The 72,089-nt window shown below is 37.4% G+C and overlaps 1 non-coding gene across 1 annotated transcript; it reads left to right on the forward strand.

Moving 5' to 3' along the window:
* Positions 1-40,756: 40,756 nt before the first annotated feature.
* Positions 40,757-40,863, forward strand: LOC141624767 (small nucleolar RNA R71). Its single transcript, XR_012534572.1, has one exon. It is a non-coding gene; the product is annotated as a small nucleolar RNA R71 (small nucleolar RNA).
* Positions 40,864-72,089: the final 31,226 nt, after the last annotated feature.

The following is a 72,089-nucleotide window of genomic DNA, read 5'->3' on the forward strand; positions in this document are numbered from 1 at the left end:
GTCTTTTTCTTTGAAATGTTCGCCTTGTTCCTCTTACTCATAGCCTTCATCAGATAAATTGTATCAAGAAACGTAAGTATGACAAACACTAAACTAAGTATACTTCTTTACTTATTATTATTATTATTAAGTTACCTTAAACTTGTCAGACTGTCTATAAGCGATATAGCTATCCCAATGGTCCTGACTGACATACGGATAGTTCTTTTTTGGTGGGTTCTTGTTCATCTCTCCGGTTTCCTTGTTGAACAAGTGGTTCTCAGCCATCTTTAACTTCCAAGATCTGAGGGCTTCCCCTGTCTTTGTTTTAGGTACTTATCATACATTTCGGGGACAACGTAAGCTAACTGCATATATGATGAGCATAGTTGGTACAAGTGTTTCGGCTAATAGACATATCAAGTAGTAACTTAATTTCAGCTAAAACATTTATTATTGTATATACATACCTTTATTCTGTTTATTAGCATGGTGTTCCGTATTTGACTCAGTTCACAGATACGCGGCATATCGAGAGGCACATATTGTCTTACACAACAACCAATCCAACTCGCAAAATAGCCGGCATACTCACCATATGGCAGCCCCGTATCTTTATCCCATTATAAAGGATTAGGTATCTTTGAATTTATTTCTTCTAGGGAAACCCTGTGGCGCATTCGACCCGTAGTGTGTTGCAAATTATTCTCATCACCTGAGTCATCGCCTGACGCATTTCCATCGTTTCTTTTGCACTTTTGGACCATATCTAAAGCAGAAATTAATAAACAAATAATAACAATGCATACTTATAATAACAAACAAATCTCTAGAGAGGAGGGTTTATTACTTCTTTAAAGAGGAGAATCCGGATTGATCTGGCGGCGGCAATGACGACGATGACGATAATTGCGACGGCGATGGGGTAGGCTGGTGGTAGAGGGGAAGCTCAATGTTTGAGAATATTATGTGGGGGAGGGGAAGCTCAGAGTATATATGTGTGAATAATATAACACTTGCAAGACCTTGTTTATTGGAAAGTAATAAACACGGTATAAGAAAAACCGTTTTATTTTGTTTTCAAACAGACTACGGTTTTGTTTGAAACCGTAATTGATTAGTACTATCTACAACGGGTTGGAAATAACCGTTGTCTGAAATATTTTCATTTTGTTTGATTTTCCCGCCATGAAATAAAGCAACATTTTTACATACATAACAACGGCCTCAACCGTTATAACTGTACGCGTCCAGAACAACGGTTTGAGTTTATCCGTTTTATTTTATATTTCATTTTGTTTGATTTTACCGCCAAGAAATAAAGCATCATTTTCATATAGATAAAGCATCATTTTGTTTGATACGATTTTTCCCTAACCCGCCCGCTGCAACAACAGAAAAGGTTTACAACAACAGTTTGATATATATAACAGCAAGACAATAATTACACATGACGTAAGATAACTCGATTGGATTGCTGATATTTTCACGGCTGCCGGGAACATTTTTTGGATTTTCTAGTCGCTTCATTAACCCAAATACCTTCATCATGATCATCCTATGTATATATGTTTGGAATGTTAACATTTTCAACATCATTACCAAATTGCGTTATAGCACTGTGATCAAGTCCTACAAATCCGACGTCTTCATCATCTGGAATTCAGCGATGGCAAGATAGAACAACTGACCACTTCTTATCCATAGGATCGGTAACATAAAAAACTTGTTTTGCTTGTGACGCTAATATAAAAGGATCGTCCTTGTTTCCAACCTTGTCAAAATTTACTAATGTGAATCCTAAATCATCCTTTCTAACACCATTGTTGTTGTCAACCCACTTGCACCGAAATAGAGGTATCTCAAAATCCATGTAGTCTAAAACCAATATCTCTTCAATAACTCCATAATATTGCATTGTACCCAAAATAGGATTTTTATCCTTTGAACTAACAAAGTATATAGCCTGAGAATCTACGCAAACTCCACTGTTTTGCATTGTGCTCGCCTCATCTTGAATGCGGGTGTAGAAAGTGTACCCATTGATCGCATACTCCCTATAAAAAGTTGCACGAGCATCAGGACCGAAAGCGAGATGTCGTAGGTTGGTTGAGCTATCATCAATTGGGTTGTCATCATCATAAATAGTATCCTTAAACCAGTCACTAAATTGCTTGTAATGCTCATTTGCATACCACCTTTTGTTCTTATGAGGGTGTTTTCCCATAAGGTAACTCTGGTGTTCTGCTCTGTAAGGCTGGATATGATCATCGTTAAATAGAACGTATGTATGAGCTCTATGTCGCATGTCAGATGACATATCCTTGGAAACACGACCCCTTACACCTTTTCCATTCATCCAGTCACTATGACGATTCGTAGGAGCTCCAATTAACTCATCCAAGGAGAGGTACGCATAACAATACGAAAGAGCTTCATCGATAATTGCTCGCTCAGCAATACACCCCTCTGGACGATACCTATTAGATGTGTAATCCTTGTAAACTTTCATCAATCGTTCGAATTGGTACTGATATCTCAAATACACTGGCCCGAGATACAAAACCTCCCGGACTAGGTGGACAGTCAAATGAACCATGATAGTGAAAAATGAGGGAGGAAAATACATTTCAAACTGACAAAGACTGGTGACGAGGATCTCCTGCAAAGTTTCCGATTCATCGGGATCAATGACTTTACTGTTGATTGATTTGAAGGAATAGCAAAATCTAATTATAGCATGTCGAACCTTTGGAGGTAGAATGGAACGAACGGCCACAACTAGTAGTTGTTGCATCAATGTATGACAGTCATGTGACTTTAAACCAGTAAGTTTTAGGTCCTGCAACGAAACAAGGCTTCTAATATTAGATGAATAGCCCTTTGGCACCTTAATACCATGCAAGCATTCGCAAAACTCTTTTTTCTCCTTTTTTGAAAGAGTATGAGCTGCAGGCGGCAAAAAAGTCCGATTTCCTTTTGTTTTAGCTGCCAGCTTGGGCCTAATACCCATATCAACCATATCATCCCTAGCTGCCTTGTTGTCTTTTGTCCTACTCGGGACATTCAGCAGAGTATTGATTATATTATCACAAACGTTCTTTTCAATGTGCATAAAATCTAGGCAATGTCTAACCGGGAGGTCACGCCAGTACGGAAGTTTGGTAAAAAATATGGTTTTTTTTATAACCACGAGTAGACAACTTAAGTCCCTTCTTCCCATACGTTATCTCAATATCTTTCACTTTATCATACACTTCATGACCATTTAAAATCTGAGGACTCCCACGTTGCTCAGGACACCCATTAAACGCCTTGTGAAGCTTACGATAATGATGATCAGGGCATAACCATCGACGATTTCCCCTATACACATGCTTGCGAGAATGCTTCAAATATTCGGATTCAACATCCCCCCCACACAATGGGCAAGCCTCTTTCCCATGTACAGTATGTCCAGAAAGATCGCCGTACCAGAAAGTCAGTTATTGTACACATTAACATAGCTCTCAGATTGAAACTAACCTTCTTATCATCAAACATCGGTATCCCTCTTTTCCACAGAATCTTCAGATCATCTATAAGTGGTTCCAAATACACATCTATGTCATTTTCAGGTTGTCGAGGGCCAGATATCAACAAAGACAACATCAGATACTTCCGTTTCATGCAAACCCATGGGGGCAAATTATAGATGGCCAACACAACTGGCCAAGTACTATGTTGGGTACTCATGTTTCCATGATGGTTCATTCCATCTGTGGAGAGCGCTAGACGCAAGTTCCTTGCTTCTTTGGCGAAGTCAGGATATTTTGCGTCAAACTCTTTCCACTGTTGACCATCCGTTGGGTGTCTTAACTTTCCATCTTCAATCCTTCCACTATTATGCCAAGTCAACATTCTTGCATCTTCTTCATTCAAATAAATCCTTATGAATCTTGGTATTATTGAAAAATACCATAACACCTTAGCTGGGATCCCTTCCTTAGTCTTATAACGCCATACAGAAAACATGGACAATATGATAATTTCTCATAATCTTTACGGTACAATATGCAGTCATTGGGACAAGCATGTATTTTCTCATATTCCATGCCCAATTCTCTAATCATTTTTTAGCCTCATATGTCCGACTCGGAAGAACATTACCGCCAGGAAGCATGTCACATAGCAAAGCTAGAAGATCCGTAAAACTCTTATCACTCCACCCATTTGCCTCCTTCAAGTTATATAACTTTACCACCGCGGACAATTTGGTATACTTCTTACAATCAGTAAATAAAGGCATTTCAGATTGACTCAACTTCTCAATTAAATCATCAGCATTTATTTCCCTATCCCCGATAGCTTCAAAATCATCGAATCCATCATCTTCAGGAAACTTCTCACCTAAAACAATTTCAGGTGTAGGTGAACGATTGTTTACACACACATCATATGCCCCATCCCCTATATCTAAACCAGCAGCTTCAGGTGTATGATTATTTACCTCTACATCAGATTCCCCATCCTCATCCTCTAATTCTCCATGAAAAATCCACCGCCTATAATCTCTACTGAAACTATTCTTTTCTAAGTGTATTTTGACATCTGGGATAGGCAAAACCCTAATATTACCACATCTATTACAAGGGCAGGGGATTGATGAGCGGAGATGAAAATTTTCACTAACGAAATTGTAAAATTCAGCAATTCCATCATTATACATGGGATCACCAATTTCACCATCAATCATCCAAGTACGACCCATATGTAAGCCAGTAGCTATGAAAATGAGATTACCTTTTTTAAGCTATAAAGATTAATGACGACGACGACGGCAAAGATGACTTCTTTAATTAGTTTTTCATTATAAATAACACCTTAAAAAAATAAACTCTTTATTGCTATCATAGCGCGGGATCTGTTTTTACAACGGTTTTAAGAAATACTGTTGTTAATTGTTGTAATATGACAACAGGCTTTAAAATAACCGTTGTTGATATATGTAATATGATAACGGCTTAACAAAGAACTGTTATCATTTTGTCTTATTATTGACATAACGGTTCCAATTCTTATTATCTTATTATGCCGTTTCCATTCTTTTTTATTATTATAAGTAGAAAGTTAGTCATTATAATATTTTATTTGGTGGATTGAATTTGAGTGTAAGGACTTGATTAAAACGTAGTAATAAATAATATAAATAATTAAACTTTTATTCAAATAACCACCATAATCAAAATACAACTCATAATGTCAGATAATAATTAAAGACTTAATTAGAATCTGATGAAGAATTAGGATAGTCTTCATGCCCAATTTCGGCATAGATTAAGTCGTAGATCGACTCTTCATCATCAGGTGCTGCGGTTTTTGACCCAGACTCCAAATAAACTCTAATTACTGTCAAAATGACCGTATCGGCGCGTAGATGACGACCTAGGGGTAGACACAAGTATTTGAGCTATCACTTGACGATAAACTTACGAACTGTCATAAATCGTTCCGTATACCAAACATGCATCCCAATCATCACCGGGTTTTTGGTGGGAGGTACAGAAATGAGGTATCTATAGAGCCCCCACTTTGACTGAGCCTTGGAAAAGGCGAAAGTCAAAGTATAGCCACCAGGTCAATCGAAGATTACAACCTGACGACTATGGCGATGCGAGGCGGCTGAAGGGGTCTGAGCCAAGGACCTGTCGTCGGGAACATTTTAGAGTCTGTCGACTATCGGGGAGGGTCGTTTAAAGTCCATTAGACTACGTAAGGAGGCTCGCCAGCCATAAGAAGAAACCATACCTGTGACTTCTTTCTCAAGATGCTTCCGGAGGTGCGTAGGAGCTAAGGTTAAGCGTAGGAGCTAAGGCTAAGACCTAAAAGATATATAAGGATCATGCTAAAGTATGGGACCCTAAAACGGAAACATCGGCGAGAAGGCGGCCTAAGGGTAACCGTGGTTTAGGCGTATGAACCCGGAGAAAGGCGATACTAAGGGAGTATGATCCTATAGGTAGAGACTGGGGTAGTTTGGGAACATGGGTAGGTTGGGATGTTGGAGCTAGTGTCCTCCACAGTTAGTGTGATAACGTGTATAAATATCTTATAGGTTCACAGGGTATACTTAGTATTTTATCAGTTGATTAACGTTTATTAATAACGGTTGGCTTGCTAGAAGTTTGACGTAATTGTCATACTGATGGCGGTGATCAACTGGTCCCTAAAAGTCACACCTAAAGGATGTGTTTGAGAGATGTGATTATATGAAAATATAATCACATTGATGCCTTATATGACTAAAAGGTTAGTCCATGTATTTGACTAAAAGGTTAGTCAATGTGATGATGAGTCGATTATTTAATACAATTAAATAATATCAGCTGAGACGAATTAATTGTTAATTCGTAAATTGAATATAAACTGTTATATTTAATTAATGTATATAATGTTAGCTTAAACGAATTAAGATGTTAATTCGTAATTAAACATAGACGGTTATATTTAATTAGCAAATTATAAATATGCGATATTTATAGTTAATATATTATACGAAATTGTCATAATAAATGATGATAGACCGGTATTAATAAATCGACTACAAACTGTTGTGTGTGGACTTATTAATACGTGACGACATAAATGACAATTGATAATGATACACATTTTATACAATATGATAACAACCTAAAATAAGAAGATTTTCTCCTTATTTGTTTGGTTGTTACACGTTTAAAGGGGAGAAAAATAAGAAAAAGATCTTCCCCACTTTTCTCCTTTTGGACGGTTAAATAGGAGAGAGGGTAGGATCTTTTTATCTCTTGATATTTACTCGATACTCTCATCACAAAACCCTAAAAATTATTAGGAATTAGGGTTCTCTTTCTAGCAAGAAAAAGGCTTTTCTCGGAGCATTTTGGGTGCAACGATTAGGAGAATATCGATCTCGATATTTGTTCTTAGGCCAAATTGCTAGGACCAGAGGTTAATTCTAATCTCTATTCTTTTGTTTATGCATTTCGTTTATGACTCGTAATTTCATATTTCATAATTTCGTTATAATCCAAATTTTCTTGATGAAATATACCGATATTTCTAAGAAGTGGTATCAGAGTTTAGGCCACGAAATTATTTTATATGATTTTCATAAATGGATTAAAAAAAAAAAATTTAAAATTTTTTTTCGGCCGTATCAAATTTTTTTTTTTTTTTTGCCGAGATGTTTTTTTGTTTTTTTGTTTTTGTTTTTGATGCCTTGTTTCCATTTTGATTTATTAATATTGTTGTTTTAATATGTTAAGATGATAATATGATAAATTTGTAGATGTTTTGATTTAATAAGAATTAAATAGAAATGTAAATGGAAATTGTTTTGATTGATGATGTTCATTTGTTTTTGCTATATAGTTTTGGCATACATGGTGTTAAATTGTTGTTTAAGAATCATGATTCATTAATTTAATAATGTTCAAATCAATTGTGATGAATCAAATATTCAGATAATCGATTTAATCATAATTTAGATATTCATTTTAAGAGGTTAAATTGAATCATCTAGTTTGGATCTATGTTTAAATTAAACGTTGATGATTATGCCAATCTTGTTATAGTAGCAACATTAAACAAATTTGTTCAAATAAAAGGGGTTGTTTTCGAGGAAAAAAAACCTGTTTTTCGAAATTTTAGGGCAGAATGCCGAGAGCAATAAAAAATATTTTCCTTTTTTTTTTTTTTTTGTATTTTGGCCAATAATTATTATACATTATATCTATAATGTATGATTGTTTGTTGTGAAAAAGTTCACAAATTTTAGATACCCAATTATTTTAAAGTGGTTTAAAATGATGTTAGATTAATTCATATTACAAGTTAATGTGTATTAAGATTGGAATTATTGTGAGTAATTAAGGAATTGTCACATAATTTTGATCATTTTAAAATAGGTGGTTTGGATAAATTACTCTACATAATTAAGGAATTATGTCTTGAATGATTAATTTATTGTTGATGCATTTTATTTAGTTGTATGAATTGTTGAATGGTTTATTTACGTATTTTTGCAATCGGTTGTAATTTGGTATTACCTAGTGTGGCCTTAGTTGATTACGTTTTCGTAATGATGGAAACATAATCTTGATGTAATTTTGAGATCTCGAATCTCCTTTGGTTTTCTTTAGTATTATGTTTTTGAAATTAGAATGTAAATAGGTTTATTTTGTAATTTATTAATTGTGATTTTGAGAAGACTAAAGATGGAGATTGGATTGCTCACTCCCGCTACATGGACCAAGATGGAACATCAAGACAAGCTTCTCGGGTCCTAGAAAGGATTCCAAAGTTGTATTTATGTTCATTTTGGTAGATAGGCTACACTAGGACTTTGTTTTTGTTTTACGTTTTTCCATTCTTGTTGCTTTTCTTCGCATGCGATGATAGTTAGTGCATCATATTCCGCCTAAACCAAACCACCTACTTATATGCATGAAAATTGACTCATATAGTTTGGATGTTAGTTATCATGGACATAAAGATGTCACACTATTTTAAGCCATCATCTTAGTTTATTCATTCTCGCATGCTAGATATTAGTTCACTTAAAATGTATTAAAATAAAGTTGATGGGATCTTCCTCTAAAACTAAAATTGAGACTAGTCTTTATAGGCCAAACAACTGTGAATCCCTTCTTCGTCGGTAGGTATATAGGACCTTACTCTCCATATGACCCCTTCTACGTTGGGTAAGTAGTTTGTGTTGACTTATTTTACCTCAACATTATAATCCGAAGAGTTTCTCGAGATTATGATGGACTATAGATAGAATTTACAGAAATTTATCAACCAAGAATTCTAAAAGTAGAATTAGCCAAGAGGTTGGCTTATCAATTTACAGATAATTGAGTCTTGGGATCATTTATATAATTCTTGAGGGAGGTCAATTGTATAAATGCTTGAGTCTTCGCATTATAACTGTAACACCCACGAATTTTCTGTGTTGGCATTTATAATTTAATTAGCCATTTTATTATTTTATTTATATTTTAAATCCGTTTTTATAAAAATGCGGCTTTACATGTATAATAATGTTAATATTAATAAAAATATCCGTCTTAAGTTTGTAGTAGGTTTAAACACGTATGATCCCATGTTTAGTTATAAGTCGATTCACTCATAACTTATCTAATATGATTATTTGTTCATGTTCTTTGTTATGTTCGTTTTGACATAATATGGCTGGGAGAACCCTGAGTTACTCCCCACTGACTGTGGCTTTCATGTTTACATGAATGACAGGTTTGTGAAGATGCATTTGTGGGGTTTAGACGTGTGAGCTAGCGAGCACCTTGGACTAGTAGTCGGTTTAGTAGAATTGCTTAGACTCACCTTTTATCATTTGTCATTCGAGGGATATATTTTCCCTCACCTTGACTACCATGTTTGTATAATTTAAATATTTATTTCCGCATTCTCTAGTTATGTTTTAGGTTTTAATGAACCCGCGCTTTAAACTTTAAAAGTTTCAAAAAAATTCCTAATTTCCGCTTGAATTTATTAGTTATATTTTCCGCGTTATAGCGGGGTGTCACAGTTGGTATCAGAGCCTATGTTGCTCCCGACGCACACACATGTACCCCAAATTTAAATTTGAACTTGACCTTGAATAATTAATGAGAGATGGGTAAACTTAAGGACCAAAAGTGGTAGTCTGTAGTGTGTTTGCTCTTTGTTAATTTCTAACATGTTTGTTCATTGTCATTTAATAATTGTTATGCCCTTTGATCAATGACCGTGAACTTACTTACGTGGAGATCAAGACTTGGTGCCTAGTGCCGGAAACTGAAGGTTTGTTCGACCTTTGAAGAATGCTTCTTCTTCCTCGAAGATATTCCTCCCTCTTTGTGTTCCTTGCCTTATTCTTTACCTCTTGGTGCCTATCTTTCTTCTAAACTCTCTTTTTTTTCCCTTGGAAGCTACTCTTGTACCTTCCTAACTTGTTCCTTGTTCCTTAATTGTCCTCCTTGACGCCTTTTAGATAGTTCTCTTTATTTTGTGGGATGTTAATCTTGGTTGGATACTTTGGCTTTGTGGAGTTTGTTTGTATTTGACCCATAACCTTGGTTTAGTGGTTGTGATGTTAGAGAGACTTAGGTAGTGTGGTGAGACATACTTGGTAATTCTTATACCTAGTTTCTTGACATAAAGTGAGCGTAATTGATTAGTGGAATTCTGTGTGTAGGTGTGAATTGCCTATGTTACTAAGGTTATAGAACTTGGCTTTGTTGTTTATGTTTGGGATTGGAAAGGCTTGGGAAGTGTAGTGAGACGTGTCTTGGGATGCTAGTGCCTAGTACTTGACTTAAAATGGATGAGATTGAATGGTGGATTTGAGGATGTAGGATTGACTAAGTAAGTCGAGTTTGTGATTGGCTTTCGTAGTTGCTTTGGATATAAGGGTTTAATGTGTATGTTACCATATGACAAATGCTAATTGTGGGATTATTAGTTTGTCTAAGTAAATGATCTTGATTACTATTTGAGGTATGGTATGAGAGTGAGACTAAGCTACATTGTTCAGAAGTCTTAGCGCTTTAGTAACTAGAAAGGATAATGGTATGGTTGACGCCAATTGTTAAGTTGAAGGACATAGTTTCAATTTATGGTTTTAGAAATTTTGAAGTGGTATTGAGTACTTGAGATGATGGGATAATGATGTAGTTGAGTGTAGTTCCGCTTTTGGGAATCCGTAATAAGTAAAATGATAGAAGGACTCGAGATCCTATGGATTTTTCAAACTTCAGTGATTAGGCATCTTTCTCAAAGAGTGTGTAGTAGAGTGAACTTTTATGAAAGAAGTTTTAGGTTGACTTGTTACTACCTTACCCTATATGAGAACCTTGTGGAATAATTGAGAAATCCTTTCTGGGAATTTAGAGTTTGGAATTAGGATCCTTGATTGAGGATTGTACCATTTTGGGAAACTTATAGATGACACTGGTTGGATATGAGTATAGCTTTGTTGGAAACCTTGACCTTGATCTTGTGGAAGTTGTTTGTGGATATTTGAGGATTTGGAGTGATGAGATCACACTTGTAGTGAAGTACCTCATTTCATGGAATAACTTAGGATGAAATAACATAAGTGTTTTGATGAAGTCTTTGGGTGTTATGCGGTTATAAGTTTTGTGGTTAGGAAGTTTTCGGAACGGTTCGGGATGATGTTGTTGTTTGAGATTTGTGTACCCGGCGTTTCCTTCTTGTCTAATCCCCTTTCTTTTTTGACCATAAGCGTTACCGTTCACACCTCCTTTCCTCGCTTCATCATGCTTCTCCTTAAAATTTGATGTTGGTAACCTATGAAACTCTATCTTTGACATCCTTGTGGATTTGACTTCGAATCTTACCCCTATGAAATTCATCATAGCTCTTGTGATTAGTTAAGTTTGAATCCTTTTAGCATACTTGTATCTATGATGTCCAAGTTACTTTTCCTTTCGTACAATTTCTAAACATTTCAAACTACCATTTTTGGTTCGTTGTTAAAAAACTATATTACTCTTACAAAATCTTACCTATTTTTAAAAGGTTCGAAAATAGAAATTTGATTTAACTCCCTATTTGTTCCTTGAGTATAAATTTCTTTATCATGTTTTTAATTGCTAAACCCGAGATTTCTTTAAATTTTATCCAATTTCAATTAACATTGACCTACTTATAATTTCTCTGTCAAAGTTTGATGTTATCTTTTCACAAACTTGACTCCTTTTTAGTTTAAAAGTGAAACCTTTATCTCTATTTTGGCTTTTGTAAAAGAAAATTTGAGTGGATTACCTTTTTCTTTTGATTTTAACGCTGATTGGATGTTAGAACTCGTTATTGGAGACGTTTGATAATTGGTTCTACGCTTGTCGGCGAATTGATTTTGTTCTAAATCTGTCTTTGACTTGGAAAGTTAGCGTTCTTGTGTGCACGACAAGAGCAATTTCGTTCCATGAATGAGACTTATACTTGGAAAACCCTTCATAAATATTTTCGAAAACATTTTGATTTTTAATTTATACAAATGATTTACCTTTCGATCTGGTTCTGTCGGAAAATTTTAATTGAAACTTTTGAAAGAATTTTAATTCTTACGATAAGCAACCTTTTAATGTTTTGGTTACCGATTCCAAACTTCCAGTTTTATTGTATACTAGTATTGGTGCCCGGCTTCGCCCGGGCTACCTCTACCTACCATTAAATTGTTTTTTCATTAAATAAAATTACTTAAAGTTGCTTAACCCATAAATTTATCATGAATATATTTTTCTATGACATATTCTAAAATTACGATGAAATAAATTTTGAGACAAATTCAATACTCCCGCTATTAATATTTTACTCTTATTAATGAAACAATAGTAATAACATTTCACTACTTGCCCGTAATCATTGTTACTTTCACTACTCCTTCCATAACTATTGTTACTATCACTAATGCCGCATTAATATGATAATTTCACTACTCCCGCCGTAATTATTGTTACTTTCACTATTGTTGCATTAATATTGGTTATTTTACCACTCCAGTTGTTGTTTCTACCACTTTCACTAATCTTACTGATAATGTTGTTACTTTTACTATTCAAATGAGTGATTACTATCATATTAGTGACGAAGTTACTTTTACTACTTAGCCATGCAATTTTAAGAGGATTATTTATTTATATAAATATATTACATATATGCGTTAAATTTAATTCGAAAGAATTATGCAATATTATATATTATGGAATCTAACTTGAATTATTTATAACCTACTTATATTATATATTTTTATGTTAAATAATCAATACATCCAATTTAATTTAATTTATAATTTTATGATGATAATAGTTAATACCATAAGTGTGCATGTTTATACTAATTAATTATTTTATTTTAAGGAAATTGACCATCTTAATTAATTATTTTAGTTTAAGGAAATTGACCATATTTTAGTCTCTTACTAATGTTTAGGAAAATTACCAAACTTTTATATAATTTAATTTTAACCCAAACTATATAATATTTGCATTGAGATCCCTTAATCGGGTCCATCACACGGTGCTAGTGATTTAAAACTATATAGTATAATTAATTTGTATAACTTTCTTTAATTACATTGAAATCCCTTGGTTTCTGGATTTAATATATAGTATTGATGATAACCTTTCATTTCTACTTTCAAGTTTCGAGGACGAAACTTTTTAAAAGGTGGGGTGATTGTAACACCCACGAATTTTCTGTGTTGGCATTTATAATTTAATTAGCCATTTTATTATTTTATTTATATTTTAAATCCGTTTTTATAAAAATGCGGCTTTACATGTATAATAATGTTAATATTAATAAAAATATCCGTCTTAAGTTTGTAGTAGGTTTAAACCGTATTTTAGTGGAAAATCGACTCAATTTAAGGTTTTGGGCTTAGGATGACCATTGGGCCTTTCTTTTATTTCTTCCCCTCCACCAATCCTACACTCAAAAACCCTATCTTCTTCCTTCTACTCTAAAATTTCAGCAACTTTTCTCAACAAACAAACATAAAACACCATTGTTACACAACTTCCACCTCCTTCACTAAAATGGCCATAAAACCTTCGTTTCTTATCGGTTTTCAACGATTTTCGCGCCTATATCTTCCTCTCCTCGCCCTCCATCTTCCTAGGTAAGAAAGATCTTGACTTTCCCTCACCCTTGCTGCTGGCCGTGACTTTTATGGCACGATTTTCAAGGTCTTACTTGGGAACTCTGTTCTTGAGCTTCCTTTTGGGCAACCGGCATGTTTTTGAGTCGGAATCTTGCATTTTGAAGAAATAATGAGGTAACGGTTACTTGGTATTATGTCATTTGTATGTTTATATGTTATGTTTTGTTGTTATAAGCTAGTAATTGTGATTCTTATGAGATTATATGTGTAATTGCTTAAGATGGATTTATACAAGGTTTTACTTGCTTAAATTGAGTAAAGATGGTATCTTTGGCCTTCTTATGAGACGGGTAATTAGATGTGGTTGTTGTTATATGTCACTAGTATCATTACTTGCTTAAAGTTTCAGTTTTGAGACGGTTCCATTTAGCTTGCTAAAGTTGCATTTTTGAGACTATTTTGGGTGACCCGTGTTGGCCTGGAACCCGTCGTATCTGACTGGTGCGACTTCCAATGCTACTGAAAATATGACAGATGGATCGGCGTCGAAAAATTAGGTGTTTTAGCCACTTGAATCACTCGATTCGGAGTCCGTATGAGTAAATGGTGCCCGTTTTACCGTTTCAAGTTCTATAAATATATATACCCTTTGTGTATGATGGTTGTTTATGCTTTTATTTTGTATCATGACCAAAGTTTTCCCTTGTTGACTCGTATATGCTTATAGGTAGTTCGGATTTTGGTTTGTTTACGTTTTGCCTCGTGTTCCGTATTAGTTAATTCATTTGTTATCGGTTATTTATACTTTGTTCAAGTAACATGTGAATGAGAAATGAAACGTTTATTCACCTACCGCTCATTATATTTTATAAATTGGGTTCACTATAATTTATATGGAGAATTTACATACTTCCTTCTTTTGGGCTTGTTATGTTTTAAATGTTGGACTTCACATGATTACATGGTTGGACTTTGCATGATTAACTTGATGGATTTCCTATGACTTCAAGTATTGGGTTTTTATGACTTGTTTGATGGGCTCATAAATGAGTCGCTTGAGTTGGTCACATTTATTATGTAGATTTCACATAACGTAAATTATTCATTATCGCTTGTTATATTTTATTTAACCGGCATGTTTAAATATGAAATGAAATATTTATTTTTGTGTTACAAGTATGAAAAGATTATTATAAATAATTACTTGTAAGAGCCGTACTCTTGTAGAAATGCCATAGTACTATCGTATATGCTTGACATACATTTTTTGCCCTGCTTGTGCTGTTCTGGCAAGCACGGGTTTGACCTACTTGTGCTGTTCTGGCAAGTACGGTTTGGGCCTACTTGTCTTTGTTCAGCAAATACGGCTATGGCCACTTGTCTTTGTTACGGCAAGTGAGTCTTATCTTAGTCTTTCCGCCACTTTTGTGCTGTTCTGGCGATTGGGGTACTCGGTCTCCTTAGTAGTCGAGTCTTGGGTGCGTGCTATGCTGGCGCACGTCGAATCGGGATGTACACCCGAGAATCTGCAGATTTAGACTAGGACCCTATTATTATCTTAGTCCTACCCGGGGAAATTATAGTCTAAGAGTTATAAATGTCTTGCATTAGTTGGATGGTTGCTTTGGTCATATCTCCTTGAAATATGTGCTCGTGGCTAAGTGGGCGTGTCTGTTTCCTTGTCTTTCTTCTCCATTTATTTTATTGTTGCCTATGCCTTACTTGTTTATTCCATCATTTCTTTTATTCTTGTTGGTTTAAACACGTATGATCCCATGTTTAGTTATAAGTCGATTCACTCCTAACTTATCTAATATGATTATTTGTTCATGTTCTTTGTTATGTTCGTTTTGACATAATGTGGCTGGGAGAACCCTGAGTTACTCCCCACTGACTGTGGCTTTCATGTTTACATGAATGACAGGTTTGTGAAGATGCATTTGTGGGGTTTAGACGTGTGAGCTAGCGAGCACCTTGGACTAGTAGTCGGTTTAGTAGAATTGCTTAGACTCACCTTTTATCATTTGTCATTCGAGGGATATATTTTCCCTCACCTTGACTACCATGTTTGTATAATTTAAATATTTATTTCCGCATTCTCTAGTTATGTTTTAGGTTTTAATGAACCCGCGCTTTAAACTTTAAAAGTTTCAAAAAAATTCCTAATTTCCGCTTGAATTTATTAGTTATATTTTCCACGTTATAGCGGGGTGTCACAATAACAGTTTTGCATTAGACTTAAATCATAACGATGAGTATGCTTATTATGTTTTTCTTCTTCTTTTCGCAGTGTAGAATTCGTTTTATATTGATAATACTGCTTACAACAAATGGCTGGAAATACTGATATCCCTATGCCAAGTGCCACACTTGCACGCAAGTCCTGGCTCAAAACTTTCATGGACCACATGAATCAGTCCACACGACTGAAGAATGACGGGTCCAACTTTTCGGACTGGGAGGCATCATTACGGAATGCTGCCATTGATGACGGTAAGCTCAAGTACTTGACTGAGCCAATACCGCCAAACCCAAGCCCCAATGCAAGAGCTAACGAGTCACTTGCTTATAGTGACTTCGTCATTGAATCGGGTGCGATAAAGAACGTACTCATTTTTGCAATGGAAACCAATTTGCAAAGACGTTTCATTGCCCAAGGTGCAAACAAGATTTTCACCACGCTCACTAATGAGTTCTCAAAAGCACCGAGAATCGTTACTTATGAGCATACTTGTCGCTTCTTTGAGGCGAAACACCAGAAGGGCCAACCGGTTAGCCCACACATTCTTGACATGATTGAGAATGTCGAGAAACTGAAGGCACTTGATTGCAAAATCAGTGAGAGCATAGTCATTTACCGTATGCTTCATTCACTTCATGATGGTTTTGCCCTTTTCAGGGCAAATTACTACATGAATGACATGAAGAAAAGTCCTCATAAGCTACACTCACTTCTCGTACAGACCGAGAAGGATATGAAATTGAGTGGGAGCATGAAGCAAGATGTTCTCATGATTTCCAACAAGAATAAGGGTAAGGGCAAAGCTCACGACGACCTAACTGTAGGAAAGCCAAAGTTTAAGAAGTCAGGAAACGGTAAGAGTGGGCTTGGTGAGACTAGTGGCTCACAAGGCAAGGCAAAGAGCAAGGGCGGTAACGTTGAGTGCCACCATTGTCACAAGACTGGGCAATGGAGGAGGAACTGTCCCGTGTACCGTGAGGACATAAAAGCAGGCCGCGTCACTCCTATTGGTATGTCATCTTATATTCATATGATTGAGATTAACCATGCAAGTTTCGGAACGTGGGTACTTGATACTGGTTGTGGTTCTCATTTGTGTAATTATTTGCAGGGCCTAAAAAACATCACACCCCTCGCAAAAGGTGATGTGGACCTACGAGTCGGGAATGGAGCAAGAGTTGCTGCAGTCTCAATGGGAACATACGTAATCCAGCTCCCGAGTGGTTTTGAGTTATATTTATATAACTGTTACTATGTACCCAGTTTATTTAAGAATATTATTTCTGTTTCCGTACTTGATAAAGACGGTTTTTCATTTTTAATAAAGGACAATAACTGTATTTTCTCTTTTAGTGAAATGGTTTATGGCAAAGCGGTTTCCATGAATGGAATTTATATCTTAGATCAAACCACAGATATATTACATGTGAATAATAAGAAATTAAAGGTTGGTGACAAAGATCAAACTTATCTATGGCATTGTCAAATGGGACACATAAATGAAAAACGTGTAAAGAAACTCATTGAGAATGGGACTATCTCCACATTTGATTTCTCATCATTTGGCACGTGTGAATCATGTCTTATCGGCAAAATGACTCGAATTTCCTTCAAAGGTGTTGGAATGCGCGCTAATGACCTATTAGGACTCATACATACTGATGTATGTGGACCTATGTCAATCACCGCAAGAGACGGCTATAGATATTTTATCACTTTCACGGATGATTTGAGTAGATACAGATATGTCTACTTAATGAAGCATAAAAGTGAGTCTTTTGAAAAATTCAAGGAATACCAGAATAAGGTTGAGAACAAACTGGGAAGAAAGGTTAAAGCACTCCGTTCAGATCGTGGTGGCGAATATCTTTCAAATGAGTTTGATCAACACCTTAAAGACTGTGGAATAGTTTTACAGTTAACTACACCAGGAACACCTCAATTAAATGGTGTGTCCGAACGGAGAAATCGAACACTACTTGATATGGTTCGATCCATGATGAGTCACACGGTAGTACCTCATTCATTATGGGTTTTGCTCTTTTGTCAGCTGCTCTTATACTTAACCGAAGTCCGTCTAAAGCTGTCGACAAGACTCCGTATGAGATATGGAAGGGAACGGTCCCTAACTTATCCTTTATTCGGGTTTGGGGCTGCGAGGCTTATGTCAAGTAGAGACACGAGGATAAGCTCGGCCCGCGATCGGTCAAGACATACTTTATTGGTTATCCAAAAGGAATGTTTGGTCATTACTTCTATTCGCCTACCGAACATCGAGTTTTTGTTGCGGCTAGTGCAAAGTTCTTAGACAAAGAGTTTCTCGAGAACAAGTCAAGTAATAGAACCTTCGAGCTGTCGGAGATTCAAGAACCAACAACCGAGGAACAGATGGAAGAAGAGGTTCCTTCAACTTATGATACAGTTAATATTCCTTAGGAACCTAGGAGGTCGGGTAGAGTCTCTAATCCTCCAGACAGATACATTGGTATGGTCGAGGAAAATGACGTTTTGCTCATAGAGAGTAATGAACCCGCTACCTATAAAGGTGCTATGACCTGTTCCGACTCTAAGCTATGGCTTGAAGCCATGCAATCCGAGATGGACTCCATGTATGAGAATGACGTATGGGATCTTGTTGATTTACCTAACAAGGTACGACCTCTTCAGTGCAAATGGCTTTACAAAATAAAGCATTCTGTAGAAGGGCAACCAGATACCTATAAGGCACGACTAGTGGCAAAAGGTTTCACTCAAGTGCACGGATTGCATTATGATGAAAGCTTTACACCCGTAGTTATGCTGCGTTCCATTCGGATAATCTTAGCGATTTCCGCTTTTCATGACTATGAAATTTGGCAGATGAATGTGAAAACCGCCTTCTTAAACGGTTATTTGGAGGAGGAATTGTACATGGTACAACCCGAAGGTTTCATAGATCCTGAAAATCCTAAGAAAGTGTGCAAGCTTAAACGTTCCATTTATGGACTTAAGCAAGCTTCTCGGAGTTGGAATCATCGTTTCGACCAGGTGATAAAAGAGTATGGTTTCACTCGATCGGTCGAGGAACCATGCTTATATGTCAAGTCGAGTGGGAGCAAGATTGTTTTCTTGATATTGTATGTCGATGACATACTCTTGATTGGGAATGACATTCTTCTCTTATCTTCGGTTAAAGGATGGTTGAAGAACCATTTCCAGATGAAAGATCTGGGTGAGGCACAACGCATATTAGGAATCCGTATCTATTGAGATAGATCACGACGGATGTTATCACTGAGTCAGGAGTCTTATTTAGATAAGATTCTTGAAAGGTTTAGCATGACCAACTCCAAGAAGGGGAACCTTCCAATGACTTCTGGGATGCATTTGAGCCAGTCTCAGTCACCCAAGACACCGGAAGGGGTCGATCGCATGAGTCGCGTTCCTTATGCATCAGCCATATGATCAATCATGTATGCCATGATATGCACACGTCCAGACGTGGCATATGCATTGAGTATGACGAGTCGGTACCAAAGCAATCCAGGTGAAACACACTGGATGGCTGTTAAAAACATGCTTAAGTACCTACGGAGAACTAAGGATTGGGCATTGACTTATGGAGGAGATACTAAGCTATGTGCAATCGGTTACGCAGATGCTAGCTTCCAAACGGATCGAGATGATTCGAAATCTCGATCTGGATTCGTCTTTACTCTTAATGGTGCTGCGGTCAGCTGGAAAAGTTCCAAACAGGAAGTTGTAGCAAATTCTACTACTGAATCCGAGTACTATGCCGCTTCAGAAGCAGCAAAGGAAGCTATATGGATGCGTCAATTCTTACAAGGACTAACCATAGTTCCCAGTTTGAATGACCCAATCACCATCTATTGTGACAATAGAGGTGCCATCTTCCAGGCCAAAGAGCCTAAGTCTAGCAACAAGTCTAGACATGTACATTGGAAGGCTCACCTGATCCGTGATTACGTGGAGCAAGAGGAGATAGTGATTGACAAGATTGCTTCGGATGACAACATCGCGGATCCTCTAACTAAACTATTGAAATATGATAAGCATGAAGGGCACGTTATTTCCATGGGAATTAAACGTGTTTCTGAGTTGTAGTAGTTGCTTATGGATTCGATACATTTTCTTTTTCATATGCTATTTATAACTTCATCGTATTATTTCATATTTTGTTTTTCATGTGGATTGTACGACAACATTGAACGCATACAAAGTGAATGAATTACATTATATTTGTTTTGGTCCGTAATCGCCTACATGAGCTGATAACTCTGGCTATTATATTGTGAAGTTGATTGATGGTGGGTTCAACGAGCCATAAGTCAAACGGTTGGCTGATCGATCACAGATGCGAGTTATAATGATACCTCGTAAGACATTGTGACAATGTAATGGAGTCCTAAATGTTTAAAAAAATTCGGTGCCAGGTCGTGGATTGGATGTCCATTGTGTTCCTAGAGTCGATTCTTTTGACTATCGACTGTCTCTTGAGATTAAGGCAGTTTTTGGGTGACTTTGGTTTCTTTCTCATGGTCGTCGAACGTAACAGGAGGCTAAGCAGATTTTCTTGGGTTATTTCATACTTTGTGCTTGTATCTGCAGGATTCGAGTTGAAGAAAATATCCATCCTTTATCAGGTTTAGTCATTTCTCAGGGCCACTCGAGGAGTTATAACTGAAATGCATGGCCATGCTCGAATGATGATTCGTTTATCAGTTAAGTTACTCTCTAGTCAGGAAAACCACTCTTGATATTGATCACTTGTAAAATACGACCTTTGTGAATACGGATTTTGCAAATTGTTTTACATTGAGTGGGAGAAATTAAGGATATGAGAATCGGTTATCGCACATACACTTGTGAGGACAAGTGGGAGATTGTTGGAGCTAGTATCCTCCACAGTTAGTGTGATAACGTGTATAAATCTGTTATAGGTTCACAGGGTATACTTAGCATTTTATCAGTTGATTAACGTTTACTAATAACGGTTGGCTTGCTAGAAGTTTGACGTTATTGTCATACTGATGGCGGTGATCAACTGGTCCCTAAAAGTTACACCTAAAGGATGTGTTTGAGAGATGTGATTATATGAAAATATAATCACATTGATGCCTTATATGACTAAAAGGTTAGTCCATGTATTTGACTAAAAGATTAGTCAATGTGATGTTGAGTCGATTATTTAATACAATTAAATAATATCAGCTGAGACGAATTAATTGTTAATTCGTAAATTGAATATAAATTGCTATATTTAATTAATGTATATAATGTTAGCTTAAACGAATTAAGATGTTAATTCGTAATTAAACATAAACGGTTATATTTAATTAGCAAATTATAAATATGCGATATTTATAATTAATGTATATATTATACGAAATTGTCATAATAAATAATGACAGACCGGTATTAATAAATCGACTACAAACTATTGTGTGTGGACTTATTAATACGTGATGACATAACTGACAATTGATAATGATACACATTTTATACAATATGATAACAACCTAAAATAAGAAGATTTTCTCCTTATTTGTTTGGTTGTTACACGTTTAAAGGGGAGAAAAATAAGAAAAAGATCTTCCCCTCTTTTCTCCTTTTGGACGGTTAAATAGGAGAGAGGGTAGGATCATTTTCTCTCTTGATTTTTACTCGATACTCTCATCACAAAACCCTAAAAATTATTAGGAATTAGGGTTCTCTTTCTAGCAAGAAAAAGGCTTTTCTCGGAGCATTTTGGGTGCAACGATTAGGAGAATATCGATCTCGATATTTGTTCTTAGTCCAAATTGCTAGGACCGGAGGTTAATTCTAATCTCTATTCTTTTGTTTATGCATTTCGTTTATGACTCGTAATTTCATATTTTATAATTTCATTATAATCCGAATTTTCTTGATAAAATATACCGATATTTCTAAGATGGGAACCTAAAAGAAGGTTGGTATGAGAACATCCGGATAACGATACCTTTGCCGAACTCCAACAAAACATAATATTGAGGGCAGCAGAATGTCGGTAGAAACTGCTGTGGGAATCTGCTTCCGTCGGTCTCAAGCGAACTTTATCTATCGAGAAGTACAATCGGCTGTCATGAACTCTCGCTTGGAAAATAATAGGGTATTGATGGAGGCGTGTCGAAACACCGTCGAAAATCCGCTCGTTGTTGCAAGCGAAGTCCTGATGAAAGATCCTTGCTAGAAGATAAAATATTGCGACGACTCATAGTCTACTTGAAGATAAAATACTGCGACAGCTCGCAGTCTGCTCGAAGATAAAATACTGGTCCGGACAAAAATAAATGCCCAATAGACCAAATATATGATATATGGCGTTGAAGAAGAGGCGCACCAAAGATGGGCCCACAAATAACGAACTTGTAACGAACTTTTGAAAATTGAGCTGGAGTGAAGCTGGGGAAGAGGCGCAGCAAGAGCTGCGACTCTTGGAAGAGGCGCGACTCTTGGAAGAGGCGCAGCATGTGCTACGTCCTTTCCCGTGCTCGTCCCTGTACTTGACCATTTAGGATTCCGGGGAACCTTAACATGGAAGCATTTGAAAAGTTTGTTTTTTGTGTTTGACCCGGTTTGACTCGTTGTTGGAGTCGGGATTTGAATTTTGAGTTAGTTTTTGGTCCAGTGTCGGTTTTGACTCTAGTTAGTGTCATTGCGACCCTGTCGTCATGCATTAAACACTCCAGGTACTTTTGAAAAGTTTTGAAATGTTTTGTTTTCGAAATCATTTTAAGTTTTCGGACGTATAGTTGTATACAAACTGTCGATCAAACGCTGCGATTCCTAACCATGTTGTAGTCCGATAATCATCGGCTGTTTGTTGGAGACTCAACAGATTCTGGGTATCTACAGAGCCCCCACTTTGACCGAGGCTTGGACATGGCGAAAGTCAAAGTAAAGCCCCCAGGTCAATCGAAGATTACAACCTGGAGACCGCAGCGATGTCGAGGCGACTCTAAAGGATTCGGGCCAATGACCTGCCGTTGGGAAGGGCGACGCCAAGGCGACTCGAGGGTACGAGCCGAGGACCTATCGTGGAGAACAGTTTAGAGTCTATCGACTGTTCGTGCGGGTCATTTAAAGTCCGTTAGACTACATACAAAGGCTTGCCAGCCATAAGAAGGAGTCATACCTGAGGCATCTTCGGGATATGTCCTTGAATCGTTTCTTATTTGCGGACAAAGGCTCTCCAGCTGTGTTGCGGATATAAAAGGGCTCGCCAGCCGTGGTGCGTATATGAAAGGGGCTCGCCAGCCGCGGTGCGTATATGAAAGGGGCTCGCAAGCCGCGATGCGTAGATGAAAGGGGCTCGCCAGCCGTAATGCGTACATGAAAGGGGCTCGCCAGCCGCGGTGCGTATATGAAAGGGGCTCGCCAGCCGCGGTGCGTATATGAAAGGGGCTCGCCAGCCGCGGTGCGTATATGAAAGGGGCTCACCAGCCACGGTGCGTTGTAAGGCTTGCCAGCTATGGTGTGTATATGAAAGGGGCTCGCCAGCCGCGGTGCGTATATGAAAGGGGCTCGCCAGCCGCGGTGCGTTGTAAGGCTCGCCAACCATATTGAATATGCGTTGTAAGGCTCGCCAGCCATATGCGTTATAAGGCTCATCAACCATATTGAATGTGCATTGTAAGGCTCGCCAGCCATATTGAATGTTGATTGATCGACCATGGGAAACAACCGTGTTGGATAGGCTCATTTCGGGAAGTTGTTTGAATTAGCGGGCTTCGTGAGGAAGCCTCCGATATCCTGTTGGGGAATCTCGGTGTTTGTATTGAGTGTTCGTGGTGCTGTAAAGGGATAGGTTTTTTGAGTCTGGTCCCCGTGGCCGGCGATGATTTTGAATCTCGAAGAGAGGTAGCGATTTTTATTGCCGTTTGTTTTGTAGGGAATGGACAGATGCGTATTCCGTCGTCTGATGTGTGTTTGGGGAGTATGACTTTAATTTTGCCTTCCCATGATTCGAGATTGATGAATGTTTGTTGAAAAATTTGTGAGGATAGCGGGTTTGAATCCTGCTACTGGTTTTGTTTTTGACAGATAGGGGCTTTTAATGCCGCTGTGGAAATTTTGAAAACAGCGAATTTTGAGTTTCACTATTTCGTGTTTGAACCGACGGTTTTTTATTGCCGTCGTTGAAATTTGAAGAAATAGTGAATTTTGAATTTCACTATTAATGTTTTTTGAAATGACGATTTCTATTGCCGTCGTTGAAATTCGAAGAAATAGTGAATTTTGAATTTCACTATTATTTTTTGAAATGACGGTTTTTATTGCCGTCGTTGGAAATTGAGAGAAATAGTGAATTTTGAATTTCACTATTATTGTTTTTTGAAATGACGGTTTTTATTGCCGTCGTTGGAAATTGGAGAAATAGTGAATTTTTGAATTTCACTATTATTGTTTTTTTGAAATGACGGTTTTTATTGCGGTCGTTGGAAATTGGAGAAATAGTGAATTTTGAATTTCACTATTATTGTTTTTTGAAATGACGATTTTAATTGCCGTCGTTGAAATTTGAAGAAATAGTGAATTTTGAATTTCACTATTATTGTTTTTTTTGAAATGACGGTTTTTATTGCCGTTGTTGGAAATTGGAGAAATAGTGAATTTTGAATTTCACTATTATTGTTTTTTGAAATGACGGTTTTAATTGCCGTCGTTGAAACTTGAAGAAATAGTGAATTTTGAATTTCACTATTATTGTTTTTTTGAAATGACGGTTTTTATTGCCGTCGTTGAAAATCGAAGTTTGTGTAGGAAATTGGGCCAAAGCTCAAGATATTGCTGAACAAAGCAAAAGAACACCCCATTGAGGAGCGAGTCCTTTGGCGATATAAGGGAGCTCCCCTATTTTTGTAGAAAAGACGCGAGAACAGACTGCTCGCCATTCTCACTTCATCTTCCTCAAAGACTCGACAAACACAAAGAAATCGCCATTTTTGGGTCTCTTTTCTTGCTTGAGTTCGTGCCATTTCCAACATGTCATCTCAAGGTATATAAATCCTCTTGAATCCATTTGAATTTGTTGGTATTTTTGTTGATTGAATTAGGGCGAAACCCTAAACCCTCAAAAATCGAATTGGGCGGTTTTGATTAAGCCATTTTCGAGTGAAATTGATGATTGCATTAGGTTAGAAACCTGTTTAGGAGTATAGGGGTGCTTTTAGTTTGCATTTTGGTCCTCGTTCCCGTTCCCTATGTTCGAAAAACGTGAATGATACGGTAAATCCGTCTTATTTCACAATGTCAAGTTTGTTTGATTGAGTTGTGTGCCCCACTAGGTTGTATTGTAGTCGGGGAAGACCGTGTTTGCCAAATTGAATTTTGTTGGGGTATTGGGGGCAAAATTGGAATTTTCGCCTTTGAAGCGGTCTTATGTCTGTGAAAAGGAGCGTAAAATTGAGTCAGCTTGTTTCGAAATGGACCTTATTGGTAGTTTAGGCCGCTTTGAGACGTGGTAAAATTACGTTGTTTTGTTGTGGTCGTATTTTGAAATTTTGACCTATTTGCACTCGAATTAGGGCAAAACCGTCTTTTTCTAGCCGTGGAAAATACCCCATTGTGTCGGGAGTAATTTTTTGTTGGCGGACCTTGTGTGGGTCTTGAGGTGCCATTTTTGTTGTTGTTGTTTTGACTCGTCTTTTGCTTGAAAAGGAGGGCGAGCCATTTTTTTGTGCGGTTTTTTATGGAATGTTTTGTTTTTTTTTTGGTTGGGTTTGGGCGGGATTGCCCTTGTTTTGTTTTGCAGGCTTTTTTTGGATTTGTCCATTTTGTGCCGTCGTAATGCCGAAATCTCGGCTGACGTTCTTGCCTTGCCTTTGATTGCAGGGGAGTGTTCGGGGCCCACAGAGTCCATCGCCGAGACATTGGAGGACGAGGATGACCCTGGAGGGGGAGAAACAACTGCTTTTTTGTTACAGGCTTGGTTGTGTTTCTCCCTGGTGGCCTTTGCCCGGATTTTGATCGAGTATCGATCATTGGCTTTTGTCTGCAGAGGTTCGGACATCTGATGATTGGGGGTCAAGACGGGTGCATTGTTCTACGTTGCCGTCTTCGATCGTTGTTGAGTTCCGATGATTGGGGTTCAACATCGGGGTAGCGCCCGGTGTCATAACTCTTTTTCATCGCCGAATTCTGACGATTGGGGGTCAACGTCGGAATGATGCACTAAGTCACAATTCCTGATTGTCATGTCGTCCGAAATCTGCTAGGCATTGTTTTCCTTTTTGTCGTGGAGTAGGAATAAGGTATTACCGTCGTGGTAACCACCTCTGCTTCCGCTGTTGTTCCTTTGTTCTCCGTGTTGCTCCTTTTCCTTTCCGATAGAAAGGGTGGGGAGTGCTTAGTTCGGTAGGTGGCAGATAGCCCCCAGTTCGCTGTTTTAGGCCAGTGTCTGTATGATAAATGTCTGTGCCAGATCCTGTTTGCGTGGTCAGTCGTTTGTATCAAACGTGTGTCGATGTATTTTGTGTGAGGGGTTTGTATATATGTGTTTTTTGGATTGTGGTTTATTTGTGATTTTTGGCTTTTTTGTGTTGTGTTTCGGAGAAGCGCTGTCGGCTGTTAGTTCCCCTTTGCTTCGCACTAGTTCCTGCATCGTTAGTGTAGAAAACAGGCAACAGGTAGCACATACGCATAAACGTAGACACGAAATAAAGGCGTTTTGATTGAAAACAAAATTAACCATGATGACTCGAAGTTAAAATTGAAATTTGAAATGATATTTTGAAAATTCCGTGACAAGTCGTCACGTATGGATTTCTCAAAAAGAATTAATTTGAGGTTTGAGCAATTAACTCGTGTCTTTAATTAAATTGCATCGAAATTTGTCGGAACTGATTTGTAACTCGAAAGAATTAAAACTCAAACTGCTAGAGGTGAATTTTAGAATAGATTTTTGCGAGTGTATTTGATTTGATTTTTGTGAGATCAAGACTCGGATTTGTGAGAGCTTGAAATTTTGAAGAAACCTGACGTCATGTTATCAATTTTCGATTTTTGTGGAAAAATGCGAAAAAGCGAATTTTTTTTCGGAATTTCGACTGTCATGGAAACGATCCGTCGCGGATCGGGGCGACTAGCCCTTCCCCCTAAAAAAAGAAAGAGAAAAACCCGTATGTTTAAAGCAGCATCATGGAAACCGTGTCGGATTTCGTAAAACGCGAAAACAAGGAAATGTGAGTGTGAGAAAACACAAAACATCCTGGATAAGCCCAAAGAGGCGCGAGTCTTGTGGCGGGAGGTTTGAGGTGTCAGGAAGAAACACAACTTGAAAGGGACAATTCAAGGTGGGAATCCTGAGGAACAGCCCAAAGAGGCGCGAGTCTACCGGCGATAGAAGGGAGCTTCCCCTTTTTTCGGAAAAACGCGCTGATTATTTTGTGTAAATAGGGACGTTTGTGATTCATTGTTTCATCATCCGAAACACGAAAAACATCTCTAAAAACCTCTCTTCTACTTCCACAAATTTATTCATGGATGCTTTCGAGAATGTGTTGCAACAATGGTGTCGGGATTTATCGCCTCCAGAGAAGTATTAACTCATTTGCATGGGAGTTGGTCAATTGTTGGTGCTTCGTCAAGTCAAGGTGTAATCCTCGTTTCTTGAAGCATGCTCTCGGTTTTGGGATTCGAAACATCATGTTTTCGTTTTCCCGAAAGGCAAAATTTGCCCTCTTGCCGAAGAAGTAGGTGCCATTGGTGGGTGGCCGGGTTGTGTTCCGGTGCTTCCCCCGACTCGGTTGTGTTATAAGGAGAAATTCCGTTCAATGTTGGGCTTGTCGACAAGTCAAGTCAACTTTCTCCTTGCTCCTCATGGTGTGAATATGGTGGCTCGTATCAACATTTTCTCCAACCGGTTGGATGTCAATGTCTTGGAGGTGGCTAGGAGAAGGGCTCTTGCCTTTTGCCTAGTACATGCATACCTCTTTGTTGATGCTTTAAAGAAGGAGGGGTCGAAATGCTATGGTAGTATGACCCTTGTGTATGTGATTGAGCAAATGGAGCATGGTAGGGATCCATCATGGTTGGTGCTTGGCGAGATCATCCAAGCTTTGGACAAGAAGGGCTCTTGTGGAGAAGCTCCCTCGTTTGGATATCCACGGATCCTCCAACTGTGGCTAATGGAGAGGCTACGGTATGTAGAGCCTCCGACCGATTCTTCTTCTTCTTCCTTTCGTCACCTTACTATGAGGAGTAAGTTGTTCTCGGATAGTTTCGCATCCACCGAGGCCTATTGGACCTCAAGATTGGTGGAGGAGGGTGGTCCTCATATCCGTTGGGTGGTGTCATGGTGGCACTTGAGGTCCTTCACGGGGTTGCCCGCTCCGGTTTCTAGTTCTTTCTCTTTGATGGTGGTGGGTTTGAAGTTTGCTTCCTTCATTTATCCCGAAAGGCTCATGAGGCAAATGGGGCGTCAACAAAAGGTGCCCGCTCAAGATACTCTCGTCCAAGAGAATGTTTTTCGAAACTCCGAGCTTGTGAAGGTCTTCATAAGATGGTGGGCCACTCGGCCGCTTTGGGAGGTACCAAACCCCGTTGCCACGACATGGGTGACTCCCGCTTATGTCAAGTGGTCAAGAGCTCAAACCTTGGAGGAGAGGTTCAAACCTCGTAAGGACGAGGTTGTTGATTTGAAGTATAGAGAGGTTGGCAAGGCCAACCGTGCCTTCTTTGAGGGCTTTGTTGATGGAGATAGCCCGGATGTGATGAGGCCACCAAAGAGGAGAAGCTCGGGTCCCAAAGACGTAGTGGGCCGAGTATAGGGTCATGCAAGAGACCGGAGGCCGTCGCCGTTGTAGATCCGTTAAGGATCCGCTCCAAAGAGGAAGTTCATGCTAGGCGGGCCAACAAGAAGAACAAGGGGAAGATATACCCCGAGGGAAAAGGCAAAGGTAGAATGGAAGAATGAAGATCTCCATTACCCATTTTATTATTATGTTGTATTAGTGTTGTGAGTTTTTATTATGTTGTACTAGCTATGTATTGTGTTTTGTGCTAGTTTTATTATGTGAGGTGTCTTAGTCGACACCTTGTGGACATGGGCCCACGGGGGCGCTTGGGAACAAGCGTTTGCATTTGTGGAGTCGCCACCAATTTTTATGGGAAATTGGAACAGTTCGAATACCTCGTGTCATGTCAAGACACAAAGTAGTGACATGAACACTAAGAACTCGTTACCCTTAGCATTCTATGTCTAGAATGACTCTCGTGGATGCCAATGAACACGGATGTTCACAGAGATCTGAAGTAAGGGGTGAGGGTACCACTACGCCAAATAAGACATCCAATAACGGTCAAATAATGCAATTATTGTTATTAAATAGAAACATGGAACCGTTATTGCAACGACTGTTGTTAAATATATACCACGGTTGTATGACCGTTATATAACATCAATAACAAATCTATAATACCGTTATCACTACTCAAGAACCGTTATAAAACTATTGTTAATTATGTTTATGGCAACGGGTATACTTTTAAGAAACCGTTATTAGATATTAATAACGGTTTCAAACCCGCTGTCCTAGTTTACTATTGACAATGGTTTAGTGGTTCCAAAACCATTTTTAAATATAATCTATGATAACGGTTCATTTCGTTATCTTATTTAATTAAATGTCAATATTTAACAACAGTTTTATTGCGTGATAAACCGTTGTTATATTTATCAATTGATGAAACTTTGACAACGGTTCTTCTTAAATAAACCGTTGTTAACATTTTGAAGTCGACAACGGTTATCGTTCGTTATCTTATATTTTTGGCGGTTTGAATGGGGAGGGAAAAGATGTCAACGGTTATTTATCTAAATAAAACCGTTGTCAAATAATTGTTTGCAACGGGTAGTTTTTAACCGTTTTCGTTTTTAATTTTTTTTAAAAAATTTAGCTTATTCTAGCGGCTGCTGAAATGCTATTTTTTCAGCAGCGTTTGTAGCAGCTGCTGGAATGCTATTTTTCAGCTGCTGCTGAAAATAGCATTCCATCAGCTGTGCATTGTAAAAATTCAATCCTGCAGCAAAATATTACACCCCGTGATCAACTAAACCCAGTTTCAAAACAGTACAAACAGGATGATCAAAAGCCAAAACACAACTTCCTCAAAAAAAAAAAAACAAAAGAAGCCAATACACAATGGCTCTATACACACACACACACACACGTACATAAAGCATGAGCAAACTATTGAGACTCTGCTAATGAAACAAAATAACTGGCCCACATATTTCTAACCCGATTGATGCCCTCTGGCGAATATTCTGGGGCTTTGTTGAGTATTAGTGGAAACTACAATTCAAAATATATATAATCAAAATAGATATAATACATGGAAGTATACAGAATTGAACTCAATTTATATCTAAAATAGTTATTAAATCACACTAACCCGTATCAGAATGGTAGAAAGTTTTCCGTCGATAACCTTTCACATGGAGTGACAAACGTAAAAGGCGCATTGTTTGTCGTCTGGTGCTTTAGGAGACTATTATATAAATCACACACAAATCAGCTGAATTAGATAATCAACCTCTCGCATAAACATTAATTAAATGGTACGAGTAATTATTAAGAATACACTTACTATTGGCGTGATAAAATTGAGATCAGTGTTGCTTTCATATTTCCTAAATGGACATAATCTTTTTTTTGCTTCAAAAATACTAATTCATAAATATACACACATGCCATTATTATTTGCATATATATGGGTCATGGCTCAAGTCATACAATAACAAATGACATTATTGAAGGTTATAAACTTACTCAGTTATCATCCTTACACAACTGTCAGAGGGTTTGTGGTCGGTGTATGGATTTCGGTTACTTGTCGTTAAGAGTTACCTAGACCAAAACAATATTTATAACTCCACAAACTACTCTACTTTTAGTAAAGAGGTAAGTAAAAGTCGGATCCCAAGGGACGGGTATTGATGTAGGATTTTAGATTGCAAGTGGTTGTGTCTAAGGGTGTCACAATTTGGTTTGAGGTAGGAGATCAACTAAACTAAATAACAATGCAAACAAAATAATGAAAGTAAGCAAGATGATTAAAATGAGATGTAATCAATTGATTAAAAGCACTAGGGTGTCATGGGTTCATAGGGAATTCATAGGATTTGATCATACAAACATATTCTCTACTAGATGCAAGCAATTATTGTTGTGATGGGATCAAGTTAGTGTATATCTTACAATCCCTAAGAAGGTTTGGGTCCCGGAGCCGAATCGATTAGATTGTACAACACCTACAAGTCGACTTAATCCTCCCTATCCAACTATATGCATGGTCTAATGAGACTCGAGTTTGTTTATGTCTAACAAGTCTCATTGAAATGATAAGTGATGGGTAAAAAAATGCAAGGATTCATAGGCTCGCATTTCATCAAACATAACATGTGCATAAGTTGAAATCACAACAAGCAAGCAAATTAATTATGAAAACATATTAGATTAAGCATGAATCAATCCCCATGTTGGTTTCCCCTAATTCCCCATTAACCCTAGTTAAGGAAACTACTCACTCATTATCAAGTTTAACATGCTAACAAGGTTGTCAATCATACTAGCAAGGCGAAACATGATGAACAAATGAAGATGATTAACAATAATTAAAAAGGATTAAGAGAGAATTATACCTATAAAGATGATTCCAAAATAATAAAGCAAAGAATAATAGAAGTATTTGATGATTGATGGAAGGTTGTCAATCCTCCAAATAAACCCAAATAATCTTCTAATTACCCAAAATAAATGATGAACAATAGAGAAATTAAGGAATGATTAAGAAATGAAATTTGTATTAATGCTAAATTAAGAATTGATTATAAGATTAAGAGATTATTAGGGCTTGATTAAGATCCTATTAAGATGACATGATAATCTAGGTAGTACAATGGGGTATTTATAGTAGAGATTAGGTATAAAGATTAGGGTTACTAAGGGCTTAAATGACTATTAAGACCCTTAAGAAAAGTTGAGGAAGTACTCCTCTCCAAGGAGATGCTCCTCTCCAAGAGATGCTCATCTTCGTTTTGGTGGTCTTCAAGTAATACGCTCGTCCCGAGCGTCTTGGCTAAGGGACGGTTGGTTCTGGAGCAGAATCCGAGCGGATTGTGGGTCGGGACGCTCGGATCATGGGGCCTTAAGACGAGCGTGTTCGCCTCGGGACGCTCGGACTGTAGCAGGGCGACGCTCGTCCTGGGCAATGCGCCGCTCGTATTCCTTCACAGTCACTTCTCTTCTTTTCTTTCTTCAACAATCCTAGGGGATCTTGTTGGAGATGCAAGGATCTTTTCATCATTGCCCAATCTACTTTATTATCTACATAGGCCTTCTAGCATTGTCTTCCCTTTGAGGCTTGGTCATTGAATTCGATCAATTTAGCTCCATTTTGCTATAAAAATGTAAGGTTTGCACTCCTTTCCTACCAAGGGATCAAAACCTCAAAGAATATGCAAAACGAGAAACTAAAGATATTAAATGAGGAACGAGGCTAATTCGAGGACTAAATGATAAGTGTATTTTCTATACATTTGAACCCCTTATATTAGTTTGATTTTACATATCATTTAGCACTTATCAAAGTGTTTTAAAGCTAATATTGTGTTTCTAGTGCAATTGTGTGTTCAAGTGTGTTTTGTAGGAAAATGAGCTAAAGTACTACAAAATGTGCTAACACTAGAAGCAAGGCTAAGTATGAGAGCAAGATTGGACTAAGGTATCAACCGTTAATCTACCAAGGTAAAATTCAATCCATAACAATTAATTAATAAATCCCGTCTCCTTTGGGTTCGACCCCTAAGTACTACATTCATTTGTTGTCTAGGGTATAAATATTATCTTTGCATAGGTGTGCGATAGCCTATCAAATTTTGGCGCCGTTGCCGGGGATTGCATGGATTGGACTAAGTGTTGGAATTGCATGGATTTTTCATGAAGAAAGTGTTGGATCAAAATGAAAATGCAAGCAAAGTCAATGTGCAAGTCAAAGCCCAATAATTCAAGTCCAAAATGTGGTGGAAAATTTGGATGCTAAAGAAGAGCCTAGGATGCCAAAATACTTAAGATGCCCTCCTTAATGCTCTTAATCGCACCATTAAACAAGGCATTGGACATGAGCCTAAAGAAGAGCCTAGGTTTGGACATGAGCAAGATTGGACTAAGTGTTGGAATTGCATGGATTTTGCATGAAGAAAGTGTTGGATCAAAATGAAAATGCAAGCAAAGTCAATGTGCAAGTCAAAGCCCAAGAATTCAAGTCCAAAATGTGGTGGAAAATTTGGATGCTAAAGAAGAGCCTAGGATACCAAAATACTTAAGATGCCCTCCTTAATGCTCTTAATCGCACCATTAAACAAGGCATTAATCGTCAACATAGGATACCATTTTTAATTAAGGACGGAATTAAGAGAAAATATGATGGACACTACGACCCCGATCGGGGTTGGCTCCTCCTTGGTGCATGCGTTACTCCTATTATTTTCCTATAAATAGGAGCCTATGCTCGACCATTTGATTCACCTCTTACTATAACAACCCGACCCACCACCGTCGTAACACAACCCAATAAGATGGTGTTGGAATATGTGTCCTCCGACAATAATGTGATCACGACTGTTGATCATGATGATCACGTGTTTAAATCTCATTATAAAGAATACAATTGGGAAGTAATATTGTTACTGTCAACTGGTCAACATATATCGGTAATGATTGGCTGACTAGAGTTTGACATTACTGTCGTGCGACGATGGTGATCAGTTGACCCCCTAGGTCATACCTATAGGGCAACACTCTTAATTGATTATTTAATTAATCGTATAATGTTACGAGTTAATTAAATTACTTGAAAATTGACGGACGATTTTTGGAAGTAAAATTTACGTATCAAATTGAAATGTGATTAAATGAGATACGGTCTGAGTAATTGAATTGTATCATTACTCGGACGAAATTAATGTTTAAAGAAACAATCGAAATTGAATGAATTATTATAAATACAATCTGTTGTGATTTATAAATTGGTAAAATTTTTGGTACAAGTAATTATGATATTACTAAGTCGATTTTTGTATGTGACGTATTTTTGATACTACGTTGATTTTTAATATGTTAAAAATTACATAACAAATTTATGTTACATATGACATGTGACATATTGACAAAAATAATATGGAATCCATATTATCAAGTGGGCCAAAAATTAGAGGGTTTTTTAAGCTAATTATATGTTGATTGTAATTAGTGGAGGGCATGATGATTACCCTAGTCACTAGCCATGCAACCCTATTGTTTATTGTGAAGAACAATTTTTCCATGCATTGGATCCCCAAAATCCTTCCTCTTACACGGTTTTGAGAAGACAAAAACCCATCATGGTTTTTTCTATAATTTTTACCTAATAATATACAAAATGTTGTAAATTATCATTCATTCACTCATCCAAAATTAGTATTCTAGAGAGAAAAATAAATCTCTTCTTCTTCTCTCTATAAACCGAAAATATTAAGAGTATTATAATATTTTTGGGTCAATTTTTACTAGATTAATATTGTACTAGTTCTCATAATATTAATCTTAATTAAGAGAAAGCTTTGGGTATTAATCCTAAGGAGAGATCCTATACTTGGATCTTGGTTCTTCCATTTAAGGATAGCACAAGAACAAAAGAAAAGGAGATTTCTTTTGTGCCCATAAAACCGAAATCACCAATGTAAGGACATGATTTCTCTTCTATTTTAATATTGTTTGCATGCATAAAATCCGTATTTAATTTTATGACAAATTAATTTAAACATATATGAGTATGTTAGTATGTATATAGATCTACATTTCCTTCAATCCATGGGTCAAAGGATACTAGCATGACACATCCTAGGGTGTTTTACAAGTATTCTAACAAGCAAAGTTTGAAGAACAAAAAGTATCTACAAGGGCTTTATATACACTTGTCAAGCTTCCCAAATAGATGTTTTCACAAAATTTTCCTAAATGCAACTATATGCCATGATGCAACTAACATATATACAACTTTAATGCATATGCTTCTACCAAATAGTATGCCAAATAATCTAAATGCAATCCTAAATTCACATTGTTTATACCGCATCAATCAAAATAAAGCCACATAGTCATTAACATAAAGAGGAAAAAGGAGATTGGAAAACCATACCATGCGGTCTTCAATATCCTCATGTCTCGGATGTGGCGTAGTCGATCAATGTGAAAAAGGATGGAAAAACACAATATATAATATATACAAGATTACACTACAAAGGAAATGAACATGTTTTTGATTTTTTGAATATTTCAAATTTTTATCATTTTTGTTTAAAAAGTTATGTTAGAATTTCTCATCCCCACACTAGTATGGGCATTGTCCTCAATGGCCAATACGATAGGAAATTATGCAATTTATATGAAAATGCATGATTTCTAAGCTAAATGCAAACTATATGACATATAAACAAGAGTGAATGCAAACTAAGCTATGCTATATGATGCATGATTTTTGTTATGTTGGAGAGAATAATTTAGATTAGCTCCCAATGCATATGCATAAACTTCACCAAACCAAAATAAACACTATTTCTAATGTCAAAAATTGGGGGAGTTCATGCATAAGGATGGTATGCATGAAACTACATTGGTCATTTTGGATTTTGAATGTGGGAACAATAAAAGAAACACCTCAATGTGGCCAAGGTGTGAGTCCTCTAAATGATGCTAGGACTCCAAATCATGATCAAGATAAAAATTATATGAAAAAGAAGAGAAATAGACAAACCTTAAAGGAGGTGTAGGAAACTCACAAAGTAATGTGGCATCCTCCCAAGAGCTTGCTAATCCTCAATCTTCACCCATGGCGTCATCACTATCATCTCCATCATCATCACCAACTTCACTTGAATCATCATCATCAACCTCCATAGATCCAGAGTTATCATCACTTGCACTTGAACTTCTTTCTTCTTCTTCTTCTTCTTCTTCTTCTTCTTCTTCTTCTTCTTCTTCTTCTTCTTCTTCTTCTTCTTCTTCTTCTTCTTCTTCTTCTTCTTCTTCTTCTTCTTCTTCTTCTTCTTCTTCTTCTTCTTCTTCTTCTTCTTCTTCTTCTTCTTCTTCTTCTTCTTCTTCTTCTTCTTCTTCTTCTTCTTCTTCTTCTTCTTCTTCTTCTTCTTCTTCTTCTTCTTCTTCTTCTTCTTCTTGTGCACCACTCTCAACAACAACCATCTCCTCTTCACCCAAGCTACCACCTCAAGAAGCACTAGGAAAGAAGGTTTCCTTATCCGTCCAACTAGGCAAAGGACAAGATGGGTCAAGAAGTCCTTGCCTAGCAAGATGTAGGAGAGGCGGATATTGTGCTTTATAAGCATTGACTCTATCCTCATAATCTTGCTTGTGTATTTCTTTCATCAAGAGAGTCAAGTAGTCATTCTCCGCCTTAACATTTTCGGGTTGAAATTCATGGTAGGTGAATGGGTAAGGTGGGATGATAATGGAGGAGGAGGGCTTGGCAATGTCTTCCCCTTGATGTTGTATAATATACTCGGCTTCCTCGGAGAGTGGGAGAAGGTAGTTTGGCCTATGAACATTCAATCGGAAAATCTTGCTTGGCACTGTGAAGGATTTAGCATCTTTTGTTAACCACCCAAATTTGTCATCAAGAGTATCATTCGTGACCCATTTGAATTTTTGAACCATGGTGGCTAGATCAATGATATGGCCTCCCTTAACCGGTTTATAGGTGCTATCCTTGTTGAAGTTCCGGTTGAAGTGTTTTGCCAAATAAGTTACCAAACCTCCATTAACAATAAAGGCCGTGCCTTCTTTGCCATGATCGACTTTGAGCCACCTCTCAATCAAAAGTTGGAGAATGTTGTAATTTTTGGTGAACTCTCTTCCAATGTTCAAGGTCGACTCGAGATAAATAAAGTCAAGTTCGGTGAAATGGTTCGTTCCCTTCCTAGCAATCAAAGTATGCCCAACAACCTTGTGCCATACTCTTATGCCCGGATGATGGACAATAAGAGCACGACAATCATGATAAGATGTAAACTCTCTCCCGGTAATAGCCTTCCATAAGGGAGCGGGATCATACTTGGTAGGTTTCTTTGTGTAGGTCGGGTCATTGCTAAGGCCAAAAACATTATCAAATTCTTCAAAAGACAATTTCCTATCAACATTCTTGAGCCGGAATTCAATGTTCCTTAAAGCCTCCACCTTGGTAACTTTCAAAGAGCTTAAGAACTCTAAGGTGAGGGATGAGTAAGTCAACTCTTGCATATTAAACAATGTACTCAATCCCATGGACTCGAAAAAGGTCTTGGTTTGTTCTAGGATACCCAATTTTGACAAGGTCTCTTGGCATATGAATTTGGTGGGTAAAATAGATTTCTTAGCAAAGGAAACAAATTTCTCTCTATGAGAGTCGGAAGTGAAAATTACCTCTGTATAATCATCTAGTTGTTTAATAACCGGAGTAGAAGTAGTAGCTTCCATATGAGGAATAGACTCTTGAATTTCCAACCTTGTATTTTGAACCACCAATGCCTTAGATGCTTGAAGAGCTTGAAGAGCTTGTCGTCTTTTAGAAAGGTTCTTCTTTGGGGGTGCCTTGCTTCCACCTTTTGTTCTTGCCATCTTCTCCTTTGTGTAGTAACACCAAAGATAAGCTTGATTTCTTCAAATTCTAATAAGACCCAAATCGATTTAGGATAGTTGAATTTTGCCTTGTATCCTAGAAATCGACTCAAACTTTGAAGATGTTGGTGTTTTAATCACTTGTTGTTGGTAAAGGAGTGATTTATTTGAGTTTTGAGGAACTTTGGTTTTAATTTGAGTGATTTTGGTTGAGAAATTTGGTGTTGGTTGATAGAGAGAATGAGAGTTTTGAGGGTTTGGAGTTGTGTTTATGTTGTGAATGAGTAAATAAATTGGGAAAGTTGGGGTTTTAATCCCGTTATATTTGAAATTCAGGGTGGAGACGAGCGGACTAGGGTCAGGACGCTCGGATTCTGCTGTAGTTGGCTTCAGGAAAAAGACGTGCTAGGACGAGCGTCTTCTGAGGAAGACGAGCGTCTTTTTGAAGGAGGACGAGCGGATTGCTGTCGGGACGCTCAGATTCCTTGTCAGGGAGAAATCCCAATTTTTACCAGCTGTAGGACGAGCGGATTCTCTGTAGGACGAGCGTCCTGACTGAGACGAGCGTATTCTCAAGTGGGACGCTCGGATTCTCAGTCAGAGCAAAAACTTCTTTTTCCAGCTATCTCAGGACGAGCAGATCCTACCCAGGATGCTCGGATTATCTTCAGGACGAGCGGATTTCCTTTGGGACGCTCGGATTCTCCCTCTACCACACGAATTCAGGTCCATCCGTGGGTATTTCATAACCCGTGTCATTAACTCTTCATTCCTTTGGTCCTCATTGTGGGGCACTACGAAGGCTTGGATAGCCTAGGCAATTTGCTATCCCCACACTATGTCAAAACACTGCACATTAATAATCACATAAGTCCCTCCCTCACTTTCTCTCAAAATGATGAAAATCTTGATCAAGGCATAAGAATATAAATCCAATATTGACAAAAATGCAATACAATAAGTAAAATGCAAGTTAAGGGGTTAGAATATTTAAAAATGGTGGTTTAGGGAGGACTCCACCAAACTCTCATCCATTAATGAGATGTCAAGGGGGCATGTTCAAGGTGTTGTTGATGTTGCTCAACACCTTAAAGAAGTAGTCGAAAGCTTGTTCATTGTCATGATAAAGATCTTCAATAGACCTTTGCATTTGTTGTTCTTCATTGTGGTATTGGGTCATAGCATTACCGATATAGGGATTGAATATCCCATCAAACTCATCATCCCAAAGACCGCATACTTCATCTACTTGTTCCCCAATAATATCACGAGTTGATGAGAACAACTCCTCTTCCTTCTTGTCATGGCCAATGAGTCCTTGTTCTTTACTTGTCATGAGTGGTGGTGAGCTATTCAATTTCTCATTCTTGTAGAAACATTCTTGTTCCTTGGACGAAGCATCTTGGAGGTTACCCATTTTCTTCTCCCATATGGGTGGTGATTCTTTACCCATAGCTTGTTCTTTGCATTGAGATGACAACTTCTTCCTATCACTTTCTCGGCTATAATGATCAACCATGAAACACGGCTCATGTAATCGGGGAGCTCTCATTGTCTTGTCAAGATTAAAAGTGATTGTTTCATCTCCCACTTCAAGTGTGAGCTCTCCATGTTTTACATCAATCACCGCTCCCGCGGTGTGTAAGAAAGGTCTCCCTAAAATGATAGGAATGTTGGAGTCTTCCTCCATATCAACAATAACAAAGTCCACCGGGATGAAGAACTTGCCAATTCTTACCGGCACATCTTCCCATACCCCTAAAGGTGTCTTCGTTGATCGATCCGCCATTTGAAGTGTGATATTAGTGCACTTAAGTTCTCCCATTCCTAGCCTTTTGCACACCGAATATGGCATGACGCTCACACTTACCCCAAGGTCACATAGAGCTTTGTTGATCGTGGTATCACCAATAGTGCATGGAATAGAGAAGCTTCCCGGATCCTTTAGTTTTGGAGGTGAACTTCCTTGTAGGATGGCACTACTCACCTTAGTGAAAGCAATAGTCTCAAGTTTCCGGATGGATTTCTTCTTTGTAAGAATATCTTTCATGTATTTCGCATAAGCCAGAACGTGATTGATTAATTCCGTAAATGGAATTGAGACTTCCAAGTTCTTGACAATCTCCATAAACTTCCCAAGTTGTTCATCAAACTTAGGCTTAGCTTGACGACTTGGAAATGGAAGCCGAATCACAATAGGCTCTTTCTCTTTAGCCTTATGTTCATTCTCCTTTGAAACTTCTTGAATGGTGGGTTCTTATTCTTTAGAGTTTTCAACAACTCTCTCCTTGTCACTAGCATTCACAACATCTTCATCAATGGGCCGCTTTGGTCCTTCATACCTTGTACCACTCCTCAAATGGATGGCACTCACCGATTCTTGTCTTGGGGGATTACTTTGAGGTGGTAGTTGCCCCTTTTGTCTTTGTGAACTTGAAGATGCCAATTGAGACATTTGGGTCTCCAACATCTTTGTGTGAGCTAGTATGTTGTTAATGGTGATGTCTTTTGCTTGGCTATCCTTTTGCATTTGAGGGAAAAATTCTTGTTGGTTCTTTTGCATTTGGAGGACCGATTTTTGAAAATCAAAACCTTGGTCATTTGTTTGATTGTATGGAGTTTGGTTTTGATAACTTTGGTTTTGATTGTAAAAGGGTCTTTGAGCTTGGTTTCTCATTGAAGGTGGGGTGTATGTTGTTTGAGGGTTTTGAACATTTTGGCTTTTGTATGAGAGGTTGGGATGGAATTTGGTGTTTTCATTGTAATAATTGGAATAAGGGGTACCACTCTTATATGCTTGGAAAGCATTCACTTGTTCCCCTACATTCACTTTGGTCATGTCCCAAAGTTCCACAACTCTCACATACTCTACTTGGAATTGATGAAGATGCCACCATGGCATTAACATGTTGCTTAGGCGATTTGGAGGCTTCTTCAAGCTTAGCCATAGCCTTCTCAAACTTCAAATTAATGGTATCAATATGAGCACTAAGTTGATCATCCAATTGAGTGATAGAGTCCACTTCATGCTTTCCTCCTCTAGTAGCCTTCCGTGGTCTACTATATTGTGAGTTATGGACCGTCATTTCCTCAATCTTGTTCCATGTTTGATTATCGTCAACCTCGGTAAACATACCATTTGATCCCATATTGAGAATGTTTCGGGAGTCTTCATATAGACGATTCCAAAATTGTTGTACAAGGAACCACTCGCTAAGTCCATGATGTGGACAAGATCGGCAAGTATCCTTGAATCTCTCCCATGCTTCATACAAAGATTCCTCATCCCTTTGTGTGAACCCGGTGATTTGGGCTCTCAACATGTTAGTCTTCTCCGGAGGATAGAATTTCTTGTAGAAAGCAAGTGCCAATTTCTTCCAAGAGTCAATACAAAGAGTTAGCCTTATCAAGGCTCTTTAACCATTGTTTCGCGGAACCAATCAAAGAAAAAGGAATTAAGACCCATCGAATTTGATCTTGAGTAACTCCGGTTTGAGAAATCGCATCACAATAGTCACAAAAAGTCTCCATATGAGAATGAGGGTCTTCACTAGGCATCCCCCCAAATTGACTTTTCTCGACTAATTGGATAAATGCGGATTTTGCAATGAAATTACCGGTCAAATGTTATGGTGTGGGAGTACCATTTGGTAGGTTCTCCTCTGTTGGTACGGAATGTGATGAAAATTTAGGCATTGTGGGTTGATTTTGTGGTTGATTTTGTGTTGGGTTATCCTCTCCTTCTCTTGCAAAAGGGTTGATGAACTCAATATTATTTGGTTGAATGTCCACAATTTCACCAATACCTCTCAAAGTATTTCTAGCAAGTCTTCTATTGTTGGTCAAAGTTCTTTCAATTTCAAGATCAATGGGTAACAAGTTACCTTGTGTTCTCCTAGACATGCAAAATATCAAACAACTTGAAAACAATTAGAACAAACCTTGAGGAGTTTGACTTCCCCAAGGTAAATAAAGACACAACTAAAAACAATCAAAGAAAATCAAATCAAGTTAACACCGTCCCCGGCAACGGCGCCATTTTTGGTTGGTGTATGGATTTCGGTTACTTGTCGTTAAGAGTTACCTAGACCAAAACAATATTATAACTCCACAAACTACTCTACTTTTAGTAAAGAGTTAAGTAAAGGTCGGATCCCAAGGGACGGGTATTGATGTAGGATTTTCGATTGCAAGTGGTTGTGTCTAAGGGTGTCACAATTTGGGTTGAGGTAGGAGATCAACTAAACTAAATAACAATGCAAACAAAATAATGAAAGTAAGCAAGATGATTAAAATGAGATGTAAGCAATTGATTAAAAGCACTAGGGTGTCATGGGTTCATATGGGATTCATGGGATTTGATCATACAAACATATTCTCTACTAGATGCAAGCAATTATTGTTGTGATGGGATCGAGTTAGTGTATATCTTACAATCCCTAAGAAGGTTTGGGTCCCGGAGCCGAATCGATTAGATTGTACAACACCTACAAGTCGACTTAATCCTCCCTATCTAACTATATGCATGGTCTAATGAGACTCGAGTTGGTTTATATCTTACAAGTCTCATTGAAAAGGTAAGTGATGGGTAAAAAAATGCAAGGATTCATAGGCTCGCATTTCATCAAACATAACATGTGCATAAGTTGAAATCACAACAAGCAGGCAAATTAATTATGAAAACATATTAGATTAAGCATGAATCAATCCCCATGTTGGTTTCCCCTAATTTCCCATTAACCCTAGTTAAGGAAACTACTCACTCATTATCAAGTTTAGCATGAATCAATCCCCATGTTGGTTTCCCCTAATTCCCCATTAACCCTAGTTAAGGAAACTACTCACTCATTATCAAGTTTAACATCCTCCTCCTCCTCCTCCTCCTACTCCTCCTCCTCCTCCTCTGCTTCCTTTATGACTTCTTGAACCATATCCAACTCCTTTTCTGGTGGCTTTTCCCCAGTTTCCAACATTCTCATCATCAACCTGGCTATTTTATGTAGCTGTGTAGTAGAAATTAATGTCAGCATATATAGTTGTAAATTTATTACGTTGGTTCAAATACAGTATTTATAGATTACCTTCTTGGAAGCATCACCACGTTGAGTAGTTTTCCCAAAATACTTAGTGATACCAACATGCGTTCCTGAAGGAAAAGTAGATCTATATACTCAACATATTCATATATATTTTAGCTTAATTTAATCATAAAATTAATTGGTGATCTTATGCATGCAAACTATAAACAATATAAAGAAGAAATCTTTATCTTACATTGGAATTTCGGTTTATAAGGGCACAAGAGAGATCTCCTTCTCTCTTGTTCTTGTGCTTTCCTTGATGGAAGAACTAAGATCCAAGTATAGGATCTCTCCCAAAGTATAATACCCAAAGCACACTCTTAATAAAATTAATATTATGAATACTAGTACAATATTAATTTAGCATAAAAATGACCCAAAATAAATTGGTTTTTGGTCTCCTAAAAACCGGTTTAAGAGAGGAGAAAGGAAAGTTTTTATCTTTCTAAAATTCTTAATTTTTGATGAATGAATGAATAATGCCAATACCATAATATGTTATGTATTGAATATAATAAATATAAGGCAAAACCCTTTGCTTTCTTTTGTGTAAAACCGGGTGGAAGAGGGAGAAGAGGGAGCCAATGCATGCACTAGTTGTTCTTCACAATGACAAATAGGTTTTGCATGGCTAGTCTTTAGGTAATGATCATGTTCTCCACTAATATAATCAACACAATATTAGCCTAATTCTCCTCTTAATTTCGGCACACATAGATAATATGGACTCCATATTATCTTTGTCAAAATGTCAATTTGTCTTATGTCACATGTCATATGTTACATAAATTTGTTATGTATTTTATAACATATTAAAAATCAACGTATTAATAAAAATACGTCATATACAAAAATCGACATAGTAATTCATAATTACTTGTACCAAAATGTTTTACCAATTATAAATCACAATAATTTGTATTTATAATAATTCAATCAATTTCAATTGTTTCTTTAAACAATAATTTCAACTGAGTAATGAAACCAATTCGATTACTCAGACCGTATCTCATTTAATCAAATTTTAATGAGACACGTAAATATTACTTCCAAAATCGTCCGTCAATTTTAAATAATTTAAATGACTCGTAACGTTATACGATCAATTAATTGATCAATTAAGAGTGTTGCCCTTTAGGTATGACCTAGGGGATCAACTGATCACCACCGTCGCACGATAGTAATGTCAAACTCTAGTCAACCAATCATTACCGATAAGTGTGGACCAGTTGACAGTAAATATTACTTCCCAATTGTATTCTTTATAATGAGACTTAAACATGTGATCATCATGATCAACAGTTGTGATCGCATTATTGTCGGAGGACACATATTCCAACAATCTCCCACTTGTCCTCGACAAGTGTGCGTCACCAATTCTCTTGTCCTATTACTATCTCCCACTCAATGCAAGGTGTCTTTCAGGTCGTACTTGCAAGTGATCATATCGAGAGTGGTTTCCTTGATCTGGAGAATAACTGATTGACCGGATTTATCCACCATGGATACATTCCGAGCGTGGCCACGCATTTCCAGTTCATTACTCCTCGAGTGGCCCTGAGATATTGTTATAACCCTGACTAGGGGTGGACAATTCCTATCGCACTCATTCCCTTCAACTAGCCACAGCCATCATAACCCAAAATATGCCCATTTGACCCCATTTACGAAGGTCGTAGTAACACAAATCAAAGTTAATCTGAAACTGTGCCATCTTAGGTGAATAGTCTTTAGTCAAAAGAATCGACTCATTTGAATACTATAGCAGCTCTCGCCACGACCAGGCTATATAAATTTGCCAGAACTCTATAAGCGGTCATTAGGCCCGACAAAAAGTTCCTAACAATCTGCCTATGTGATCGACTAGTCATCTCACATGACTCTATGGCACTTGAACTTGCCATCAATCGCATCACACTCTAGTCACTTCGAGACGTCACCTCATACAAGTGACTATGGGCAAATACAATGCTAATCCATGTTCACTTTAACGGGGTTCAATTGTCTCCACAACCCGTTTGGATGTAACAAAGTATATGGTGAGTTAATAATAACTCAAACGACAAATGTCGACATCACACTCGAGTAGTCAATACAAGATTACAACCTTGTGATTCATATCGTAAGTGTGTAAACACTTGTTGATTTCAATAGAAGTTTAACATGTTACGTGTCCATGTGTTCAAACTTCTTAATCGTATTATCCTTTACATTCATGTTATCACTCATAGCATGAACCTTACCAAGTACACATCAAGGTTCCCGACCTTGGTTTCGGTTATTTATCTTGAAAGAACTTCCTTATCGATTATCACATAACGAACAAATTTGTGGTGAATGATATAACTTGTACTGATCAAGTGCTCCATCCACACACAATGCACTAGGTATATGTTTTGTAGAGTCTTGCAACAATTTGTCAAGATGATTAGTCTAGCACTTCTCACAAGTCCTAGCATATTAGGAAAGATTATTTTTGAGCAACTTCTTATTCAACTAAGTATCTTTCCAAACTTCTTATTTCTCCTTTTAGCTTGAAAGGCTTAGGATTCTCATAAATCCTTACATGTGCTTGGATTTTCATTAATATGTGCAACCTCTTGTCACATAACAGAGCATTCTATCAAACACCAAAATCGCTCATCGGATTCTACTCGAGAATTCATGACGTTTCTATTATGGCTTACCAATGAATCATCATGGTCTTATGCATATGATTCACCATTGGACATGTGCATGATTATTCTAATGGCGGAAATATTAGTTACTAATGATCATGAGATCAACCGTTCTTAGGTTCAATGAACGACTATGACTACTAATGGCAATTCCATTTTCATTTACATGAATAACCTATGTGTATGTTGATACGATGTGTATTTCTTAATACTAATCCAATATTTCTTGATGTAATTGGATTCATCATAGTCCATATTCATCAATTGAAAACTCAAATACTTCTTTGTGAAAGAAGATATTAGCTCGTCATTCCTAATGAGTAATGAGTTGTAAATATTCAAAGGATTTTAGCTCCCACTAAATTCCATGTCTTCACATGATAATTTCTAAACTCCCACTTAATACACATGTTTCGAAATTTATTACTCAATCGAAAACATTTCAAAATTGGAATGTATGTTGCTCTGCAAAGTTATTAAGATGAAGCCATATATGTTCCCATCATATCCTTTCAAAATTCCTATTTTGAAGAGGTCTCATCTTAACCTTATGGAAAGAGATTTTAATCTCTAATTCGTTCATGTTATAATGATACGTAGCAATGTCATTATTTAAATATTAATAATATCTAATACACGTCCTTCAAAATATCCCTTTCAGAAGGAGGTTTAACCAATTCATTTTCATAATGTGGTTAAGTAATGACTTTTGCGAGGTTAAAAACTTAGCTATTGAAGATATCGGTATATCAATCCTTGCAACTCGTTAATTACTAGTATGTTACTTTGATTCATTTAGGCTCTTAAGTAAAGTTTGAAACTATTGGTCAAAATTTTATCATAAACTAGTCAATTAAGACTTTACATTAGTCATTCTTGTTCCAAAACTTTCTTTTGGTCTCCTCGTGTAGTTATCTTGAGAACATACTCTTATGATTACTTCACTTGGTCTCTTTAGTCATATAGAACTTACTTGAGACCATAGATCTCATCTATTGGGTATACTATATAAATAGATATACCTTCATTCAAATCATTCTACCTTGCGTAGATCTCATTTACGTAAGTACACAAATTTATCTTGCCTTGTGTGTTGTGTTCTCATTTTTCTCCCACTCTATCTTTAGAATAAATACACTATAGATTCAAAGATAGCATATGAGACACAAATAATGAATTTGAAGTATAAGGAGAACTATCTCATAGGTTGACTAATAGTTTTAGATTTCGCAAGTGTACTTGGTGATTGACATTCCTTTAAAAGAGTTCATAGACTCAAAATCACTTTGTAAATGATCATACACAAGCCTTAAGCATGTGGACATATAATGAATCCCGTCATTATATTTGTCTATTAGATCACTTTAAGTGAATAATCATATGTTTATAAGAGCAAGCATTTAAATACGAATTTTAGAACAAAGGATAAAATGATAAAACGGGTGACTTGGGTTGCAAACCAAGCCACCATTATCCAAAATACAACCAATTATCCAAAATACCTTTCCATGTCGAACACGGAAACTTAAAGGTTCTAAAATCCAAAACATAATTAAAATAAGACAATAAAAAGCGAAGCTCCATGAAAGCTATTCCTAGCCTCTTGATGGTTTCTCAAACTTGCTTTTCTTTTCCCTTGTCTTTGCTTGGTGGAGGCCCTATTTACAATAAAAAGGGAGATACATTATCACAACTTTGTATCACAATACCATAGTTGAATTAGAAACATAAAAGAAAGGATAGTCATTTACCTACCGGAGTGATCTTTCCAGCCTTAATATCACCAACGTATTTGGAACAATTTCTTTTCCAATGTCCAACACCATTACAATAATGGCATTTATCAAGAGGACCCTTCTTGATTTTTGAAGTGCTAGCTTCATTAGTCTTAGTCTTGGTAAAAGTGGGAGCTTGTTTCTTACCCTTCCTCCCATTCTTCTTGAACTTCCCCTTGCTCTTAGTGCTTATGTTAAGCACATCCTTTAGTGGGTTCACATTTAACCCCATGTCCCTCTCGGCTTGCACAAGTAACTTGTGCAATTCTTCAAGAGACACATCCTTGTCTTGCATGTTAAAATTCACCCGGAATTGAACATACGCTTTGACTTTGGATAAGGAGTGTAGAATCCTATCTACAATGAGTTCTTTGGGGATTTCAACCTTTTGAATCTTCAAGGTCTCGACTAGCTCCATAAGTTTGAGCACATGAGGGCTAACCTTTTGGCCCTCTTTGAAGTCGAGATCAAAGAATGCCGCGGCCGCCTCATATTGGACGATCCGCGGAGTTTGTGAAAACATTGTCACAAGTTTGGAGTAAATCTCATTAGCGGTGCCCATTTTAAAGGCTCTCCTTTGGAGATCCGCCTCCATCGCAAATATTAACACGTTTTTCATTGCGGCGGACTCCTTATGGTAAGCCTCATATGCTTCCCTAGTGGCGGCGGTCGACCTAGTAGTAGGTTCGGGTGGAGAGGCCTCGGTAAGGTAACGAAGCTTCTCGTCACCTTGGGCGGCTAATTTGAGTTGGGCATCCCAATCGGAGAAATTTGACCCATTCTTTTCAAGTTTACATCGATCCATGAAGGATCGGAGCCATGATGAATTAGCAAGAGGCGTGGCGTTAGGGGTTGGTGTTGCCATTTGTTATGAGAAAAAGAAGTGGTCTACAAAACAAAAAAGAAGGAGTAAAATAAATGTCGTTTTAATAATAATACTCGTAAAAATGTATAATTTAAACAAGTTTTATGCATTTTTCTAGTGACGTCTACCCAACTAGATAAATGATTCCAAGACCTAAATTCATATCGATTTAGGCACGGTAGGGCCGATACATCCTTTATCAATATAACTCGGTGGATTAACGTTTAATCGATTCTACTTTTAGAACTCTTGGTCGATAAAATTACTCTAATAATTATCTATAACCCGGAACACATGCGACTACGGTCACGAATACTTCCGTTGAGCTCAATCCAAATTTCGAATAAATGTGTCCATGATCCAAATCCACATCAACTTGGGCACGGTATGGCCGATGAAACCCTCATTAACATGAACTCGGTGGATAAACATTCATCACCCACTTCCCCTACGTAACAAGGTTTGTACCCCGGTAGTGCCGAGTGCACTCCCTCACGAAATAGGTTTTCATGGTTTCTACTCTTTGGTAAGGCTATGTCTCAATTGTTTATTTTAGCGAGAGGTCATGTCAATTTATTATCTATCACGTTTTAAGTGAACTAAAGCGGCGAACTACGATAATTGTAATTGACACGGTCGATAAACTCGATGAAAGAAGATGCATGTTTTAGTTATGGCGATTTAGCGATGCATGCGACATATAAATAAAATGCAAAGCATAAAAATAAATCCTAGTATGGCCTTCCTAAAATAGAAAATCTAATTAACTATTACATATTCGGAAACCAACTCCATTGGTCCCTTGAACTACGGTTGTGGCACGCATCTCGAGGTAACACCGTCTTTATGTATCGCCATCTTGAAGAAATCCGTCTTTGGGAACTCCGAAATAAATAAAATTACATAACAAATTACATAATTTCCTATTATACATTTGTAACTAAAATAAAATAAATCTATTAAATTACAAAACGGTGATACGAGATCACAATAAATTACAACCGAATCGATATTCCCATTCATTTCGGGTAATACCAATTAAAAACTAAGGCCATACTAAGTAAAAATTACATTATTCAAAATTACATAAATAAAATTATGACAATCATAAAGAAAATGCAGAATTATAATATGTATGAACATGCCCAATTTTATGCTAAATCGCCTTTAAATAGCCAATATCGTATATTACTCGGTTTTTACGGATTTGCGTGATTCAACATTTTATAATCACAAAAATTTCATAAATTCATATTTATGTATAAGTTAATTATCCTAACCTCTTAGGACTCAAAGTTTAGTCTTCACTAATTATTTGACCATAATTAACTCATATTTCTAAAAGTTGTTCATTAATGGACCTAAAATTATAAAAATAAGCTATAAACATCAAATAAATCACAAAATTTCAAATAAATTCAAAATTCAAAATTTAAACTCATGAACATTCTGGAAAAAATACCATGACACTCATAATGTTCAAAAACTTAGGTTAAAAATTTTGAAATTTATCCGGAAAAACAATGTTGCGGTTTATCGGTTTTAACAAAATAATCATAAAAATATGAGAAAAATTATATTCATCAAATTTTCAATTTTAGATCTGAAAAAGATAATAAAATGCAACATGTGATGGTTTTCCTTAGTCATAGAGTATGTTTTATTAATATTTCACTAATTAAGTCACTATTTATGCTATTTTTCTTCAAAAAATCATAAATCATGCATAAAGACTTCAATATAGCCTATTATTTTACACACATCTTGTAAAATAGCATGTGACAACATACTAAATTTCTATGACCAGATTCGAAATTTATCTCATATTAACCTATTTTTCATCTAAATCCGATTTTAATAATGAAAAATCCATTTTTCGAGCATAAGAAGTCCAAAAATTATGCAAATTTATTGGTCATCTCAAAATAATATATGTGACAACATATCCAGAAATCACTGAAAAATTCGAAGTTTAGTTAATTTTAGTCCGAAAATGACATTTTATTCATAAAATCATATTTTAATGCCATTATTATATAATATGAACAATAAAAATCCATAAATTAACCAAAATATCCTAAAAACATTTTAAGACCAGAAATTTTAACATGCATAATGATTTTCGTGATATATCATAATAACACAAATTTAACAAGTTTTATATGTTAATCGTATAACTCGGAAAAACTTTTAACCGATTTGCATGCAAACAACCATGGCTCTAGATACCGATTGAAGGAAAAGTAGATCTATATACTCAACATATTCATATATGTTTTAGGTTAATTTAATCATAAAATTAATTGGTGATGTTATGCATGCAAACTATAAACAATATAAAGAAGAAATCTTTATCTTACATTGGAATTTCGGTTTATAAGGGCACAAGAGAGATCTCCTTCTCTCTTGTTCTTGTGCTTTCCTTGATGGAAGAACTAAGATCCAAGTATAGGATCTCTCCCAAAGTATAATACCCAAAGCACACTCTTAATAAAATTAATATTATGAATACTAGTACAATATTAATTTAGCATAAAAATGACCCAAAATAAATTGGTTTTTGGTCTCCTAAAAACCGGTTTAAGAAAGGAGAAAAGGAAGTTTTTATCTTTCTAAAATTCTTAATTATTGATAATTGAATGAATAATGCCAATACCATAATATGTTATGTATTGAATATAATAAATATAAGGCAAAACCCTTTGCTTTTCTTTTGTGTAAAACCGGGTAGAAGAGGGAGAAGAGGGAGCCAATGCATGCACTAGTTGTTCTTCACAATGACAAATAGGTTTTGCATGGCTAGTCTTTAGGTAATGATCATGTTCTCCACTAATATAATCAACACAATATTAGCCTAATTCTCCTCTTAATTTCGGCACACATAGATAATATGGACTCCATATTATTTTTGTCAAAATGTCAATTTGTCTTATGTCACATGTCATATGTTACATAAATTTGTTATGTATTTTTTAACATATTAAAAATCAACGTATTAATAAAAATACGTCATATACAAAAATCGACCTAGTAATTCATAATTACTTGTACCAAAATGTTTTACCAATTATAAATCACAATAATTTTTATTTATAATAATTCAGTCAATTTCAATTGTTTCTTTAAACAATAATTTCATCTGAGTAATGAAACAATTCGATTACTCAGACCGTATCTCATTTAATCAAATTTTAATGAGACACGTAAATATTACTTCCAAAATCATCCGTCAATTTTAAATAATTTAATTGACTCGTAACGTTATACGATCAATTAATTGATCAATTAAGAGTGTTGCCCTTTAAGTATGACCTAGGGGATCAACTGATCACCACCGTCGCACGACAGTAATGTCAAACTCTAGTCAGCCAATCATTACCGATAAGTGTGGACCAGTTGACAGTAAATATTACTTCCCAATTGTATTCTTTATAATGAGACTTAAACATGTGATCATCATGATCAACAGTTATGATCGCATTATTGTCGGAGGACACATATTCCAACAGTTCCTACCCCTCTCACACGGCCTGGATGCTCTGCTTTGCCGATGGCCCTAGCAAGAATGTCATCACGTCCTTCAGGCTTCCATTTTCCTTCCTCTACCTCCTTCTCACAGATCCTCTACATACACATAAAACCATTAAGCAACACACAATTATATAACTCCGACTACCAGTGGTAGGAGTGACATATTTATTCAAACTTACAATTTTCTCTTTGATGTCCTTATCATATTCAGTTTTCGTCTTTCCATTCTTAGGAGTGTGACCTTCCACCCAAGCGTCATGACGACTGAATTTTCCAAGCTTTGCCTACAATTCATTCATCACATTGATATCCTCTCAAAATATGTATGATTACGATGAATATATATAACATCCGACTATAACACCTAATAGTCTAATACTATAAGAATTATGTAGTACTTACAAGTTTCTTCTTAATCAATCTATAACCACCCTGGGAGCCGTAAAAGACGGTCTTTTTTTTTTGAAATGTTCGCCTTTTCCCTCTCACTCATAGCCTTCATCAAATAAATTGTATCAAGAAACGTAAGCATGACAAACACTAAACTAAGTATACTTCTTTACTTATTATTATTATTTAGTTACCTTAAACTTGTCAGACTGCCTATAAGCGATATAGCTATCTCAATGGTCCTGACTGACATACGGATACTTCTTTTTTGGTGGGTTCTTGTTCATCTCCCCGGTTTCCTTGTTGAACAAGTGGTTCTTAGCCATCTTTAACTTCCAAGATCTGAGGGCTTCCCCTGTCTTTTTTTTTAGGTACTTATCATACATTTCGGGGACAACGTAAGCTAACTGCATATATGATGAGCATAGTTGGTATAAGTGTTTCGGCTAATACACATATCAAGTAGTAACTTAATTTCAGCTAAAACATTTATTATTGTATATACATACCTTTATTCTGTTTATTAGCATGGCGTTCCGTATTTGACTCAGTTCACAGATACGCGGCGTACCGAGAGACACATATTGTCTTACACAACAACCAATCCAACTCGCAAAATAGCTGACATACTCACCATATGACAGCCTCGTGTCTTTATCCCATTGTAAAGGATTAGGTATCTTTGAATTTATTGCTTCTAGGGAAACCCTGTGGCGCATTCGACCCGTAGTGTGTTGCAAATTATTCTCATCACCTGAGTCATCTCCCGACGCATTTCCATCGTTTCTTTTGCGCTTTTGGACCATATCTAAAGCAGAAATTAATAAACAAATAATAACAATGCATACTTATAATAACAAACAAATCTTTAGAGAGGAGGGTTTATTACTGCTTTAAAGAGGAGAATCCGGATTGATCTGGCGGCGACAATGGCGACGATGACGATAACTGCGACGACGATGGGGTAGGTTGGTGGTAGAGGGGAAGCTCAATGTTTGAGAATATTATGTGGGGGAGGGGAAGCTCAGAGTATATATGTGTGAATAATATAACACTTGCAAGACCTTGTTTATTGGAAAGTAATAAGCACGGTATAAGAAAAACCGTTCTATTTTGTTTTCAAACAGACTACGGTTTTGTTTGAAACCGTAATTGATTAGTACTATCTACAACGGGTTGGAAATAACCGTTGTCTGAAATATTTTCGTTTTGTTTGATTTTCCCGCCATGAAATAAAGCAACATTTTTATATACATAACAACGGCCTTAACCGTTATAACTGTACACGTCCAGAACAACGGTTTGGGTATATCCGTTTTAATTTATATTTCATTTTGTTTGATTTTACCGCCAAGAAATAAAGCATCATTTTCATATAGATAAAGCATCATTTTGTTTGATACGATTTTTTCCTAACCCGCCCGCTGCAACAACAGAAAAAGTTTACAACAACAGTTTGATATATATAACAGCAAGACAATAATTACACATGACGTAAGATAACTCGATTGGATTGCTGATATTTTCACGGTTGTCGGGATCATTTTTTGGATTTGCTAGTCTCTTCATTAACCCAAATACCTTCATCATGATCATCCCGTGTATATATGTTTGGAATGTTAACATTTTCAACATCATTACCAAATTGCATCATCATTACCAAATTGCGTTATAGCACTGTGATCAAGTCCTTCAAATTCGACGTCTCATCATCTGGAATTCGGCGATGGCAAGATAGAACAATTGACCACTTCTTATCCATAGGATCGGTAACATAAAAAACTTGTTTTGCTTGTGACGCTAATATAATAGGATCGTCCTTGTTTCCAACCTTGTCAAAATTTACTAATGTGAATCCTAAATCATCCTTTCTAACACCATTGTTGTTGTCAATCCACTTGCACCGAAATAGAGGTATCTCAAAATCCATGTAGTCTAAAACCAATATCTCTTCAATAACTCCATAATATTGCATTGTACCCAAAATAGGATTTTTGTCCTTTGAACTAGCAAAGTATATAGCCTGAGAATCTACGCAAACTCCACTGTTTTTCATTGTGCTCGCCTCATCTTGAATGCGGGTGTAGAAAGTGTACCCATTGATCGCATACCCGCTATAAAAAGTTGCACGAGCATCAGGACCGAAAGCGAGATGTCGTAGGTTGGTTGAGCTATCATTAATTGGGTTGTCATCATCGTAAATAGTATCCTTAAACCAGTCACTAAATTGCTTGTAATGCTCATTTGCGTACCACCTTTCGTTCTTATGAGGGTGTTTTCCCATAAGATAACTCTGGTGTTCTGCTATGTAAGGCTGGACATGATCATCGTTAAATAGAACGTATGTATGAGCTCTATGTCGCATGTCAGGTGACATATCCTTGGAAACATGACCCCTTACACCTTTTCTATTCATCTAGTCACTCTGACGATTCGTAGGAGCTTCAATTAACTCATCCAAGGAGAGGTACGCGTAACAATACGAAAGAGCTTTATCGATAATTGCTCACTCAGCAATACACCCCTCTGGACGATACCTATTATATGTGTAATCCTTGTAAACTTTCATCAATCATTCGAATAGGTACTGATATCTCAAATACACTGGCCCGAGATACAAAACCTCCCGAACTAGGTGGACAGTCATGTTGGAGTAAGTGTCCCCGACAATAATGCGATCACAATTGTCGATCATATTGATCACATATTTAAATCTCATATCAAGAATACGAAAGGGATGATACATTACATATATAGTCAACTGGTCCACACATATCGATAATGATTGGCTGGCTAGAGTTTGACATTACTGTCGTGCGACGGTGGTGATCAGTTGATCCCTTAAGGTCACACCTAAAGGACGATTCCCTTAATTGAAAAAAAGATTAATTAATTGTATGACGATACGAGTTAATTAATTTCTTAAAATTGACTAAAGTTAGTCGAACAAATTACGTGGAGAGATTTCGAGTTTTGAACTCGAGGCACGGAAATTATTATTTAATTATGCGATAATTAATTATTTGAGACGGGAATTAATAATTAACGGTTAATTATTAAAATTTGTTCTAATTGACTAATGTGATTAGTATTGGCACGTAAAATATATGTGCAGTTGTATACGTATATTTACAGAGTGTTTTTGATCAAATTAATCGGAAATTATTTAAACATAAGACGATGTTTAAAATAAAATTACACGTGTTTGTGCGACAAATATAAGAACCAAAATGGACCCGTAAATGGGTAATTTGTACCGTGTAAAACATGCCTTGTTTTGTGTGCACTAGACACAAAAGAGACAAGTTTAAAGCATGCCTTGATTTCTATTGGTTACTCTAACCAAAGCAATTTTTGTCTAACCCATGCACAAAAGCTATTGGGCATGGAAAAGACAAAAACTACACTCCCTATACCCACTCAAAAAAACCGGCCACTCCCCCTTAACATACATTATTATTGTTGTTGTTCATTTTTAATGAGATGATAAGAAAAGGGTGAGAAATATTAAGATTCTCTCTAAAAATTACACAAGAAGTTTTGTGTTCTTTTGTTTATAAAATTCTAATAAACCCCATATTATACTAGTGTAGTATTTATACACTTATTAGATTTATTTTAAGGTTACTTACATCAAGATCTAGTTAATCTTTATGTGGGTATTTTGGGTTAGTCTTGGGTGCAATCAAGAGGAGGTTTTCTACTTTGAAAACTTGGGTTATGGAGGATCATCCCAAAGTATTTGAGCTCAAGAACTAACAAGAAGGAGATCTTGTTGGTGCCCATACGATGACCAAAATTTAGATGGTGAGAAATCGATTTTCTTATCTCTTCTTATTTAGTTTGCATGCATAAGATCTAAATTAATTTTATGACTAAATTATTTTGTAACATATAAGAATATGTTGAGTATAATGAGACATAGATTTCCAACAAGTCAAATGAACCATGATAGTGAAAAATGAGGGAGGAAAATACATTTCAAACTGACAAAGACTGGTGACGAGGATCTCCTGCAAAGTTTCCGCTTCATCGGGATCAATGACTTTACTGTTGATTGATTTGAAGAAATAGTAAAATCTAATTATAGCATGTCGAACCTTTGGAGGTAGAATGGAACAAACGACCACATCTAGTAGTTGTTGCATCAATGTATGACAGTCATGTGACTTTAAACCAGTAAGTTTTAGGTCCTGCAATGAAACAAGGCTTCTAATATTAGATGAATAGCCCTCTGGCACCTTAATACCATGCAAGCATTCGCAAAACTCTTTTTTCTCCTTTTTTGAAAGAGTATGAGCTGCAGGCGGCAAAAAAGTCCGATTTCCTTTTGTTTTGGCTGCCAGCTCGGGCCTAATACATCTCAACCATATCATCCCTAGCTGCCTTGTTGTCTTTTGTCCTACCCGGGACATTCAGTAGAGTATTGATTATATTATCACAAACGTTCTTTTCAATGTGCATAAAATCTAGGCAATGTCTAACCAGGGAGGTCACGCCAAGATTTTAAGTTTGGTAAAAAATATGGTTTTTTTTATAACCACGAGTAGACAACTTAGGTCCCTTCTTCCCATATGTTATCTCAATATCTTTCACTTTATCATACACTTCATGACCATTCAAAATCTGAGGACTCCCACGTTGCTCAGGACACCCATTAAAAGCCTTGTGAAGCTTACGATAATGATGATCAGGGCATAACCATCGACGATTTCCCCTGCACACATGCTTGCAAGAATGCTTCAAATATTCTGATTCAACATCCCCCTCACACAATGGGTAAGCCTCTTTCCCATGTATAGTATGTCCAGAAAGATCGCCGTACGTCGGAAACTCAGTTATTGTACACATTAACATAGCTCTCATATTGAAACTTTCCTTCTTATCATCAAACACCGGTATCCCTCTTTCCCACAGAATCTTCAGATCATCTATAAGTGGTTCTAAATACACATCTATGTCATTTCCAGGTTGTCGAGGGCCAGATATCAACAAAGATAACATCAGATACTTCCGTTTCATGCAAACCCATGGGGGCAAATTATAGATGGCCAACACAACTGGCCAAGTACTGTGTTGGGTACTCATGTTTCCATGAGAGTTCATTCCATCTGTGGAGAGCGCTAGACGCAAGTTCCTTGCTTCTTTGGCGAAGTCAAGATATTTAGCGTCAAACTCTTTCCACTCTTGACCATCAGCTGGGTGTCTTAACTTTCCATCTTCAATCCTTCCACTATTATGCCAAGTCAACATTCTTGCATCTTCTTCATTCAAATAAATCCTTATGAATCTTGGTATTATTGGAAAATACCACAACACCTTAGCTGGGATCCCTTCATTATTCTTAATAACGCCATACAGAGCAGCGTGGACTATATGATAATTTCTCATAATCTTTACGGTACAATATGCAGTCATTGGGACAAGCATGTATTTTCTCATATTCCATGCCCAATTCTCTAATCATTTTTTTAGCCTCATATGTCCGACTCAAAAGAACATTACCGTCAGGAAACATGTCACATAGCATAGCTAGAAGATCCGTAAAACTCTTATCACTCCACCCATTTGCTCCCTTCAAGTTATATAACTTTACCACCGCGGACAATTTGGTATACTTCTTACAATCAGTAAATAAAGGCATTTCAGATTGACTCAACTTCTCAATTAAATCATCAGCATTTATTTCCTCATCACCGATAGCTTCAAAATCATCGAATCCATCATCTTCAGCAAAATTCTCACCTAAAACAATTTCAGGTGTAGGTGAACGATTGTTTACACATACATCATATGCCCCATCCCCTATATCTAAACCAGCAGCTTTAGGTGTATGATTATTTACTTATACATCAGATTCCCCATCCTCATCCTCTAATCTCCATGAAAAATCCAATGCCTATAATCTCTACTGAAACTATTCTTTTCTAAGTGTATTTTGACATCTGGGATAGGCAAAACCCTAATATTACCACATCTATTACAAGGGCAGGGGATTGATGAGCGGAGATGAAAATTTTCACTAACGAAATTGTAAAATTCAACAATTCCATCATTATAAATGGGATCACCAATTTCACAATCAATCATCCATGTACGACCCATATATAAGCCAGTAGCTATGAAAATGAGATTACCTTTTTTAAGCTATAAAGATTAATGACGGCGACGACGGCAAAGATGACTTCTTTAATTAGTTTTTCATTATAAATAACACCCTAAAAAAATAAACTTTATATTACTATCATAGCGCGGGATCTGTTTTTACAACGGTTTTTAGAAACATCGTTGTTAATTGTTGTAATATGACAACGGCTTTAAAATAACCGTTGTTGATATATGTAATATGATAACGGCTTAACAAAGAACCGTTATCATTTTGTCATATTATTGACATAACGGTTCCAATTCTTATTATCTTATTATGCCGTTTCCATTCTTTTTTATTATTATAAGTAGAAAGTTAGTCATTATAATATTTTATTTGGTGGATTGAATTTGAGTGTAAGGATTTGATTAAAACGTAGTAATAAATAATATAAATAAATAAACTTTTATTTAAATAACCACCATAATCAAAATACAACTCATAATGTTAGATAATAATTAAAGACTTAATTAGAATCTGATGAAGAATTAGGATAGTCTTCATGCCCAATTTCGGCATAGATTAAGTCGTAGATCGACTCTTCATCATCAGCGGGCAGCGCAGCTGGTGGAATGGCCTCTTTCTCCTATGACATAGGCATGTTGGCAGGAATGTACTGCCTTCGGTAATGTGTCAGCATACGATTATCAACATGGGTCGCAACCCATAGATAAAGGTCCTTTTGTTTAGCATCCGAATAAAAGTCCTCTTTCCCCGCATCTTTCTCCGCAAATCTAGCCCCTAATGTTCTTGCCTGACGAAAACTATCATGGCAGTTGGCTTCGTCAAACTCGATAAAAGCGAAGCCTACAAAACCTTGCTTGTTTGTAGACACAGAGTACACTTTTTTAACCGCAGTGAAACCGGTGTCATGAAGCATTTGCCTCAACCACCAAAAATTAGGGTTTAAACCCTTTCCATTCCCATCATAACGAACCGGGAGATTATGGAGAATGCAAGTAAAAGGCTGTGCATAACGATTACGTGATTGTAGCTCCGATACACCAGCCATATTTTTTTTAGAGAGAAATTTAGAGAGAAATTAAAGAGTAAATGTTTGATAATTTAGATTTTAACATTATGAAGACATATTTATATAATTATTTTGGTCAAATTGAAAAGGGTTGGTCAAACTGAATATTTATTAAAGTTATGATAAAGTTTTGAGTGCAGTGGTCAAACTGAGAAATCTAATCAAATAGTGACAACGCTTGAATTGAAAAACAGTTCTTTCATAATAGCAAATGATAACGGTTATAAGAAACCCGTATCTATAACATAACAACGGGTAACACAGACCGTTACTGGTGCTAATTTAGTAACGATTTTCGAAATGCCGTTTTCTTAAACTGGTAACGGTTGTCTAACAACCGTTGATAAGAGCGATTTTATAATGCACTTTTGGAAACCGTTAAACGTTTTTGATAACGGTTTGTTAAACAACCGTTGTCACATTATAATAAGAACGGTTTTCGACGGAAACCATTATTCTTATTAGCGTGGTCTAGGTTTCCGCCAATATTTTGAAAACGGTAATCTAAGTGTCGTTATTAAATGCATTAAACCGTTGTGATACGCTCCTTATTGATTGCCAGAATTGACATAGTGTACGTAGTAGGAAGTCCTTTTACTGAACACCTAATCCTGTCCGCCTCGATAGCGGCCTCTACTAATGATTAGGGAAATCGTTTGTACTCGATATGCTGTCGATTATATGCATGCAATGCAACATCCACAGATTAGTCCAAGCATGTGAATTAATACTAAGTCGGTGAACATGTAATTTAGCACTCATTAATGTCGAAGTAGGGTTTAGAATTAATTACATGTGAAAACAAATAAATAAATCATAAATGACAAAATATAATAAAGAAATTGCGATAATTAAAATTACAATAATTACAATGAATTAATTGATTTACGTCAAAAATATTAAGACGGATAATTTGAGAAAAGTAAGGGAAAATAAATTAGGTTAGAAAATATGGACAAATTAGGAGTGATTAGGGTTAATAGTCGATTAATACGTAAACTAATAAATTAGGACAAAGCAAGAACGGAAGTTCAGAGACAGAACTCAACCCGGAACAGGCGCAGCAATGCTGCGTCTCTTGGAAGAGGCGCAGTGGTCACTGCGTCTGTTCCTGAGGTGAGTTCTGGCTGTGAAGTCATAACTGCTATTCGTTAATGCTCGTTGGTGTATTTAAAGGGTTGATTATCGATATTTGACTCGGATGAAAGTGATTTAGCGTGTTATTTACATATGAAATCGTCATAAAAGCGATAAAAACGAATTAATACGGATTAAAACTAATTAAAAACGGGTTAGAACTAATTAATTAGGTTAAACTATTAAGACGGAAACGAATTGAAAGATGTGATAAACTGATGGAAGCATATACAAAAGTCGAATTCCAGAGACTTGATATGAACAAATCGAATCTCCAAAATCTGGGTTTGATTTAATGACGAAAACCCGCAAATATTGATTATAAGGGATTTAGGTCGGAATTAAAGCGTAATATTTATTATGAATATGTGTTAAAGGTATTATGTACGAATGAAAGAGAAGAAAATAAGAAAACAAAGGAAAAGGGAACGGATTAACAGAGAGGCGAGGAAGAAGAAGAAAAGCAGGAACTGCGGCTGCCTCAGGAAGAGGCGCAGCAGATGTGGCGACTCTTCGAAGAGGCGCAACAGTTGATGCGTTTCTTCTTGACATCTGCCTACTGTTAATTCGTAAAAACGGTTTAAAGAAAGGGTTTTAGAAATCGGTTTTAAGCATACTTTTGACGTAAATCTTACATTAATTAGTACAAAAATAAAATACAATAATAAAAGATGGGATTTACACCCTCAGACTTACATGTTTGACAAAACGAGATTAACTAAGTTAACGTTTTAGTGATTGCTCGACTTGAATGTATGAAGAAAGTGCCCTCGTAAGAGGATTTAGATTAAATTGATTGATTAATTGAGGTGTAGTTGGTCAAATTGGTCGGTCATGCAACGTGACTGGTACTCAGAAGGATCTGAGCTTACGTGGTCGATTGATCAAGCATGTAGACGTCAATAAGCTTAGAGCACGGTCTTAGAATGCAAAGGGAGAAGAGAAGGTCGGACACTCGCATGATAAATATATGGAACGAAGGTCCCTATTTATACTAATCACACGGAGAAATATAGAAGACTCAAACTTTGGAAACAAATCTCGAAAAAATCTGAAAATACGCAGAAAAGAGCCGGGGAAGAGGCGCAGCTGCTGCTGCGATCCTTCGAAGAGGCGCAGCAGGTGCTGCGTCCTTTCCCCAGAGGTTTCCTCCTGCGGAAGAAAGAATTCCGCGTTTCTTTTATGGAATTGCGGTAGATCTCGACTTCTTTATTCTTTAAAATAAGATTTTCGGGATATATTTTGCCAAAAGATATAAAATTAATTTATGGAGTAAAAATATCCGGAATATTCCAGGACATTCCGACTCGGCATTTTAAAATGGTTTATTAGAAAATGAAGCGGTTTTTTACCCAGACTCCAAATGAACTCTAATTACTGTCAAAACGACCGTATCGGCGCGTAGATGACGACCAAGGGGTAGACACAAGTATTTGAGATATCACTTGACGATAAATTTATAAACTGTCATAAATCGTTCCGTATACCAAACATGCATCCCAATCATCACCGGGTGTTTGGCGGGAAGTGCAGAAATGAGGTATCTACAGAGCCCCCACTTTGACAGGGCCTTGGAAAAGGCGAAAGTCAAAGTATAGCCACCAGGTCAATCGAAGATTACAACCTGGCGACTATGGCGATGCAAGGAGGCTCAATGGGTCTGAGCCAAGGACCTGTCATCGGTGACATTTTAGAGTCTGTCGACTATCGGGGAGGATCGTTTAAAGCCCATTAGACTACTTAAGGAGGCTTGCCAACCATAAGAAGAAACCATACCTGAGACTTCTTTCTCAAGATGCTTCCGGAGGTGCGTAGGAGCTAAGGTTAAGCGTAGAAGCTAAGGCTAAGACCTAAAAGATATATAAGGATCATGCTAAGGTGTGGGACCCTAAAAGGGAAACATCGGCGAGAAGGCGGCCTAAGGGTAACCGTGGTTTATGCGTATGAACCCGAAGAAAGGCGATCCTAAGGGAGTATGATCCTATAGGTAGAGAATAGGGTAGTTTGGGAACATAGGTAGGTTGGGAACCTAAAAGAAGGTTGGTATGAGAACATCCAGATAACGATACCTTTGCCAAACTCCAACAAAACATAATATTGAGGGCATCAGGACGTCGATAGAAACTGCTGGGGGAATCTGCTTCCGTCGGTCTCAAGCGAACTTTATCTATCGAGAAGTACAATCAGCTGTCATGAAATCTCGCTGGGAAAATAATAGGGTATTGATGGAGGCGTGTCGAAACACCGTCGGAAATCCGCTCGTTGCTGCAAGCGAAGTCCTGATGAAAGATCCTTGCTAGAAGATAAAATACTGCGACGTCTCACAGTCTACTTGAAGATAAAATACTGCGACAGCTCGCAGTCTGCTCGAAGATAAAATACTGGTCCGGATAAAAATAAATGCCCAATAGACCAAATATATGATATATGGCGTTGAAGAAGAGGCGCACCAAAGATGGGCCCACAAATAACGAACTTGTAACGAACTTTTGAAAATTGAGCTGGAGTGAAGCTGGGGAAGAGGCGCAGCAAGAGCTGTGACTCTTGGAAGAGGCGCAGCAGGTGCTGCGTCCTTTCCCGTGCTCGTCCCTGTCTGAGTAAAAACTCGACAGAAGTCGTGTTTTATTCATAATAACAAAACACAAATTCTTTTTAAACTCTCTCAAATTCCAACCAAAATCCGTCAAAATTTGATCAAATCATTCCATTAATCATGACTAATCGAGGCATGTGTCTCATTCTTGCTTTAATATCTGTATTAGCTTGATTTTGATTGAAAGAAATTAGGGTTTTCAATCCAATTATTTCGAAAAATTTGGAGCTTTTCCCCCAAATGGATTTGCCTTGTAAAATTGACATTAGAAATGGATAATTGGCAATGTTAGGAACATAACCATGTATTTGATGTGACCATTATTTGAGCATATTTAGTCCCCTAATTGAGCCTATTTTGCATACTATTATATCATTCCATGACCATTTTATCCGTCAAATGCTTTCTATTTTGCTTCCCTAGTGCATTTCGTATGTTTTGTAGGAAAGAAGACAATTAGGCGGAATTTCCCGTCCTTCGTGCATATTTGGAAGCTATTTGACGATGTTTGATGGACTAGTATGAAGGGGAAGCGAGAACTAAAGACCAATCCTACAAGAATAAAAAGAAAGTTAAGAAAAAGGATTCTGTCACAGAATCCGAGCGGCCTCACTGGCAAGACGCCCGTCCAGAATGACAATCCGAGCGTCCAAGCAACAAAGACGCTCGGATTCCTCCACTACAATCCGAGCGGATTCCCAGAAAGACGCCTGTGCACCCCCTTAGAATCCGAGCGTCTTCCCTTCCTGGACGGACGGACCGCAACGTCCTTCAGCCGAGATGCTCATCCCTCCAAAAAGACTAGCATTTCCCTGCTTAAAACTCAAAAATGTAATTACTAATTTAGCCTTAGTTAACCTAATGAAGCTCTACTATATATACCCCATTTGTAAATAATCATGAGGGAGAGTTTTGATGAGGTTAAGCCTCTACATTAGAAATTCCTCTTAGATTCAATTAGGAGTAGATTAGAATAGACTGCTCTTTAATCTTTCCACAAATTACATATTAATCTCTCCTTAATTATTGTTCAAGCTTGTTACTTTTGGGTAATTGAAGACTATTGGGTTATTATTGGAGGATTGACAACTCTTCATCAATCAATCAAGTTCTCTTCTTTTATTCTTTGCTTTATTATTTGGATCATCTCAAGTTTGGTATAATTCCTTTACCCTTTAATCTTTATTGTTCATTTCTTCATTCTATTATCATGTTTACACTTGTTGTGATGATTGATACCATTAATGACATGTTTCCCATGATAATGAGTGAGTAGTCTTTTAGCTAGGATTAGTGGGTAATTAGGGGCAACCAACATGGGATTGATTCATGCTTAATCTAATATGTTCACATGATTAAATTGCTTGCTTGTTATGATGTCAACTTTATGCACATGTTATGTTTGATGAAATGCTAAGCCTATGAATCCTTGCATTTACAACCATCTCTTATCTACTCAACTCGACTTGTAAGATATAAACCAACTCGAGTCTCGTTAGATCATGCATAGAAGTTGAATAGGAGGAAAGTAAGTCGACTTGTAGGTGTTGTACAATCTAATCGATTCGGCTCCGGGGCCCAACCCTTCCTATGAACCGTAAGACATAAACCAACTCGGTTCCTTTACAACATTAATTGCTTGCAACTTTTTAAACATGTTTGTATGATCAACTCCCATGAATCCCCTATGACCCCATGATATCCTAGAACCTTTAATCAATTGTTTACGTCCTTCCTTTTATTACTTGTTTTACCTTATTGCTTGCATTAGTCTAGACACAACTACAAACCCAACCAAATTGTGACACTAGCATAAATTGAGATAGATAGACTTAGAACGCAAAGCACACCGTCCCATGGATCGACCTCGACTTACCGCTAATTAGTTGTATGTTGAGTATTATAAATGTGTTTGATTGGATGTGACCCGACGACATCACCCATATCAAAATGGCGCCATTGCCGGGGATGGCGCTATGTGATTAAGTTCTTACTTGTTTGTCTATTTTGATTTTTCTTTCATCTTGAGGAACTTGTTCCTCAAGGATTGTTCTTACCATTTTTGTGTAGTTTCCATGCTTGTAGTTGTTTCCTTGTCTTAGCTATGATGGCTCAAGACTTGATACATGGAGTATATGGTGGATCTTTTGAGTATGACTATGGGTATGGGGAGTTTGAGAAGCAAGTCAACACAAACCTACCTTACTATTTGTATAATGGAAATCCTAACCACTACCCCAAATTTTCCCACCAGAATCACCACATCCAATATCCACAACAACCACCCACTCGATACCCACTTCACAATGAACTCCAAATGCCACGATACAACCACTTTCACACCTACACACAACAAGAAGATGAACCCATTCAAAATGTGATTCTCCAAATGATGGGAGATCAATAAAACTTCTTCAAACAAATGCTAGAAGAGAGCCAAAAGAGGGACAATGTTCTTCAAGGCATTGCTGCCCAAGGTGAGGAATTGGAGATTCAAATCACCCAATTGAAAGAATCCCAAGCAACCACCCCACACCGTTCTTTGGACATTGATCATGAATGTGAGTTTGAAGTAGTAACTTTTGACATGAAAAATGAAGAATGGGAAGAGCCAATCTCCGTAAGCTCTTGTGAGTATGAGAGTGTTGTGTTCGATAAGGAAGACATGAGGTTGAGTAAGCCAAGTACTCTTAGCCTTTGTGAGTATGAGGGTGTGTCCTTTGAAGTGAGTATTGAGATGTTGGAGGAAGAAATAATGAAGAAGAATGAAACCCCCATTTATGATTCGTATGAAGATAGCAACAATGATTATGAGCCTAAAGGATGGACTTGTAATATCACCTTGCTTGAGGAGCCTATCCTTGAGACATTTGAGATACCCTATCATGAAGAAAAACGCCCTTCCCCTATTCCTCATAAAGACTACTTGACACCTATCATGGAGCCAATGATCATTGAAGAGGATATGGTGGACCTTCTTCAAAAGGCCAAAGCATCGTACAAAAGCTACTTGGTGAAAAAGCTCAAGGAGAAACTTGCTCGTGAAGCTATTTGTTGAAGTTTGGCACCCACAATGACAACTTCTAAGGAGCTCGATCATCAATGCCATGAGAATTCCCCTTCTACTCTTGAAGGATTGACAAGTTCAAATGCTATCATCATTACCAAAATTGAAGAAGAAGTTGGTGAGTGGAAGTCTACGGATGAAAACGAACCATACTTCATGCCTAGTGTTGACAAGAATCATGGGCTTGTTTATTGGAAACATTGGGAAAGCTCTAGTGCCGAGGACAAAGCGAAAGAAAGAACATATTACAAGCTTCCTTGGCCAAATTTCATGTTCAAATGGAGCAACCCATACTTGTGTTTATTTGAAGCTTGTTCACAAGCTTTTGATCTCCAATTAAGAGCTTTGAGCTCTATGGACAAGAATTTCTACAATTTGAACTAGTTTGGTGGAGTCCTATCTTAAACCACCATTTGTAAGATATTTCTTGGATTCCTTACTTTGTATAATATTGTACATTTTTGCATTTGTATTTGATTTCTTGCATGAGAGTAGTGAGAGAGAGTCTTCTTACATTTTTATTGAGCAAATTTCAGAAAAAGATAAGGAGGAATAACAAATCGGTGAAAGGGTATGATTGTGAAAGGAAAAGAAAGAAAAAGAAGAAAAGAAGCCAAAGACGGCCGTCCCGAGGCCTGGACGCCCGTCCAGGGCCCTCATCGCATTACTGTTTAGCACTGTGTTAGAATCCTAGCGGATTCAGCACAAGACGCCCGTCTTCCCCTCAAGACGCTCGTATTCTCCACGGGACGCCCGTCTTGGAAGACACCTGAGATAAAGTCTTGAAACTGCCAGGAAATCCGAGCGGATTTTTGAGAATCCGCTCGTCCCGAGTAAGACGCCCGCCCTAAAACAGAAGACGCTCGTCTTCTGCATGCTCCAGATTTTGCCGAGGTTCTGTCTCAAAATCCGCGCGAATTTAGAGGAAGACGCTCGGCTTCTACAAGCTAAAGACGCCCGTTCCGCAACAAAGACGCTCGAAATGGGGTCTTTTTCTCGAACAATCCGGCTGGGCCCCACTCTTATCCGCTCGGCTTCCCCTCTTCTTCTATAAAATCACCCCCTTTCTCCCTCATTTCTTCACTTTATCTAACCCTAAAACACTCATCTCCATTCTCAAAAACACTCCCCTCACATCAAAAGCCAACAAAAACCTCATTTTCCTCAACTTCAAGATGATGAACCTCAAGGGCAAGGCTAAAAAGTTTGTTGAATCCGCCGGAAGGAAACGCAAGGGATCATCCTCTTCAACCCCGCGAGAGGTAGTGCCACCAAGGAACTTCCGTCCCATCATAAGAGGAGGAATATAGCAACTTGAGTACTTCCAAGAGGTGCTTTTCGAATCCGATGCCCACCGCAAGAACTTTGTCAAATTGCCAGGTAAGAACTATGAACCCACTCAATTCATAGATGCTAAGGTGTTGGAAGTCCTCGGGATAAGGTACCACACCGAGATGTTCTTTGATGGCTTAGGGATTGGAAAACTTTTCCATGCCCATGAGGAGACGTACCTTAGTCTCACCCTGGAGTTTTTGAGTAGCCTTCGTATTGTCACGAATACTCGAACCAATGTGGGCATGGAGTTTAGGTTGTGCAACCTAGACCATAGTCTTACATGTAATACTCCGTATTTATGAGTCTTTGGGTACTCTATCGAGTAGGCCTTACTCTGTCGAGTAAGGGTGAGTTGCGTTTTAAAATAGTTTCTGACCTGTTGGGTACTCGATCGAGTAACTAGGATACTCGATCGAGTACCTTAGCTACTCGATCGAGTAGCCGGTTTACGGGGAGTTATTTCTCGGGTTTTATTAATTATGCGATTAAGGTATATAATCTTTTCCGTCATCATTCTAAACACTTTTCAAAACCTAAATTACTGTCAAAGAGAGAAAGCAAGTACGTTCATCCCTTTAATCGCATTGTTAGCAAATCCCGGAGTTTGGAAGGTCGGTTTTCATCGTTTGTTATACTGTTGAGATCCTTGCGTCGAGGGTAAGATCTATGTACCCTTTTTACTGTTTTTCCTTTAAGTTTGTTAAACCCTAATATGGGGATTTGGGGGTTTTGTGTAGATTGTGATTTGGTAGTGTTTATGTGTTTGTATGATAGGAGGAGGTTTTGTAGAAGAGGCTTTTGATACAAATTTGTTGATACCGTCTGACTGTTGTGCTTTCCAGGTAGGATTTCCTACTCAGTATTAGTCCCATAATGGGATGATTGTTGATGTGTTGTGGTTGATTGAATAATATAGTAATTGTATTATGACAGTTTGTTGATTGTGATTGTTTGTCTCTGGTTCTCGAGGCGTGTCCTCGGCTGAGTGGGGTCACTTGCGGGAGTGGCTTCACGCCCTAGTTTCGCCCTCCGTGGAACCCGTCACGGGAGGGGATATGCACATTAAGGGGACAGGTTATCGCTCGGTATGATGAACGGGGCTTAGGTGGGAACGGTTGCGGTCCCCCACTGGCAGGGCTGGTCCAGTGGACAGTCGGTGACGGAAATTGATGGGAGTGGTGTGATTGTGTGTGTGTGACCGTTTGAGCTGTGTTGTCTGTTGTGTTATTGGATTATATAAATTGTGTGATTAGTGCCGACCTCGTTTAAATGTTTTAAAAACTGTGGTGATCCATTCGGGGGTGGTGAGCAGTTATTGAGCAGGTATGATATGACGCGTATGGGATAGCTGGGATGAGTCATCACGTGGCAGTTAGAAGTCTTCCGCCGTGTCGACGATGTTTTATAGCTTTGATAGTTTTAGCGATGAGACCGTCCGAGAATCTTGTATTTCTTTTTATCAGTTTGGAATTGCTATGTAATCACTTTAAACTTTATTTACTTTTAAAGTTGTTTCGTTATTGTCTTATGAATGTCATGCCTCGGGTAACCGAGATGGTGGCATCCTTATACCTGAGTGGTCCTGGTAAGGCACTTGGAGTATGGGGGTGTTACAAATGGTATCAGAGCGACGATCCTGAAACCTGTAACCAATGAATTTAATGAATATAGGGAGTCAATTAAAATGAACCCGGGGTAAAGGTTGTAGGAGCTAATGCAAAGGCTTGGGAGACGTCCCAAAGTCGCGAACTCGCCCTACAATTTTGAACCGGTCACCATGGGATATGAGTCGGGATCGCTATGTGTTTATCTTGTGAATTGTGTACCTATATGGTGATGTGTGGCATGAATCGGTGGATGTATATATGTGGAGAATGGGGAATGTGTAGAAAAGATAGTGATGATGTGATTTCGTAAGCTATTGATTGAAAGCATGATAGTTGGTTTACAATGTTGTTTTGAATTGTAGGAAAAGTATATGAGAATGATGAATGATGTGGTAGAAAAAGGAAGTAGTTCATGTGATAATATGTGATGAATGATGATGTTGCAGGATGGATGATTCATAATGTGGCATAATAATAACATGTGCATAGGAATATTGTGTCGTATACGTATATTTGGTTTGCATAAGGTTGTATGATAAGTTTATGTACTTGTCCACTATTGTTCATGTGTATATGTGGTAAGAAGTGTGTAGCTGTAATGGATGAATTGGTTGGAAGAGATTAAGTAAGTAGTTGCATAAAAATATGAAATTCATGTGTGGAACATGTTTATGTGGGTAATGGATTTTAATAATATGGCAATGTTTGTAACATGTGAATAGGGGATTTTATGTTGTATATTATGTTATTGTGTACGTAAAGTTATAAAATAAAAGCATGTGGGAAATCGTGATTGATAAGTTAAATAATCTATGTGCATGATTAATGTTGTTGCTTGGCTTTTGAAAATAGTAACATATGTTTATGAATACTGGTTTTATAAGATTTGGACTGGTTTTGTTTGCTTGGTTGTTGTTTAAGTTGTTTGGAAGTGAAATCAAGTAGTTGTGTTTTTCGATTATAAAGAGGTTGTCTTTAAACTGTTATAACTTGAGATGCATAAATGATTTTGATGTGATTCTAATTGGAGGTGATAGCTTGTCCTTTTACGATTCTAACGATAGGTCACACCCCCAAATCGACCAAGTAATGAGTGAGTTATGACTGTTTTTTAAAACTGGACAAAGATCTTTGAAAATTTGGGTACTCGATCGAGTATCCTTGGTACTCGATCGAGTAAGGGGGAACTCGATCGAGTACGTTAGTTACTCAATCGAGTAGCCCTGGCGATTTGTTTTACATGCTTCTGATCTTCACCTACTCGATCGAGTAAGTCCCTTACTCGATCGAGTGGCAGGTACTCGATCTAGTGACCTCTCTTTTGGGTCATACGCTTATCTTTTGACATTCGTTGCATATTATGTTTAATTCAAAGTTGTTATTTTACTTCTTTATGCATTGTTTTACATGTAAGTTGGTCCTGATACGTAAGTTACCCAATCTTATGGGGTGGTGAGTGGCACCTTATGGTGAGTATGAGTTTGGTGGGAGGAGATGAGCTATATGTGGTTGTGCTGAGAAGTGGAAAAAGAAAAAGAATATTGATGAGCTGATTGAGGCATGGTGCAAGTTTTGGTGAGACGCGGTGAGTGATTTATTCGCGAAATTGAGTGATGTAAAAGTAAGTGAAAGTGGGTGAGGGATGATGTGGGTCTAAGGAACGTGAGAATGAAAAGACTGAAAGGAAGGTTTGGATAGTGGCAACTTAAGATGTGTAAAGAATTATGGAGTGAGATGGTTAGGAGTCGTGTGGGTCAAGAATATATGTAGTGAAAGTTCGTTTTAAAGAGGTTGAGAAGAGTGGTATATAGTGAACTTTATGGAGACATGTTGCAAGGTGGATTTGTAGACAGTGAGTGAGTTTGGGAGATTTGGTTTATTAAGGGGTGAAACTACGTGTGATTTCTTTGGGCATTTAACGGCATGAAATGAAGTTGTTTAAACAGTGAACGTTGATTTTATGGATAGGTTAGTGACAAGTGTGAGCGATAGCATAATAAGAGAAGATCCATGGTAAGAAAGAGTGAGATGATATCGACATGAAATAATGGGATTTGAGCTTTGGCGGAATGAGAAGGTAACCGGAGCACTAAAGAATTAGATAGAAGTAATAAGGAGTTGAGCTATTAAATGGTATTGTTGAATGTGAAGAGAAAAGAAGAGTAAAAAGTAAGCTAAGGAAAATTTTCACCGGAGTTATGTGATATAAAGGTAAGGAATCATCGAAATATGTGATATTATCATGAGGATGTTAGTTAATGGTTATATGGGAGCTTCAGGACAACATGATTAATAATGAGTTTCGAGGAATTAAGGGTGTAAGAGTTGGTAGAGTATTTACACGATACGAGATTTTTGGTGGAAAGTTAGATGACGATACAATTAAGATAGTATTGGGAATAATGTTGAGGTAATTTTATTGATGGGTTTGATGTTCTTTATTTGGGGATGTTAACCAAAGATAGGAGAAAAACCGTGTTGTTTTGATATGAGTGTAAGAGGTTTGATATACGGCAAAGTGGTGGTATTGTGGTGTTGTCACTAGTGGTTAAGGGTGATGATAGATAAGAAAGACCTAGAGAGGTTGATTTTACAAAGGCCGGATTGATATGTATGGTTGTAAGGAAGTATAAGATGTGGTTATATGAGGCGAACGCTAGTGGTTGAATATTAATGGTATGGCATGAGGTGATGGTTATGCGAATGGGAAAATATGTTATGAGGGGCATATGAGTTAAGCTCGGGCGACAGGTAACCTTTATCGAGTGGTAACTTACGTGATCAGGATTGACTAGTTGGATGTGATTATGGGTCTATGATGTGTATAAATGTTTGTGTGAGGTTCTGACCTCACGAGACGCGGTATGGTGTGATAGTTATAAAGATGTTATATGAATGTTTGTGATATATGTAGGGTACGACAATCTGATGGAATGAGGCTAAAAAGGTAATAATTTGATTGATTTGGCATGGCTAGTTATAGTTTTATGTGTATTGATAACACATGCGTATTCCGTGAAATGGTAGAGATGATGTTCATGAGGTGCTTATCTGTTTATCCATATAATATGTTGCGTTGTGATTTAATAAAGTGGATTTGAGTAAGTTTTTCTTGTCTGAGAAGTTATCTTTGAGTCGGTGTTTATGGGTTTGAGTAAGTTGTGATGTCTATCGGTGCGGTTGTGGTGCCCCGGGTGGTGATCCGGGCACGGTACTTCGTGTTGTGATGCGGGTATTTTCGCACTGCGGTGCGGTTGTTGGTGACGGTGTTGTGATGCCGTCACCGGTTGTGGTGGAGTAGGCGGGATG

Source organism: Silene latifolia, chromosome X, assembly GCF_048544455.1.
Source record: "Silene latifolia isolate original U9 population chromosome X, ASM4854445v1, whole genome shotgun sequence".
In the NCBI taxonomy this organism is placed as follows: domain Eukaryota; kingdom Viridiplantae; phylum Streptophyta; class Magnoliopsida; order Caryophyllales; family Caryophyllaceae; genus Silene; species Silene latifolia.